Genomic DNA, 72,089 nt, shown 5'->3' with positions numbered 1-72,089 from the left:
CTTACTTGCTAATGATGGCTGGAGTATTCATGCACATGGCCTCCAGCCAGTCCAATCTGTTTTTACAAAGGCTGTCTTTAAGCTACTGCAGCTTTCTGGAAGTCACAAAAAAAGCTATGGGCATAAATTATGAATATGGCTTTCAGTATTCTTCGCCACGCCTACAACTCCAATTACTTTGTGAAAAATGTATGCATTTTCAAGTAGCTAGTTCTTTCAATCCAGTCATCCATCACAAATATGAGAAGACATAAAAGAAAGCAACATAACATATGAATGTGTCTGATAACTTTTTAATGCTGGTTCATATTTTGTTTGGAAAGGAGGTTTGAATTTTTCTTTACATCATCATCATCAGGCTGTTAAAATAATATCCAATACAAAATATTCATATTATTCCTACAGGGTAATAGTTGACATTGAAGGAGTTAATGTAAAAACACATGAACATGAACTGGTAGTAAATAAACCTAAGCAGAAGGGAGCACTAATCATGTAACTGGAGTTACTGTCCAGAGCTTCTGTTCTTTACAGACAGTTTACGGAATGTTGAACTTGGTAATAATTGTAGTTTTCACTCCTACTCATAATATTCAAAACACTAATGTTGATGTTAAAGCAGTCAGAGAGTGTACCACACATAGATGCACAGGTTATCAGTTTCAGTTAGGAAGTATTTTGATCTTCAGCACAAAGGTTACAAACGACAGCATCTGATAGCACTGTGAAAACTGTGATAAGGGGGTGTGCCTACAGCACGAGGCAAAACAGTTGTGCAAAGTAAATCCTTTAGAGTGCTGTGATTAGAACCCTAAAAGCTTTAATAGGAATAAAATGGATAATGAGAGTATTTGTCTATCCTGATTTGAGTGCCATTTTTACTTCTATACCTAAATGTTGTGACTTACAACCACCACCAGATGCCAGTGTTCTAGAAGAGCATGACCACCTCTCTAGAGTCATGGTCAGTGTTAGAAATGCAAAACTATACCAACGGGGTGACAGTTTAAAAGCATTCAGGTCAGGGAATTGACAAAAACTAAAGTTTCTACATCAACTGTATAATCGTTCCACATACAAGGTACGGGCTGCTCTAAGTAACTTGTCGGTATTAAATACTAAATTTCTTTACTGTGTGGCTGGCTTCGTGGCTGCTAGGAAAAGAGTCTATTTGCTGTTTATTTGTGTAGTTGTCTTTTCACCTGTGGTGCCCAGATATTGGTCTGATCTCAGTGAAAGTAAAACTGAGCAAAAAAGTTCATCAATAGCCATTTGAATAAAGATAGTGAGTGACTTGAGGAAAAAGTCAGCTTTTGGAGTGTGTTCAAAATGCACCAGGCTATGCCAAGAGTAAGGGCAGTGCCTGAGAAAGCTGGAAGGCAGCCTAAAGGCTGCACTCGTTTTCACTGACACAAGGAAGTAACTCACTTCAGAGTGAGGAAAAGCTGACAAGTGTTGCTGCTCTGCACCTTGGGAGGGAAAGGAAGCTCTCTGCTGTACTGGGAAAGTTGTTCAGAGATCACATTTCATGCCACACGCCTCTCTTTCCAAAAGTACAAAGTGCAAGTTCAGGCACTGAAGACTACTAAGAACGACTCCAGCAAACTGGCTCACTAGTTAGGACTTCAGGAAAAGGATAATTATTTGGGTTTATTCAGCTGAAAGACCATGAGCCGTCTTTTTGAGAATGGGAATATAAAACATGGAAAGATTTAAAAGCAAGTGACAGGATTTGGTCCTGCAAGAGTCTTACTTCCCTGAAACAAAAATCTTCATTCTATCATTACCTTGCTAAGTGGCATTTCTGCTTTGCATAGAGCATCAAAACCTTTCTCTTAACTTCCATTTCACTTTAATTGTACTTTAAAAGTTCTGGATGCCACAAAAAGGGAGCCAATGATGCTATAAAACATCATATTCTTTATAACAACAGGGATGCTCGTCACGAGTTTGATTTTAAATTAGCTGGCAGCAGACTCTTACATGAGTACTTTCATTCTTATTTCTGGAACTCCATATAAAAAAAACCACTCCAACCAAAACCAAACACAAAATCAGCAACAAATCTATATGGGCAAGAACCTTATATCTAAAAAGAGAAAATAACTTGCTCCTGAAGGCAGATCTTCTTCCTGGCAGAGGAGTGGGCTTGTTTCAAGGCCACCGGGGTTCTGTTCCCAGGCCCCCCAGTGCCCTGCTCACTCAGGCCAGGCGAGCTATTTGGACTCAGGGCTTCTATTGGCATTTTAATCAAACGGTTGTGCTGCCCAATTTCCTGCAAACACATGGTCAGCTTTCTTCTTTGCTTGCTCAGCTGCTGATAGGAAGGTCAAAGGAATGACTGCTTGTTTAGATGCTTTTCAAGAATACCAATATACACATTTGTAAGAAACAATTGTTGCCCTGCTGGGATTTTTCTGATTCTATGATAATGTTTTCCCCTTAAGAAATGGCAAATGATTTTGCTTAATCATTTCTATTCAGCAGAGCTAGGAATACATGCAAAGATCTTAGAGACACTGAAGTTATTCAGTTGAGAAGAGCTAAAAAAGCTAATTTAATTTCTGCCATCCCCTTAGCTAAAGCGTGAATCATCTAAAAGCACATCACTGGAGATGCTACACCCAGCAGAACCCCCTGCAGAGGAAAGCTGCTGAGTCATAGCATGACAGATTCATAGAGAGGTATACTGAATGACATTTGCAGCTACCAAGGTAAGCAGCTATTTCAGGGAGAACCAGGAAGTATTTTTCCCAATTACAATACTGTATAATTTGATTGTCATTAAGGTTAACATTCCCTTTCCTTCTGCAGTATCAAATTTATTAAACTGATGGATGCAGAATACAGAAAACAGTGATTTAGGGATAATTATACTACTTCCCTACATCACAGTTTCTAGAATCTACAAAACAGAACAAATACACATTTTTTGTTTGTGATTATGCAAAGCCATTACATATAAAAGCACAAAGACAATAGTTCTATGTAGCTAGATCTATCAATTAGTGCTTGCATTCAGGACACATGAAGGTTATGAATGTAACAGATATCTAAGAACACTCAATCAATTTCAGATTAGTAATTTGTCAGCATTTAATGTAATGTCGTCATACTGCTGTACAGTTGCTTGAGTATTGTCAAACTCTAAATTCCCTACTATTTTCAAATGTCTTATTTTTCAAATGTTTTAGAGGAAAGTATTTCTCATCCTCCTTAACTTGCTTTTCTAGCTCCCAGGATTTACTACAGGCTTTTCCACTCTGAGTAGAGTGGAATATCCGGTTGAAGATACTGAGGTCTTTAGGGCTGAAATTCCTTTCATGTCTGACCTACTTCTCAATGACAGGCCCAGAGGGCACTTTTACATAAAGAGTAACTCACCTTTCAGTTGAAAATAGTGACTACTTCATCACCTCTTTAGAAACAAATGCATGGTAGGTCTGATGGTATGCCCATAAAATAAAAACTTTTAAAATAAAATGTAATACTTTAAAAATTGTATAGGCAAATAAAGGAAGTTCTGGAAATCCCAAAATACTGCACAGCAATCTAGTGTTGGATGTGGGAATGAAATATGGGTCATTTGATATTGTTTTAACCCTGTGGTCTAGAAGACATCCTTATGATGAATAGAGATATGAAAAGAGATGCTCCCCTTATTGTATGCACATGCTATTTCATCTTCTGTAGGAGCTCACCTGTTTGTAAGGATGACATGCTGGCATCCTGCCTTGCTTGCAAAGAATTACTGCCAAGGGAGAATCTTGACATGTGAAGCACTTCTTTGACTTGAGAAAGCTATTGCATAAAAGGAAGCAATTCCCAAACTGCTCAGAATGCTCCAACTATGTGATTTTGTATCATCTTCTGTTATCATTTTGTATCAACTGTTAACATACATTATTTCAAATTAACTCAAATTCAAATAATCAGATTGTTCTCTTTCAGACTTTCCTCACCTTATTATGTCACTTTCCACACTCCTCTCTCACACACATTAAGTTTTTTGCTGCTTATTCTGAAAAGGCCGGAGACATTGGGTTTGGCTTAACAAATACCAGGTACAGCTCACAGCATACTTATGTTTAATTATTAATATAAAATATACCTTTTTGATTTCCTAATATAAAATATTCCTTATTAAATTTTTAATTCAAAATATTTCCTCTTGATGAGTGTATCTACTAAAATAGATCACTTACCTTCAAAATGGCAAAATACAATTACCCCAAATAAACTGTGATGCCTGTAATTGAAGTATTACGATGTTATATTTACAGAGGAAAACAACGCTTCAAAAACAAACTATCACCACAAAACAGTGACAAGTCTTCACACAAGTACTTCCTCTGGTAATTTGCTTCAATTCATCAGGAACTTTCCTGTGGGTCTGAAAGGGGAGCGGGTGTTAACCTAAGGGTTACAGTTATGCAGTTCAATTTACAGTAAATGCAGTATTCAAACTATTGAAGCTAGTACTCAAACTATTATATCAAGAAAAACTAAGCTGTCCTCAACTTGTCCTCCATCACCGGAAACTTCATTTGGAATAACACCTGTGGGAGATAAGACAAAAGAGATGCAGAGTTGATGGGGACTGCCTCAGTAGTAAACTGATTTAAATGGATTTCAGACAATTTGATTATTATTTCCAAACCTGCCAGGTGCTTCTTATGGAATCAGTAGCTGTACCGTGTGCTTCTCATTCTGATTTAGCAGCAGTTTGCATGCAACTGAAGAAACTCTACAGTTTTGACGCAAGTCACGGTTTACTAAAGAATTTACAGCTCAATTTTTACTCTGTGAATCTTTTATATTAAACGTGTGATAATACTTACTCACAGAAGTGCTGCAACTGAATTATTGACCAGAGATGAAGGCCAGGCCCTGTGCTCAGGCAGGGGGGACTGCTGTGGATACTTGGGTCAGAATACACAGAAATGAACTCATGGAAACAGTGAGATGTAATTCTATCTCTGACTGGTAATGACTACAATGGAGACATGTTATTTAATCTTTGATTTCCAAGTGTAAAGTGTCATGTATTGTTCTTCTATTATTCCACCTTCTTCAGTTAATCCCCATAACTATCCAAACTAGCAAGAAATGTTATTCTACATCACATAGCTCCCCAGACTTCTGTTCAACTCATTCTTCAATATAAACTGCCACAATCCAAACCACCAAGATAAAGACACTCAGAAAAGAGAAAAAGCACATTATGGTCAGAAAAAGTGTTGCAAACAGTTACAATTTCGTAATTATACTATAAATATACACACAAATACTTAGAAGTAAGGCATAACTTCCTTTTGGCTCTGTTCGGATAGCGTAAGAAAGGTAACTCCTCACTTGTTGTCATAACGCACCAACCGTTGTCATGCTGTTATATAATTCTTGTTGAAAGCACACTGTTTCATGCAATATTTTCTCCTCTTCCTCCACATACAAGAAAAAATTCTTTCTTTAAGTTAATCTAATTAAGCACAACATGAAGGTTCATACATTCATGAATTATATTATTCAAAATATTTTTCTAGATATTTAATTCTTTATAGTCTAGTGGTCCAAACTTTCGCTGGTCCATTAGGGACAATACTGAGCAAGTAACATGCTGCAGGTAAGATCCAATTTTGTTTATGCCAAATTCCGTTACAACCTTTTAATTTCTTATAGCTATGAACAATGTCAGACAGTCTCATTGGGTAATATACTGACCAAAAGCCATGTGGGGTTTGGGGGCTTCTGGTGTAGCCCATTTAGCATGCGCTCAAGCAGAAGCCGCACGGGAAGGTTAGGTATAGGGAGGTAACAGTGGACTATTATGAAATAACAAACCACGGTGAATGAAGCTGCTTTAGCTTCCAGAGTGCACAGTGCATGCTGACAAAACATCCTCTAGTTGCCATTGCCTTACAGCCAGCAAACCAGACATGAAGTTATTGAGCAGTTTGGAAGTAACTCCTCCGACCTAAGCAGCCTGAAATACTTCAGGTGGTACTTTTCTGGAGTTCAAAGGAGAACTGCTTCAGGAGACTACCTAGTCTCCAAACCAAAACTGGAAAAGCAGACATCACACAGGTAAACACAGTGGTTGCTTAACACAAGCCTCAGAGCAAAGAGAGCAGATAGGTGGTAGACTGCAACCACAGTCCAGAGCAGACAGACAGGTGCACGAACAGTCTTCAAATCACTCTTTGTCCAAAAGTGAATAAAATTTCTGAATTTTAAGTTCATAGATTTGCAGTTTTTGAGTGCAGTTTTGTCTTTTTTTAGCACTGATTTACAAACAAATAAATCCAGTTGCATCATTCATGCAGAGATGCCCTGAGAAGACAAAAGCAGAAAGGATCAAATCAAAAGCTTTGTTATATGGTACAAAGGAAATAATGAAGGGGAAGAGAGTTCCCTCATGCGTATTTAGAATCATAGAATCATCACAGAATGGCTCAGGTTGGAAGGGACCTTAAAGATAATCAAGTTCCACCCCCTGCCCTGGGCAGGGACACCTCCCACCAGACCAGGTTGCTCAAAGCCCCATCAGCCTGGCCTTGAACCCCTCCAGGGATGGGGCAGCCACAGCTTCTCTGGCATTTGAGAAGACTACCACTGCAGACAAGAAATTTAACTCCTATGAAATAAACCCTCCTTAATGACAACTAGTATTTTTACTTCTAGTTACTGAAACTAATTTCATTTTTTCTGTAGTGGAAGAAATTTCTTGTTTCGTTCATTTAGTCTAACTCTAAGACTGCTCAAAGGCAAAGGCTGCTCAAAGATAGAAATACCAAAAGCATAGAAAACTGAGGTTTGCCTCTAATGTTTCCAGAGATTAATTTTAGGAATGGAGGAAGAAGAATACAAATACTGAATACACTTAAAAGGCTTACCGACTGAAATGACACGCTTCCTTTAAGAATGAGAAACATCAAGTACATTAGTTAACACAGAAAACATTTACAGTTTTTAAATCAAAACAAAGACTTGTTTGCTTTTTAACATCATCTTGACTGACGTATTTTAAATACTTCAGTCTATTTTTTGTTTGTTAACATATTTGGAAATAAGGGAAAGTATAAATATTGAGAATATAAACTATTAACATAATTTGAAACATGGGACAACAAATCAGACCTCGCAGTGCAAATACAGAAGAGACGGGGGATCACAAAGTGGCAGCACTGCAGAGACAGCAGCACAGGACTGAGAAATGAGAGCAGTGGTGCTGCCTAACGGTAAGGATACAAGTGTCAGGTCTTCAGCACACCACTGCACACCACACACTCACGTCTTTGGGATCCTGACTCTCCCAGCTCTCTGTTACAGCAACCTGCAGCAAGAACCTGCTCCCCACCAGCTAGAGGCTGCAAAGAGCAGCAGCCTTCAGCAGCTGACGGGGACAACAGCTCACGCTTTTGCACCGACTTCTCTCTTCTATCCCCTTCCTACACCCCCGCCAACTCCGCTCCCTTCTCCTCTCTGTGTGAAACCAGAGTTCTCAGTCCTGGGTTTGGGCAGCTGCCTGGCCTAGGGAGGAGAGCAGCTGGCCACCACCAGCATTGTCCCCTCACCCTCACAGCTGGGGCACCTGGCAGTGTCCTCCACCAGCTGCTGGCCTTGCCCAGACTGAGCAGGGTGCCAGGGAGCGGTGGGGTGAGCCACTGCCCTCCTCTCCAGCCTCCACCTTGGACTCTACACCCCTGCTTGTCACTACCAAGGGGACGATTTCAAATTAAAAGCCTCTGGATTTTTTACAAAATCTCTGAGAAAAACTCTCACACCTTAACCTAGGATGGTGAAGGGCAGATGTAGAACAATTTAGTACAATTTTGCCCTTTAATCTTACATTAAGTCTGAAAAACAGAGCCAGCAAGTGAAATAATTGCATCTAAGAAAAGCTTACATGAGTTTCAATTCAGTGTCTTCCTTAAAACTTTTTTCCTGATCTCAATCATTTCTGGGGTACCTTTTTACAAAACATCTCTTAGTAGCCTTTCTGGATGCTACTCCTTTAAATCTGATAAATACAGAGAAGTGCAACCCTCAAATAGCTAATTTGAAAGAAGAATTTTTATTGTTTTTCCTCGTCCAGCATGAAAGTTTCTTTTTTTATTTTTTCCTGGTTTTTTTTTTTTGAGAAAAAGGTATGCATGTTTTAACAGTAACAACATATAGAAAGGAAGTCATTTTTTCCTGTTCTAGGGTATACTCCAGGCATTACTTCTGCATTCATCAGTGACAAATTATAAGGAACACGACCATTATTATATAGTTTCAAGCAACTAAATTTTAGTTGTATCAACCCATATCTCTATCTTTACATAGCAGTTAGCATCCTACTGGTTATGTTGGGTACCATCTTTTACAAGCAACCCAACCAAGTGTCCTCACCATAACACACAAAAGTAGATAAACACAGATGCAGAACTGGTTGTTCCAAAAGTGAACGTGGCTGTCTGGCTTGCTAGGAATTGGTAAGAACTTTCTTCAGGAAATAGGCAAAGCCTGAAAAGTCAGCACACATCTTACTTCTGCTGCTCCAGTGTATTTAAATTTCTGCTCAAAGGTTTTGAAGTAAAGCATACACAGAGAGTAAGGAGAATGCTGCGACATCTTTGGTGAAGGAGTGACCTAACAGCATGAAACGGTTATTTAAAAAATTGCTTGTCACTAGACACTACAACCTGTTTGAGATTCCATTTAGTTTAGTTTTAATATTTAAAACTAAAAATGGTCTCACCACAGCAAAGTAGAGTGGCAGAATCACCTCCTTCACCCTGCTGGCCACACTTCTTTTGATGCAGCCCAGGATGCAGTTGGCTTTCTGGGCTGCAAGAGCACATTGCCAGCTCATGTTGATCTTCTCATCCACCAACAACCCCAAGTCCTTCTCCTCAGGGCTGCTCTCCAGCCATTCTCTGCCCAACCTGTATTTGTGCCTGGGATTGCTGTGACCCAGGTGCGGGACCCTGCACTTGGCTTGGCTGAACTTCATTCAATTTGCACAGGCCCACGTCTCCAGCTTGTCCAGGTCCCTCTGGATGGCATCCCCTCCCTCCAGGGAGTTGGCTGCACCACAGAGCTTGCTGTCATCAGCAAACTTGCTGAGGGTGCACTCTATCCCACTGTCCATGTCTCCAACAAAGATGTTGAACAGTACTGGTCCCAGTACCGACTCCTGAGGAACACCACTCGACACTGGCTTCCACTTGGACATTGAGCCATTGACCACAGCCCTTTGAGTGCAGCCATCCAGCCAGTTCCTGATCCACCAAGTTGGTCCATCCACAAAATCCATGCCTTTCCAATTTTGAGACCAGGATGTCATGACGGACAGTGTTGAACACTTTGCATAAGTCCAGATAGATGACATCTGTTGCTCTGCCCTTGTCTACCAAGGCTGTGGCACCATCGTAAAAGGCCACCAGATTTGTCAGGCATGATTTGCCCTTGGTTGAGCCCTGTTGGCTGTCACCAATCACCTCCTTATTTTCCACATACCTTAGCAGAGATTCCAGGAGGATCTGCTCCATGATCTTGCCAGGCACAGAGGTGAGACTGACCGGCCTGTAGTTCCCCAGGTCTTCCTTTTTTCCCTTTTTGAAAATGGGGCTTGTTTCCCCTTTTCCAGTCAGTGCAAACTTCACCAGGCTGCCACAACTTCTCAAATATAATGGAAAGTGGCTTAGGACACTTGGATGGATTTCATCAGGTCCCATGGACTTATGCAACTTCAGGTTCCTTAGATGGTCTCGAACCTGATCTTCTCCTACAGTGGGCAATTCTTCCTTCTCATAGACCCTGTTTTTGCTTTCTGCAACTTGGGTGCTGTGGTTAGAGCCCTTGCTGGTGAAGACCGAGGTAAAAAAGTCACTCAGTACTTCAACCTTCTCCATATCCTGGGTGACCAGGTCTCCTCTTTCCTTCCAGGAAGGCCCACATCTTCCCTAGTCTTGCCTTTATCCGTGACGTTATCTACGGAAGTTTTTCTTGTTGTCCTTGATGTCCCTGGCCAGATTTAATTCTGTCTGGGCTTTAGCTTGCCTGATCTGGTTCCTGGCCACTCAGACACTTTCTCTATATTCTACGCAGCCTACCCATCCTTGCTTCCACCCTCTATAGGCCTCCTTTTTGGTTTTGAGCTTATCCAGGAGCTCCTTGTTCAGGCCTCCTGGCTTTTTTGCCTGACTTCTTCTTTCCAGGGATGCACCGCTCCTGAGCTTGGAGGAGGTGATCCTTGAATACCAACCAGCTGTCTTGGGCCCCTCTCTCGTCCAGTACTTTTTCCCATGTTACCCTGCCAAGGAGGTCTCTCAAGAGGCCAAAGTCTGCTTTCCTGAAGTCCAGGGTAGTGAGATTGCTGCGTATTTGTTCTGCCTTGGTTATGACACCAGATATAATTTTTGTACTCATGTACAGAATTTGGGACGAGATTTTTTTGTTGTTTCTTTTTTTTTTAATCCCAAAAAATTGACAGGCCTGCAAACCCAACCTTGGCTCCTGTAGTCATCCAGCATTATTTCTGGCTCATGTCTCACTTCCTGTAACAAAAGTTGTCCCTGCAAAACAGTGTCCTCATTACAGTTGTGCAATCCCATTTTTTTAAAAGTGATGCCCTTGGTGACAGCTGTGCAAACTGAGCTGAGGTTGCACAAGTACCCAACTGCCTCTCTTAACTGGATGCTAATAAACAAGTCTGCACATGAAACTATAATCCAGTCTGTGTGTGTGCACTTGCCCTCCCTCTTTCAGTTGAGCCAGTCAGAATACTTAGTAAGTGTACAAAATATTCAGGCATGAATCATCACAAAAGTTACTGGATCTCATTTTGAATGCTACAGAAACATTGAGCAAGACTGTTGTGTCACTCTTCAGAATTAAATCATGCATGGAAATAGAACTGGCCAGTATATATATATACTGGAGTGACATCTGCTTGCTCTTATAGTGCTTTTACATTTGCTCAGCCTAGAAACACTCAGACAGATTTTCTCTTGCACCATCTATAGCTTTGTTTACTCTGTTTCATCGGTTTGACTTATGCTAATAAAATTCAAGAAGTCTCACAGATTTGCATAGGTATTGTGTATAGGTGTAACCTAGGACATCCCTTAACAATTGTGATTACTTGCATGATTGCCTTAAAACCCTGAAAAGGCAAAACAAAGCCTTAGAAAGTACAATCTTTTCTTGTTCATGTATCAAATACAGAATTCTACAATGTTAAAGGTTTTTAGATCGGAACTGCACATTACATACAGAAATATACAAACTTGCTTTTTACTTCTTCTAGGTCACAAAGGTTGAGCTGCAATAACCCTCAGAAGATCCAACATGAAGTATACCTAGAGATCAATTTTCTACGAAATCTAAGTAATCCAGTTAGTGTGAACTCTAAAATGCAATGTACATTTAAAGGAATATTATACATTTCATTTAATTTAATGAATTTGTTTAAATATTTTCAAATTACAAATCCACTTTTCAGTTTGGCCTGTTCTAGCGTTATAACTAGATATTTGGAGTCTTCTAGTAGCTTCACTCTAACTGAACAGAAGATCCACATATTGTCATAAGAAAGACTGAAGAGGGAAATGCTATATTACAATCTTGTTTCAGGTAAATGATTAAATTAAAGACAAATGTCAACAGATTAAACTTTACAGACATGTAAGACATGATTTAAATTGTATTTAATTTAAATGAATTAATTATTAGGAACATTTCTGTAACTTTTTCACATTTTTCTTCATCCTCATTGTTTTACTGTGTTTGAATGCTATTAGCATAGCATTTTTCTGAAATGTTAAGAATAGGAACTTTTTTTTTTTTTAAAAAAATTGTATAGTATGATAGTCCTAAAATTTCAAGCACTGGAGCTACTATCAGCTCTAATTGTGACTTGGCAAAGCTGTTTTTGCTGTAGATCTTAGGTGCACGTTAACTTACAGACAAGTATTACCTAATTTCCAGTCTTCCAAAGCTTGTACATATGTTGATTTTTAATTCAGTACATGGAATTATTAGACCAAATCTGCCTAATTGAAACGGGCTGTTTCTCTCAGGAGTGGTGAGTATCAACAGCTGCCAGTGGCTGAAGTGCCAGTATCTGCTCAGGAATTGTAAAAAAACTGGCCCCAAAGTGATTGTGATGCAATTAAGTCTACAAAGACACAAATTTACCATTGACCAGCTTTTGTGAGCAATATACAGATCTGACAATCTGTAAAGTGCAGTACTGAGCTTGACATTCAAAATTTAAATTTCAGTATCCTTTTGCTTCTCCAATTTAACAGTATTTGTATGAAGGAAGCATCCGCCTTAACCTTCAAATATCGACACAAACCACTGTCAGACATACACCAACAGAGCGGGAAAGGTGCACTGCAGCAGCAAGCAGCAGCACGCAGCACAGCGGCTCCAGCCTAATGGAAAAGAAACACCTCTCTCAGCTGGGCTCCATTTGGTTGTTTTTTAAAAGCATTAGACAGAGGGTCAACTTTGTTGCTAGAGAAAATGAGATGAAGGCTCAATGAAAGCTATTTTTGTTCCATGTAGAATCTGTGCACTTGAGATTTTGAAGACAACTGTAAAAGAGTGCTTCCTTCAGATAGGAAGCAAAAATAAGAGTATTTTAATTCTTATTATATTTTCTAAAGAAGACAAAAAATCATAGTAGATATGTCTTAGTTCTATTAGTAATTTGTTCACCTTGACATACCTGTGAGAACACTGTAGTAGATTAAGATAATTTGGGTTGTATGGATATCAGGCACAGGAAAGTTCTGATTTTAGTGTGTTATAAAATCTAAATGTATTGAAAAGTCGTATTTAACTTTTACATTCTAATGATGTTTCTACATAAAAAAAAATAGCAGGCATCAGAAAAGTGACTAAAACACATGTGAATACATACTAAAAAATCCCCGTGTTTACTCACTTATGCTTAATATGGACACTGCTCATTATTTTTGCAAATTCACCACAACTATGTAAGAGTGAGATGATTTCCTCTGCGCAGCTTGTGTATCATCAGCATAATCAACTAGCACTTACAGAATTTCCTTGGGGGGATATATAACATATAACATACAAAGAATAGGCCATGAGTTTCAAGAATTTCAAGACTGAGTTTTCAAGAATTGTATTTAGCATAGGAAATTGTCGGTATTATATATTAAATAGAACATAAAGGCATTTAGAAGTACATCTATCAGGCCTGCAAGGACAATGATACTTGGATTTCTAATTGTTTTTACAATGGAATAATAATGAAAAATTCTAAAGGAAAATTAAATATACCGCTATGTATAATATGAAAACCTTCAAATTTTAAAGTAAAACTTTAATTTCATTTTTTCTGAATATAGCTTCAGTTTCTTAAAGTTTTTCAGTCCACAAACCTTGTTAAGATATTTCATAATTTATCTACATATCTAAATGGGATTGGTCAAGATAATGCCAATATCTTCCCCTTATTTCTTATTTAACAAACTGATCTTCGGACACCATTCAGAGCACTCTAGTGCTTAAAATTTTACTGCATAAAAGTGGATACTAATCCATAGCAATTAAAAAAATCTTCCTATAAACACATCCTAAACATAAAACACAATATTCTAGTACTTACCTTATTTCTAAAAGACTTTAAAAAAAAAAAAAAAGAAACAATAAGCAAAACAGTGAAAATAAAAATCTGGAAAGTGGGAGCATTCTGTTTACAATTGCTTGGTCAATTATCAAACCTGTGTTAAAACAGATGTTTTCTACAACAGATTGCATTTACTTGGAAATGTAGATTTCAGGAAAAACATTGGAATAGACATTTTTCAGTTAGCCCTGTTCAACAGTCAGACTCTCTCCCTGCCGAGGATGCGATGGATCTGAACCAGAACAACTCATGGAATTCTACTGCTGAAGAGGACCAAAAAGATTTGTGGGTGCTAATCCCCATCAAAATGCATGGTATATGTATAATTCCTACTGTGCCCTACAGATTTTTGCACTGTTAAAAGCAAATGACATAAAGGGAAAAGCTAAATCTCACTGATTCTAGCACCACCAGAAACCTCATCTGTAACAACCCCCTACAAGAACAGCTGTGAAACGTGCATATCGCCACCACAGCCTGGAGTTTTGAACGCTTGTTTTTTTCCACTACTTGATAAATGTCATATCTATGCAAAAACTTTACAAAGGAAGCCTGGTAGTAGTCCCTCAGTACTCCAACAAATTCTACAAATTATTTTAATAAAGAATTTTGTGATTACGTTCAGCTGCATTCTGCCTTGTAACTGTTTCAAATATTCCCTTTGAATTGTTTCCCATCATTTACATTGAAGTCATGCAAACCTTTGCTTTGAATGTACCTGAAAATCAACATTACTTTGAATAATGAGAACTGCTTCAGCAGAGCTGGTACTGAATCATTTTAAATGTCTTTTGACTGCCACAAGAATAATTGTTTCTTTAGCTCCACCTACTTAGCTTTCCAGTACCTAAAAATAGATTTTACTAGTCTGGTAATGAATTATAAACTGCTCAGTGCCTGTTTGTGTAACTTCTACATTTCACTTACAGTAGAAACTGTCTGATCACTATGGTTCCCCAGATCTTTTGTTTCATAGATGTACCATGTGTTCTAATAATTTCCGAGTTAAAAAATCAGTGCGGAGAAGATCACAGTCAACCAGGGAGGGCAATGCATCTTTTTTTTTCTTCTTTTCCTCTTGAATTTAAAAAGCCACAAACCCACATATTAATGTAGAGACTGAAAACATTTATTTATTGTATATTAGTCTCTGTGTATCTGATGACAGAAATGTATCTAGTGGAAACTGAACTCTTACCAGAAAGCAGGGGAGGACAGGACTGAAAGGGCCTGGAAGAAGCTTCCTGTAAAGCATATCCCAAACTGTTTTGAAAAACAAAACAAACAAGCAAAAGTTGCACCCTGCATTACAAAAGGGGCTTGCATTTACTTTACAGTATAGCCACACAAAGTTGATTTTCCACTCCATCACAATGAAGTAGTGTATCACCCTTTTTGTGAGGAGGGGGCAAACAAGCAGTTACTACCAACACTGGGAATCTCCAGAGGAGGATCTCCTACAGCTGGAAAAAAATTGTGTGTTCAGTTGTGCCAAACTGTGCCAACCAAATTATTGAATGATGGTCTCTCAACTGAGGAGATGGAAACTACAGCAAAAGGAGGAGACAAAATGGGAAGGAGAGAAATAAGTGGATGGAGGTGGTCAGAACTTCTTAAAACGATATGTTAAACCAATCAGTCTCCATCAGTAAACCAATCTACCTGTTAAACTAATAGCTGGAAGATATTCTTTCCATAAAGGAAGGTGTGGGCGAGGGGAGAAAAGAATAGGGAGGACACAGAAGGGAAAATACATGGAATGACATCAGGGATTAAGTTAGACTAGAAACCTACATGTGTGCCATCACTATTATGTCATTCTTAACCAGAAGCTCCAATAATCACAAACCAAAAGCTTCATGGAAAGATCAGAAGTGCTAAAGAGAGGGACAAAAAAAAATATTCAAAATGCACAAATAGCAAACATTACACAGGAAAACACTCTTTTCTGTAAACCGTCTCTCATCAATGTTGCTTCAGTGACAAAATCTCTTAAAACTGCGTACAAATTATTGCAGGAAGTTGACGTTGTTGAAAGTGTTCCCTACAACTAACTTACAGATTCATCCTAGATATACTTACCCGGGTGATCGTCACTCTAAAAAGAACTAAGATTTCACCAATGGAATGCCTCAACTGAGCAAAACAGTTTTAGAGAAAGCTTTCCAGAGAAAAGGGCAAGGGGAGAGTAAATCAGCAGGCTCCATTACATATGACAAGGAATCTATACTAATCTACCATACAACAAGGCAACAGTGAAGAGAAAATACATTCAGAGGCAGATCCAGTGACACTTCATTCACTAATTTATTTATTTTTAGCAGAAACTCATTATTAACAGAGCAGGCTTTATACCAGCTTCAATAACAATTTCTCCAAGACAGATTCATAAATCATATTTTGTAAGTGCAGCCATTTCACAGCAAAAGTTCTAACATAACTTTCATTTTCTGCTTCTAATTAAGGGTTTATAGTGTATATAACTTGACTGTTTAACTACTCATTAATAATGCTGAACTGGAATCACTGCTGTGACATCCTGTACCACTGCTTGGAGTGACTGCACTGTGTATACACTGCACTGTGCACCACTTTTCAGTCAAGTAAACAATTGCTCTTTCAAGCCACAACAACACATGTCTGCTCTCAAGGAGATGTGTTTTGCTGCATCATTAAAGAAAAATGTGCAACCTATGATATCAAAAGACTAAACAGATGCAAATACCAACACTTAACGGCGAAAAATGTACAAACAACTGAAACCATTTTTCCCTTTTATATAGCAATATATTAATAGAGAATAATCCCACACAGATCTGGGATATCTCACATTTCAGAAGATTCCATACAAGATTTAAGGAAATTCCCACTCTCCTCAAGAGGGAACAAAATACTTCCCCACCAGCTAGGTTGTAAAGACTCTCCATAAAGCACAGAAAATCAGCAAACAAGTCCTTCTGTAAGGATCAACTACAAATAAAAATGTAGTTTTTAAGCCTATTTTTTGGTACTATTTTTTGGTCTTTCCAATTGGTATTCCAAGAGAAACTTTCTACTTCATCTCCCTGTGGTGAGATCATAATTTATTACTACAGAAATTAATGTGATGTTAAAAATAAGCCCGATGAGGCTATGCTGCATGGTAAGTGACAAAAGAGACTGAGACAGCACAGGGTTTCTCAGACAGTTGTAAAATACTAATGAAACTCAAGGAAACTGTTTTATGCCTACTATAATAGACCTAATTCACTTGCACGTCTTTTTCTATACTTCATGCACATCCACTTCAGCTTATTTTAGTAAGACATTTGACCTCTGCCAAGGGCTCTGGTGAATGTTCTTGAGTCCTGCCACTAGGCTTGTCATTCTAACAATGCTTTTTCATTCCCATGTGATTTTTAACATAGGAAATGCCACCTCCTCCAGACCTCTAATCATCTCTGTCCTCACAGACACTCTGCACTTGCTGGTAGAGGTGTTGAATGACTACAGAATTGATCCCAAATCTACTTGACACCAGTCTCATCAATACTTTCATGAACTTTAGTTAGCTCTTTGTGAATAAACTGGAATGTATTTAATTATAGAATGGTTAGAGTTGGGAGGGACCTTAAAGATCATCTAGTTCCAACCCCCCTGCCCTGGCAGGGACACCTTCCCCTAATGTCCCCTAAATGGCACGGTCCTTTCTTTTATATATGCTATCCTCAGGGATTTTGTTGCTTGCCTGTATTTAAACTTTTATAGTACAGACGACGAGCAGTGTTTCAGGCCGCATATAAGATAAATGACTGCACAGGATTTTTTACCCACACCCCCTGCCTGGCACCCATCCACACAAACCTTCTGCAGCACGGGTGTGGGGTGCCGGCTGTGGGAAGCGGCGGGAGCAGGACACCCCGGCTCGGCCGAAGGAGCGGGGCCGCGTTCCCCGGGCCCGGGCCCGGCCCCGGCTGAAGGCGGCGTTTGGCGCCGCGCTCCCCGCCGAGGCAGCGGCAGCCTGCCCGGGGGCTCTGCCTGGGCCGTCCCCCGACGAACGCCGCTCCATACAAACGAAATCGAGAGCCAAACGCAAAGGAGAAGGTCGCGGACCTACCTCTCCCCACCAAAGTGGTGAGTCAGGCAGTCAGGCAGGCAGTGAGTCTGCCCGGTGATGGGGGGGCAGGGGGGCGAGGGTGGAAGCTGAGCCGGCCGCCCCCATAGCCCTCCTCACTGGGCAAGACCTTTACTGCCTGCGGGGAAGAAGGGAAACGGCAGCACATTGAGCGCCGGGTCTGACTGCTGCCTCGCCGTCCCTAAGCTGAAAAGGCCGCCTCAGGACACGAGCGCGCGCCCGCCCGCCCCCCTCCCCTCCGAGCACCGCAACGTAACGTCCCGTCCCGTCCCGTCCCGTCCCGTCCCGTCCCGTCCCGTCCCGTCCCGTCCCGTCCCGTCCCGTCCCGGCGAAGCGGCACCCGCTCTGCGCAGGCGCGGCGCCCTCTCGCCCCTTCCTCCGTGGCGGCACCTGCGCAGTCCGACCCGCCGGCCTACGCCAGGGGCTGCGGGGCGGCGTGGGTTATGTGCCGCTGCCGCAGCGGTTGCCCGCCTCTCCCCGTCCGTTCGCCTTCCCCTCAACGCTAGCTCCTTCCTCCGGGTGGTTTGAAATGAACTGCTGTTCCCCACCCGGGTTCCCGCCGCCACCGTAACCGCCCGACGGAGAAGGGGAGGGGACAAGAGCGTGGGGCGGGGAAGAGGAGGGCGGCCTGGAGCGGCGCGGCTCCTCTCCGCCGAACGCTCCGGTTCCAGCGGGCGCCTCACGGGGGGAACTAGGGGAAGTCGGGTGGGGAAGAACAGGGTGAAGCAAGGTAGCAGCCGCCTTGCTGCCGCCGCTGAACGGTCCGTGCCCGGCGAGCCGCCGCGCTCGCCCTGTGGCGGCTTCTGCCTCTTGTTCCTTGGACTCTGGGCGTGGGGGAGCGAGGGAAGGAAGCCTGAGGTCGTTCCGGGACCGGCGAGCCCTCTCGCAGCCGTGGAAGGGGAGGGTGAAGCAAACCTCCCGCCTCCCCCGGTAAGGAGTCGCGGTGCTGCGGCAGGCTGGCCCGCAGGTAAGGCTCCTCGGGGCCCGGGCGAGCAGAGGGTGAGGGCCGGGGGAAGGGCTCGGGTGTCAGACACACGCACGGACCCGGGCGGGGCGGGGAAGCAGGGTGCGAACCCGGTTCTTCGGGTTTCGAGAAGCGGGGAGGGCACGTCGGCTCTGTGCCCTCCCGCGGCAGGTAGGTGAACGGGAAAGGAGAAACCATACCGGCGGGGCCGTGCTGCCCTCTCCTCCGCGGCCGCTGTCAGGCGCGGGCGGGCGAAGGGAAGCCGCCGCCCGAGCCCTTCCGGCGGGCCGGGGCCCCTCGGACACGGGGCGGGCAGGCCGCCGGGAAGGTGGCGTTCCCGCCTGGGTGCTCGGTGGGAACGGCGGAGTGAGGGAGAGGAAGGTGTCCCGAAATCACAGCTGCCCGTGTGTCGGTGCTCTGCTTCTCAGGCTTCCTCGGAGCGCCTTCCCCCGGGCGGCAGGGCGTGCCCCTCGGCGGGCGGTTACCGTGACTGCCGTCAGGCCTGCTGCTGCTCCGTCGGGCTGGCTTTTTAGTTCACAGCACCTTTACTGATCTGTTCTTGGGATGCTCTTCTGTAGTGGTAAATAGTCTGTAAGAGGATGGTAAGAGAAATGGGTGAGTTTGGAAGGAGCCCGAGAAGAGCTCTGGGCTGTGTTCCCAGCCCTGCCCGCTCCCAGTCCCGGCCTCATCCTTTGAAGGGCAATGTTGTGTATTTCACTGAGAATAAAAACGTTTGGTAGATGAAGTGGTACTTTCTTGAATTAGTATGTTCTACTCAGTGACTCCCTCATTTTAGAGAGACTTACAGACTTATTTGGCTTGAAATGAGGAAGGTTTAGGATCAGTTTTGTCCCTTTACAGTAGCAATGTTAGCATTGAACATCTCTGAAGATGGATGGGAAGGGGTAGGCTTGTTACAAGTTTCCTGTAAGACGAAATCAACGCTTGTCTGGTGAGTTCTTTAAACATTGTTGTGTCTTGGCTCTAAAGTGATGTAATTAAATGTATTGGGGCCCAGAAACAGTTATCTTAATATACAGCTGCTTCCTTCGTTAATGTAATTGCTTAGTGGTGATGTAAGAACAGATGAAAGGTGCCCTAGAATAGTTTGACGTACATGATGTGCTTTTTCCACTGCTCTGTGTTACTTGGGCTTGGAGACGTTTACCTTAGAGCATGAAGCCAGTCTTACCTGAACTGAATTCCTGGCTGTAGCTGAGAACAGAAGACAGTTGTGTGAAATGTGTCAGATGTAAGCTTGTTGCTCTAAACATCAGTACTTCTTGTGAACTGAATCCAAAATAGCTTAATTTTTTTTTTTTTAATGACTGTCATTGTCTCAGAAGATGACATGGCACTTTAACATGTGAACTTTTAGAAAGTGCTGTTTGAACTGGACTCCAAGTAGAGGGGGTCTGTGAAACATGTTAAGGTCTAGACTTTCATATAGTGCATGAATTGTCATACGCATGTGTCCAAGATTGGTATCATATATAATTGAATACCTCAGGTATATAATGCCAGCAGAGGATTAGAAACCAGTAACAAATTTGATACCGTGTTGCTTCTCATGTTTGTAAGATCCTTATGTGAGCTGTGCGGAGATACTTACGGGTCAGTAATGCCCAGTAGTGTTACAAAAAATTATTAGAGATGCTTTCTGAGAAGGTAATCCAGATTTATTATCTTGAATATCTGGAAACTAGGTAATGTGTAAGTTTGTGCAATGGACAGTTTGTGTTTATGCATTACGTGTCCTTGAAAATAGTTTCTGTAAATAGTGCTGTCTGCTTGTGGAGCTTATCAAGTCTATATTTTTTTTGTATTTGGCATGCAGAGCCAGAGCTGCTCCAAGGGAGGACATGAAGGGGCATCTCCCCAAGGGCCAGGTGGGAGCATGTGTTTCTCAGCCAGTCACCAAAGCAGAGTGCTGGTCAGCAGGAGTGCTGTCAGCTGAGTAAAGGAACAGCAGGTAGAGAAAGCTCTAAGGGGGACCCCAGAGAACTTGTTCTGCTTGAGTTGCTTTTCTTCCTTGTGCTGTAACTGTAGCAGTAGTAAAAAGGAGTGTAGGAGTATATTAAATTGGTAATGGAAAAATATCTTAAATAGTTGCAGCTTGTTACTGAATGTGGGTTGTTGCCATGGGGCTCTCTGTTTGTTTCATTAAAAAAATGGGGCCTCAATATAGTAGCAGTGTTTTGTTTTGTTTTTTTAATGAGTAATGAATCATTCTTTTGCAAAATGACAGAAAGGATACTCATCTTGAAAAAGTTGACAGTGTAAAGATGATGGTTGTTCTATCTTAGAATAAACACTTATGGATGATTCTTGTGATTTTTTTTTTTTTTTTGTTAATGCATTCCTGTCATTTTTCATGGTGCTCATTATAGCACTGTCATTTCCTCATATTTTAAAATTACGTTTGATTTCTTTCTTTGTTCCTGGATCTTCAGCATTTATGTTAGCACTGATTCTAGAAAAGTCCAACTGTGTTACACTGCTTTACTGAAACCTACATATGCTTCACATTGTGCCCTGAGAGATCCTTTGGTAAGGTACTAAGAAGTTTGCCAATGCTTCTTGTCACTGATGATAGTGTCCTACAATATAATAATAATATCTATCCCCATAATATATGTAATGTTTTATTTTGTGGAGTAATGGTATCTCCAAGTGCAGCTGTTAGCAACTGACTGGCAGAAAACTCATACTTCATAAAATATATGCCACTACTTGAAGTTGCATCACTGCATGATGTTGTCTTAGAATTTTGGTAATTTGCAAAGACTGAGGAAGGTGCCCAAAGATAGCGTGGTGGATCTGGAGGTACCTGGTAGTTCTGCAGCCCTGTAAGATACATCTGTACAGTTACTGTCTTGTGTTGCTTTAAGTTTACCAACACTAACCAGGTGTGGTTATGCTTTATGGCTCCATTGGGCAACACTTTTGCAGAGTGCATAATGGCTTTTTGATTGTCTTAACCAGTGACTTTCTGTTTACACATAGCTTCAGAACACCAACAAACTGAGGGATTTCAACCCTCTCTAAGGAATTGTCATTCTATTCCTGAACACGGTGAACTCACAAGAAGTTGCATTTCTCAGATTTAAAAATGGCAAATAAATTGTGAATATGCTGCGTTAAAGGGGTAGATTGTGTAGTTGTCGGCTTGTTCTGGATTACCTGTCAGCTGCCCAAAGAGGCCCTTTTTTTTCTTGAAGTTGCCACGAACTTGTCTGCTCAGAGCAGGAACTTTGTGCCAGCAGTTTCTGAAGTGGTCTGTGATTAGAGATGAACAGGTTTTTTTTAAATGGAAACACTATTCATGAACTGGAATAACTTTCCCTCCATCATAGCGGTAAGCACTGTAATCTTTTGGCAGACAGTAATTATATGCTTTTCTCAGACTTTGTTTTATCCTTTTAACGTTAGGCTTTTTAACTTGTATTAACAGCGCTTTTTTGCAGTAGCTCTAGATGCAATTAATCTTTTTTTGAACAAGGTTATTCTGAATGAAAATTCTAAATAAGCCCTTAAAACTCTTGCAATAAAACCCTGTTTATTTCCATCTCTTATTCCCCACATACTCCTCGATTGGGTCACAGGTCACCCTATGATCATGCAGCTCCTTTTCTTGCTGAGGTGCTTTTGGGCCCACGGACAGACATTGTGATTCCAAAGAGTGTACTTTCATGTAGGGGCATTTTTCTGGGGAAGACTTGTATGTTAGTCTTGCATAATTTTAACTTGTGTGAAGTCATTTATTTTTATTGTGTCCAGTTATTTCTTTGTCTCCTTTAGCATTTGCTTTGACAAAGCACTGAAGGTTAAGCAAATAAGATTATGATTTCCAGTGTTTTTTTTTTTTTTTTTTTTTTTTGCTCCTTGGCAAATATGAATACTACTTCTGCTGTTCTGCTGGCTTGTTTGTAGCTTTGTGTTGCTAGAGCTACAGTTTCGTGATAGTTCTTTAAAATTGCTGGGTTGGATTTTCCACTGTTCTTCTAAGCACGTTAATTTTTAGAACTTTGCTTTAATTGCGGGTATGGTAGCTTCTATACCTTCACTCATAAGCAGTATTCATTTGTTGAAGAGCAAGCGTTCACATAACTTGAAGTATATTTAATTTGTTTAATTTCAGTTCCATCATTTTGTAGCATTCCTGCTTCTTAGATTTTTCTTTTTAGCTAGATGTTTGGAAAAGCTCTTGCTCTTTTTAGTAAATTTCACAAGTGTATTTCTTGTAGTATATTTAACATTTGTGGAACTGTCAAAAATGAAAATGAGTTACTACTGTTTGTGTTTTATCAGGAGCCTGTGATTGGCTTGCTGGTGAAGAATGGGTTTTTTCTTCCTTCTGCTTCTTACATTCATCCTCCTTATTTGTTAATGTATTTCTAACATTACTTGTTCAAGAGTCTTAATTCAGAGTCTTTCTTTTAGGTTTTTAGACAATTTGATTTCAAGAAATTCCAGCCTTCTTCTGTATTCAGATGTCAGAGTTCCCCTTTCCCACTGGCTTCGTTGCCTTTTTGTTCTTATGAAATCAAAGAATTTAGCTGCTAATTTAAATTGAATCAACTTACAACTGAAATTGATCACGGAGACTATTACTACGTGTTCTATAAGATCTTTGGGTTTTTTTGAGAAAATGCTTAGCGCTGTGTCTTGTTTGTTAGGAGACAGATAAAATTCTGTGAGAAACCTACTCTAACATTGTGAAATTACGTTCAGATGGTATTTTATGACAAACAGCTTCCCAGTAGTGTTAACCTATCATATCACATGTCTAAGACACCAGTCTCCAGCAGCAGGGACAGTTAGCTCTCTTGCGGTATTCTGTAGAACCTCCTTTATGGTCCACTCAATTCAGATGTTTAAAGGTGTGTAGGAAGGTTTGCAAGTGGGCAACTGAAAGTGCAAGAAACTTTGCCTGGATGTTATGGACAAAAAGTGCAACTCCTACTCAGGATTCAAAGAATTTACTTCTTTAAAGATATTAACTTCTATGTTTGTGGCTCTGGACTTGAAGTGCAGGGGCTGCTGGCTTATAATCCAGTGTCAATTAGGGAACTCTGAGGCTGGTTCTAACAGCTGGTGGTTCTAGAGGAGGGCTACTCTTTTCTGTTGTTGGATCAAATATACAGAGTTTGTTTCTGTGCAGGTGAATTTTAATTATCTTGTGGTCTGCCTTGAAAGAGAAAAAGAGTGTTTCAGTCTGTTTATTTATAGCCTGTTCACACTGTAGTATCTGAATGCCTTGCATGTATGTCATGCCAAATACACTGGCATAGACCCAGGCATCAGAACAGGTGGTGCCTTTGAAGGTGGTGAGTGATAGGGCCTTAATTTGTAGTGTAGCTTCTCTTTTACGTAAGACAGGTCATGATTTTTTCTAGGAAGTGAAAAAGAAACAAAGAGAACCTTTAATCAGAAGGTAATGGGAAGAAGAGTAGACAGCAAAGACGTGAGGAAGAGATAAAATTTATGTATGCCTGAAGTGAAAGTGAATGAGAGAGGGATTTCCTCACAGGTCTTCTGGTTTGTTTGGGGACTTCAGGCACTTCAGTTTTTTGGAATGAAATACAACAGGATGTCACTTCCATAGTTGTGTAATACAGCGTATAACCCAGTTTGCGGTAAGAAATAAACGTGATAGAAGTGATCAGGTATTCTGAACTATAAATGCAGCAGATAAGGCACTTTCCTTTTATCAACTTTATACTTTAGGAAGGCCAGTGTAACAAACTGTAAAACAAGTCATGAAATACACTGACATACATCAGCTTAATTAAAAGTTACATGAAATGGAAGATATTGTGACAAGACCCTTGAAAGCATATTAAAACATCTTATTAAAAAAAGTTTATATTGAGGTTTGGTTTCAAAGCTGGCAGCAATAATAAATACACAATCATATGGTCTTTTTGGAAGGAACCTCTGGAAGTCACCTCTTGCCCAAAGCATGGTCAGTTAGAGCAGGTTTTTCCGAGCCATGTCCAGTCAAGTTTTTAATATCTTCAGGGCTGGACATTTCACAGCCTCTAAGCCAGTGTTTAACTACCTTATTTTCTTCAGCTCCAGGGTTCCCTATTTGCACATGATTCCTCTTGGAGATGTGTGTACCTGTGCTATTCCCTGCAGTACCCTGGTGCACATGCCAGTGTACTGCACAAGCTCATGTCCATGCACCGAAGGTGTGGGTTCTCCTCCCCTGCTGCACCTCATACTGACCACCAGTACATCTGGAGCTCAGGACCTTGCATCCTCCAGGAAGGATGCTGGGCTGTCTGGCCTGGCCAGACATCATGAGGCAGTCAGCAGGATGACTTCTGAAAATATTAGACCAGGTTTTGACTGATACTGTTTCCTTTCCAAGGTCTTTCCCACTGCTACAGACTTTCTTCTTTTTTTATTTTTTTTTTATATTTATATTTTTTTTATATACTTCTTTTCAAGAGGACTAAGAGGACTCCTGTATTTCGAACACTTCTTTCTAATTTGCTGATTCCCTAGTAACTGATAATGCTCTTGCTCTTCAACATGATCAGTTTTAGGCAGATATCCTGACAGGACAATTTTGCGTATTTGATTCACACACATGAAAATTCCTCTCTTTACATTTGTTGTCCCTTCCAACCCCATATGATTCTATGATTTTGCCAAGGGTGGGCCTTGCAAGCACCGCTCACTATGTCCCCTGTGTCACTAAACAACGGTGTTACAGTCTTTGTCTTTCTTTTGTTCCCAGTGTTCTTACAGTAGCCTTTCTCTCTGTTCTTATCAGCCTTTGCTACTTTTGACTTCAGCTGAAATTTGGCTTTCATAAACCCTCTTTGCAGGCAGAGGCAACATCTCTGTACACCTTCTAGGTAATCTGTACCTACTTCCTTTTTCGGACTTGAGCTCGGTGAGTTCTGTGAGAAGCATGGCAGGTGGCTGGAAGGGATGCTGTGCTTGCCTTCCTCTGTGGTGACTTTGGCACAGTAATGCTACAGCAAGCTTGAGATGAAGGGCTTTTTGCTCATTTAAAGCATCAGCATCTAACTTTTTAAAATTCACTACTCTCTATATATTAGTACTTATTGTCAGTCTCAACATAGCTAAAAATAGCTATATAACCTATTACATTCAGTTCTCCAACTCAATCTGCCAGCTAAGAGAATCTCACTGAATTAACAAACCAGAGTTAGTTGTCTATTAAAAGTGATGTGTTGTTTAAAGGTTGTCCACAAATGCAGTTCAGGTTTATGGTATGTACAGTTTTCACTTATGTGGTAAATATTTAATTAAGTATACAACCTGTAATATACCTATTGAAAGAGTTTCATTTCATGCTTAGTGACTTTTTTAGTAGGTAGGTTTGAGTTCTGTTGCTTACATGAACTGATCTACTGTAATAACATAATGTCTTAATTTTTTTTCTCTTCTTTTTGGCTAACATATAACCTTGTGAAAACCTTCTGTAGTAGGGGAGTATTATTTTGTATTGATGCAGCTTCTACTTTGGGCTCTATCTGTTTTTCTTATTTGAAGTCAGCCAATAAGAATTACTGAAAAAAGATGCAAATTTTTTTGAGACATTTCTTCTGAACATGGGCAGCAACCTGTAGGTCTGAGGTTAAACTTTTGCCACAGAGATCTTCAAACTGCTTTCTGTTTTTATATATCTCAATCTGAGTACAAAGCATAAGTTTGCTTGCTTGTTAATACTAAAACCAGACTCTTACTGAATGGATTAACAGTGGCAATATTTCTCCCAGGCTTTCCTGGAGTCTCACTTCGCCCTGAGTTTGAGTTCTGCTCCCCTACTTTCAAGACCTAACTCAAGAGTGAGGCTGGAATCTTGTATTTCTTCCTGAAAGTATTCTGCTACCTAACACCATAATTAAAGCCAAAACAGGCAACAACAAAATCATGTTGTGGGGGAGTAACAAATAAATTAAACCATGAGCCACAAACAGATGGTAAAAACACTCCCTGGCAGGTGAGCCTTCAGTGTTGGTCCAAACACTCTGCACTGCAAAACCAATGAGCAGCGGGTGGAGGAATGGATGGAAGTCAAAGGGGTACTAATGTCTACTTTTACCCATCAGAAGTGTGTTTGTTACTGGATGATGGAACTGCATCTTCTCTGGCCCCTTCAGATATTGTGGGTTTATTCCTCTGCAAACATTGCAAGCTCTCCTTTGAGGTTTTTACACAATGGAGTTGTTCTGCACCTGCGTGCAGACACCTGAGCGTGTTTAGCTTTGATCTCAGAATAGCAACTGGAGATGAATAAGATCATTGCGTAATTGTTGTATCTGTCCCATGCAGGAGCTTCTAATAAGGGGGACATCTAGCTTCAAGTCTTTTCTCTCATCAGCAAATGTTCTATTTCCTTTATCAAAGCACTTAGAGAATAGTAAAATACCTGCAGAATTTGAAGCAGAATGAAAGACTTCCTGCCTGCAAGAAAAAGAGAGAAGTAGCAGCATGAAGTTATAGAGGGGAGAAGTGTAGAAGCTAAAATAAAACAAACAAAAAGCTGTGATGCTACTTGATATCTTCGAGTGCCAGAAGTTGCCACAATATATTTTGGCTTTGTGATTGCTGTATAAAAATAATAAAGTAAAAACTGTGCTTTCAACAAAATACCCCTGCTACATTCTGCCCTGCCAATCCCTTTGATTAAACTGTAAGGAATTCTTGAATGTTTGCTGGTAATGTTTTGTTGTCTGTGGCTGGGTATGCTATGCTTTGGTTTGGTCGTGATTTGTATATTCTTGCAATTGATAAGAGGTTTCTGGAAGAAGAGTAAGAGGGTATTTTAGGTATTGTCTGAGTGTATGATGGTAATATGTTTCTCTCTTCATTTCTCAAATTAGGAATATTGTTAAGCAAAAGAATGCTTGTCTAGAAATATCTTCTACTGTAGCAAAACTTCTAATTCAGTAGATGACTGCAGTTCTCATTCAGTTGCAGCTGCTGCATTAAAATGTAAATAAGCCCCATGTAGTTGCTTGGATGCCTTGAAAAATTTGTCTGCTGAATTTCTCTCTTCTGCTTGGGAGAGAGCTCTGATGATCTTGTGAATGTAATTCTTGAAACTGTTGTTGCCTATAGGTTTTCTTCACTTGAAATAAAATTAAATGGATATTTATTTCTAGGAGTTGTGAAAAGTGACAGCGGTACGTAATTGTCATTGAACTAGAAGCAGGTGACAGTTAAGCATAACTTTGAAGCTATAGGTAAACTGATGGGTTCTGTTTAGTAAAAAAATGCTGTGTGTGCACCTCGTAGGATGCAGTGGTGTTCTATAAAGTACCCACAAGATTTTCTGATAAATTTTTCCCAGAAATGCAACTGCTGGATAAATTTGTGTCAATGACGTGTAGGTTTCTTGAATATTATATTGCTAAAGAATTGGAAAATGTGTTATGTTTTGGAGTTCGGATTGTTTGTAGTTCTGCATCTGAAAAGCTTTTTCCTGTCTGTTTTGGGAAATATAGGACCGGCGAATAAAAATGGGAACTCCTGGATCAGGACGGAAGAGAACTCCAGTGAAAGACAGATTTTCTGCAGAAGATGAAGCTCTGAGTAACATTGCCAGAGAGGTCTGTTAATTTCAAATTGCCTTAAATTCAGAAGTAGGGATGAAAGCAATCCCATTATCTGGAAAAAGTGCATTAAAAAGTGTAATTAGGCAAAAATATGACAATTAATACAAACGAAGAGTATTTTCAGTCACATTTACTGAAATGTTGTCACAATGATATATTAATTGTATGATTAGTGTAACTTCATAGGATCACACTTAAGCTTAGAAGGTATTTCTATGGATAGTTATATGTTTAGCTGAAGATAAATGAGAAATCCAGCTGCTGTCTCAGGTCTAAACCTAATATTTCCCTATTTGTCCCATTGTAGTGTGTAAGATTGTAAGCTGTAGTGTATTAGTGTTGAATTTGTAATATATTATCTTTGAAATGTGGAAAGTCACACTTTTGTCAAAATAAGTCTAGTATATACACTACACCAGGACTTTCTTAACAGTCACCACCTGAAAAATAGACAGCTGGAGGTAACCAACCAAAAATGCAATTAATAAGAAGTTGATACAAAGGCAAAATTTGTATACAAAGGGGAATTTTGTCCCACCGGATATAGGAAGGAGGCAGCTGGAATTTAGTCTTGCAGATGTTTGTTTGGACTTGAGTTTTTCTGGAAGGAAATGCTCAAACTTGGAAACAAAAGCACTGGTACTGTTTGTATACAAGTGGATACAGAAGCTTTGAGTTACTCCATCTACAAAGCTGCTCACCCTAGTTGACATAAATGAGTGCAAAATGCAGATTCTAATTGGCTGTGTAATGTAAACTGTTGTCTATATATGCCTGTGTATAGTGATAATATGTTGAAATAATATAATTGATAAATGTTTGAAAACTCAGCTTCTGTATGCATTTTAAAATATAGCCATCATAGACTGTAGGCAAAGGAAATGTGCTGTCAGCAAAAAGGCACTTTCATTTAGTTGGTAACTTTCCAGAAGCTGTGTTCACACCAAATCTCTTGGAAGTTCTCATCCTACCAGATATGTTCTGTGTGGAGCTCTGGGTTGTGTACAGTCTCACTCATCAAGTTTCATCTCTCATTTTTGGGGAAAACAGTTAATGAAGGAGGAGGAATCTGGTTTTAAATTTCTTCCAAGTATTCTGTGCATGGTTCCAGTACAGTGACATCACCTTGCGATTTAGCCTAGAAAAAAGCCATCTCAATAACAAGGTGTAATAAGTGTTACCTTACTTGAAAATTACTGTGAGGCATGTATTAAAATTTGAGCATGGTTGTAAATTATACAAAATGGAAGGTTCCCCCCCCGCAATGCTGAACTAAAATAATACTAGGTCTCATAGCAAGGGGTGTTATCTCACAGAGATAACCAAGTTGAATATCTTTGTTCCAAGGATTAATGTATGTTAAACATACATTAATCTGTCAACAATAAACTGGAAAACAACTTTCTGAAAAAGCTTATAAAACCCATTCATTATTCTAATATTAGTCTAAGTCTGCTAAAGATAACTAAAATTTTGTTGATCAGCATATCATTTAAGGGGTAGCCGTTTCATATTGTCTTAAGTGGTTTATGTCTATTAATAATTCCAAAAAAAAACTATGTAAATTAAATTGTTCTAAATGTTCCTTCTGGTTTTCCTATTAGAATTACTTTTTCCCTTTCTAATATTATGGCATTTCAAGGGTCACCTTTTATGGCTTGTTAGGGAGGAGAGTATTCAACATATTTCAGAATAAAATGATTTGTTACCTTTACATACATATTTTCAAGGCCATTTATAGCACCATTTCTTTTCTGTTGCCATATCCAGGTTTTCCTCTAAAAGTCTTAATTTAAAATTGTTATCCAATTTTAAAATATTGTGGAAAGTTGTGTCGTCATGGATATTGCATTATCACAATATGTATTCCTGTCAGGTTGTTAATCCCTTGGTCTGTGTAGGAGAAGCTGCCCTCAGATCCCGCGTCGGACAGCAGCTGTTAACATTCAATTGGTAGCTGTAATTCATAGTATTAGCCAACTTACTGTATAGTAAACTTACACTTTAAAGGAACAGAATGCATTTCTTGAGATGCCACCACAGAAGCCAGTTAACAAAACTAAGTACTGTCTTCACATTTGATTTTACTGTACCATACGTATGCCTTATTATTGAGGCTTGGGGGGAGTCTGGAGTTGCCATGCTGACATGGGGTATGCCAGTTCTTAGTGCCTGGATATATAGAGTAGATGTACTTTGCTGTTCTGAGGCTGTTGTCTCAGCAATACGGCTTGCTTGTCTTTTTATTGTCAAGGAGCCTTTGTTCCTCAACTTCCTTTTCTGAAATTACTTTTTTAGCAGATGTTACTTACAGCAGTTGAGTAACTGTAAACCAGAAGTCAGATGTCTTGTGAGGAAAATGTTCCTGGAAGGTGTTCTAAGTATCGAGGTGGTAAACGGAATATGCTGAAAAAGGCTGGTAGTCAGTGTGATTTGCATGGAAAAGCTGCATGGAAGTGCTCTGGGATTCAGAGCAGTCACAAAGCAGCACTAGGAAATATCAGTTTGTAATGCTAGCAAAGACTTCTAGTGCAGTGTATGAGATTCTGAGATTTATTTCATTTTCTCCATCTTTCCTCTGCATCAGAAAACTTTTCCTCTGTTGGTTGTCTCCTCGCCTTCACTTCTTGCAGCTCTAGCACTGTTATGTTGGGAGTTCTTTCGTATCTTTTACTTGCTGTGGGAGTTTGCATTGAGACAAGCTCTTCTGCGATGCCTCTGCACTAAGTAAGGCACAGGGATGCTAAACATCAACATTGCAGTGAAGTACTGCCTTATTCCAAGAGCTTCTGAGTTACCAGATCTTTTTTGGGACCTACTTTGTATTCTGTTGGGTTCACAGGGTGAATTCCCTGTGCTCACTGAAACTGAGGAAGAGTAGAGGTGATGTATGTATCCTTTTCTGGGAGGAATTCAGTGTCTTAAGTAAGATTGGTTGCAGTTGATCAGTTTGGAAGTCTTAGCTTAGTACAACAGAGAGGGTTACCAGTTTATCCTGTTTGTTTCAGAAGCTGTGGGAACAGATATAAGTATTGTCCAGGTGTTCCCTGCAAGGAGAGAAGGGGCTCTTGAGTGTAAATGCACCCACGTCCCACCTACATTCAAATGGAGTGTTGGCAAGTGTCTTCCCATTGTAGTAAGGTTAATTTGAAGACAGCTAATCTCTTATTTAAATAAAAATGCCTATCTCCTGAAAACATGAAGAGTTCCTTTATACCACCTTCAGGTTCCTCCTCTAGCTGTTGTAAAAGATTCTGAAGCTGTTACCTTTTTCAGATTAACAAAGAATATAAGCCATCTGGTGGGGAAGACAGTTTCTTCTGCCTTTCCGAGTAACAGATAGGGATTGTCTAGTGTGACTCCTGTCAAGATTAGGTTCTGATGCAGGAATTTTGTTTAACAAATAACTAAATAAAAACTGAAGTCCATATTCTCAAGGCTATGTGTCAATAACCAGGTATCTCAAGTACAGCTTTTTGCCATTGAAAAAGGGCAGGTCTTGCTACTGTTTGTCCTGCCCATCCCTTTTGCTGGGCACAAGATCTTTGTACAACCCAATTCATCCCAATAACACAGCAGAAAATTCTGAAAACGACGTTGTTGTTAACTTTCTGCTGTGGCAGTTGGTTACATTGGCTTACAGCAGGTTCTCAGAGCGTGAGCTGTGTCTGAGGAAGGTGTTGGGAGTATAAGACCTTGAATTTAAAGGTAGGGAAGTCCCTTTTTGGTGATGGTGAATGTATAATTCGTGTGGAACTGTAACCTTAAATTTCCTTCTTGTATCTTGTCTAATAATTGATTAGATCTTATGATTGCTGTTTAAAGTAACACAACTTCCTTTTGAAATAACTCAAAATGATAGCAGAGCTAGCATTTGACATGAACAGCAGTGGTTTAATATCTTTGGTTTGATTCTTTCTTTTTTGATTTCATGTCTTTCTGTGGCCAAAGATTCTGCAGCTGCATGCATGCTTGTTTAAATACTATGCATAGGCAAAGTCCTGTTAAAGTCCGCAAGACGTGAATTTTTAGATTTAGTGACAGTAATATTTCTGAACTCAGGTCTTCTATCAACATGTAATTTTTTTGACTAGTAATGATTATCTGTAAAGACTTAGGATGTATCCTTTCTGAAATTTCATTCTGAGAACTTGGACTTCTTTACTACTTAGGTATTGCTATCTTAGAATTTGTATGTGTTTTTGAGAAGAGATTATTAAATTGGGTACTTAAAAACACATTTCTTTGTATAATGGTTTAACTTTAGTATTTTCGATTTGCTTGTAGGCAGAAGCCAGGCTTGCAGCCAAACGGGCAGCTCGAGCAGAAGCAAGAGAGATACGTATGAGAGAGCTGGAGCGACAGCAAAAAGAGGTGCTGTAAATCATCGGGAATTACTGCAAACCTTTACTAAAATTCTTAATGTATTATATTTCTTTACTTGCATCAGATTTTGTCTTTTGGTATAATTCAGCTGCGTGCTAGTATTTTCAGCATCAGGCGACTGTTAGCTTCTCTCTCTTCCTATACAGTCCTCTTTCCCCTTGGGTTATACATCTAAAAGGATACCTTGCATTGCATTTACTGGTGGATAGCAACTCACAAAATATTAATCTAAACATTAATTTTTAACTTCCTTAAAATTTATGCTCATATTGTGGAAAAAATTCTTACATACAAAATATGCGGTTAGCACTATTTCTTTCAAATGAAAAATAAAACATATTTAATGTGATTTTGCCACTATTTCTTTCAAATGAAAAATAAAACATATTTAATGTGATTTTTAAATTCTGGCTTTCCAGGCAAAATCAGATGCTTGAATGTTTTACTTTTAACAAATGCAGTAAATTCAATCCTAGCAATCAAAATTGGACTAAGATGAGTCTAAATGTTTATCTTTAGCTATTTAAAGGGCTGAGGCTTTCTTATTACTGCTTACTTAATTTTAAATAAACAGAGGAGAGAACGTATGACAATGTCCATAACTCAGACTTGCATAAATAATTTTGCATAGACAGGAACAGTTTTCAACTTCTAATGTAAAGTTTAATATGGTCTGGATTTGAATTATTAGACTTGCGGATGATTCAGTCGGTGATTTTCATGTTTTTTATAAGAACCATTACTTAACACGTGGCAGTTTCTTTTCTTGTTGCTGTGCAAAAGCTCTATGTAAATATGGATAACTGGCAGCATAAATAATAAATGTGACCATACCCAAAATTGTACGCTGCCTAATGCATAGGGTAAACAACTGAAAAATAAAGAAAATTATTTTAATCTATTTTTAATAGTAATTAGATATATGTGACTTTGGTTATGCAGTTTTCAGTTGGTTTCTTCCCATATGGATTATAACAAAAGTGTTCACAATAGTCTCTTTTTAAAAAATTAATAGAATTTGGATAATATTTACACATATGGCTGTGTGTTGCTCCACCTATTTCTCCTAAAAAACTTTTGCATTTCTTGAGCAAAAAAACCTAGGAACTAGATTTTCGACAGTCTAATTATTTCATGATTATTGCATTTGATTCCAGTTTTGAGATATCATGCAATATTGCAAATTTATTATTTATCATGATTATATTCAAATGCATGTAAATGCTGATATTTGGGTTTTGGTGTGCTTGCTGTGGTAACAAGTACAGCATACAAAATGTGGTTTTGCCTCAATTTTATATGGTTCTCATTATTCCATAGTTTCAGTTTTCTAACTGCTGTTGGTATCTGATACTATACTGAGGTTTACAGGGCAATTAACTTAGATTTTATTTTTTTTTTTCCCCAAATTTTCGATTTAGGAATCCAGTCTTGTGTGGTGACTAATCTATATTGTCAATGGTTTGTTTGTTTTTACATTCTGTAGTTTTCTCAGCGTTCATGTGATAGAAAATGGGCTCATATACAGAAATGGATGGTAGGCTAAAGCAACCTGTTGTGCATGCCACTCGGAACTAACAGAGGATTTGGAGAACGTAATTTACTAATGGTTTGCTGTGTGTAATTTCAAAGTGTTTTACTACTGAAAACAATCACATAAACTATATATGGATGTGGCTATGCAAGGTACTTCATGGCAGCAAAAGGCAAACTATGAAATTAGATGCTTTTCTTAAATGTTTATTGCTTCCACCATATGCTGGCTTAAAGTCATGAATCTATTTCAAATGAAGTTACATTAGTTTTAATCTAGGTAAACTTCTTTTCAAAAGTAAGTATTTTATTTTGGTTGATTTCTGGGGATTGGTTTGTTGTTTTTTTTTCTCTTAGCACTTGCATTTATTTGTTTCCTCTGAGCAATGTGGCAAATGCTCATCTTTTCAATGACGATTAAATCACTTCTATGACTTAAAAAAAACCCAACACCCTAATTGTAAAAGATATAGAAAAAAACCAAAGCACCCTCCAACCCCCCAAAAAACCCCATGCATCACTTGCGTTCTTTTACCGCCTACCCCTTGCTTTCAATTAATAATGATAAAATATTTGACTGTTCATTTATTTAGATGAAATCCACTAAGTAGGAAGGAGTGGAGATAGTTAAGTTACAATCTGAGAAATATGCTGTTCAGTTTGTACTAATTTAGTGTAATGTTTCTTCAGAGGGTTCCTTTCACAAACCTCACGTGCCTCTTAAAAAGGCACATGGAAGATATGAGTCTTTTTTTATATTTTTAGGGAGATGTTCACTGTCTGAATGCTTGAGTCAAGAAGATTCAAGTAATACATGCAGAGACTAACCATAATTTCAAATAGTTAAAACTACTATGACAGTTCATTGCCACTTCTGTTGAGAAATCCTAGAACTGTCTTACAATTTTACTTGCAAAAGTTGTATGGACTTTATATTGTCTCTTTACCTAGCTGACACTTGTGTGTAATTAGTTCTCATGTCACTTAGAACAACATAGGTTTCTGTTATCTCTTGGTGGAATTAATGTTTGAATGCTTTTTTGCTGGAGAGCAAGGGTTTCTGAACTGTGGAACGCAGATTGCATTTGTGAGCAGTCTCACCTTGAAACTAATGCCACGCAATCGAATGCCACCTTTTTGCACTTAGAGGCTGATCTGCTGCAGGAGATTTCAGAGCAGATGTGCACTCCTTTCCTGGAACAGGAGAGCTAACCTCTGTCTTAGAAGTGCGTATTTCAAACTTAAATTCTTACAAATCAAGATTGATAGGTACCACCAGCAGCTGTCTGTTTGCAGTCTATACTGCAGTCTATACTTTATCCTTTGACCTGAAAATGATGAACGCTTTACACTGGCTTTCTATTTTCTGATTGTATGCAAGGAAGAGAGTTGTTACCCTCAGTAAATTACCTACAGAAATGTACAGAAAATTGTATCAGAAGTTGAAGTTTTGGGAGCATTTTATTAGCTGGGGTTTTATACCAGAAATTAAGATGAATAGCAAACTGTTTGCGTGCAAGTTGCAGATGTTATTAACATAAGCACAAAGTATATTTAAAATTGGCACTGATCTGACTATGTGTTGTATGATTATATTGCATAAATGTTCATTTTAAACCTCAAGTCACTTACTATAGAAAGGAAGATGTAGTGAAGCTATGCAGGGGGAAAATTAGAAGGGCCAAAGCTCAAGCAGAACCTTAGTGGCCCAGTTGAGTTAAAGATCACAAGAAGAGGTTCTATCAGTATATCAATAGAAAAGGAAGAATAGGGAAAACGTAGGCCCACTGATGAATGAAGTGGGTGCCCCAGTGGTGGAAGACCCAGAGAAGGTGGAGTTATTGAATGCCTCCTTTGCTTCAGTCTTCGCTGCTAAACTGCCCCTCATGAATCCCAGGCTCTCGAGTCAAGGGGGAAGGTCTGGAGAGTGGAAAATTTCTCCTCAGTAGAAGAGGACGGGGTTAGAGACCACTTGGCCAAACTAGACATCCATAAGTCCACGGGCCCTGAAGGGATGCGCCCACGAGTGCTGAGAGAACTGGTAGATGTTATTGCTGGGCCAGTCTCCATCATCTTTGAAAGGTCATGGAGAACAGGAGAGGTGCCTGAGGGCTGGAGGAAGGCCAGTATCACTCCAGCCTTCAAAAAGAAGGAGGAGGAGGACACAGGGTACTACAGGCTGGTTAGTCTCGCCTTTGTCCCTGGGAAGGTAATGGAGCGACTCGTTCTGGATGTCATCTCCAAACATGTTGAAGAACAGGAAGTTACTGGGAGGGGTCAACATGGATTTGGGGTAAATCATACTTGACCAATCTGATAGCTTCTATGATGTTGGCTGGATGAGGGGAGAGCAGCAGATGTCATCTGCCTTGACTTCAGCAAGGCTTTTGGCACTGTCTCCCATAACATCCTCATTAGGAAACTGAGGAAGTGTAGGCTGGAAGAGGGGGTAGTGAGGTGGATTGAGTCCTGGCTGTGTGACAGAACTCAGAGGGTTGTGATTAATGGAGCAGGGTCAAGCTGGAGGCCTGTAACCAGTGGTGTCCCCTAGGGGTCAATATTCAGTCCAGTCTTGTTCAACGTATTAATTAATGACCTGGATGAAGGGACAGAGTGTATCCTCAACAATTTCGCTGGTGATACCAAACTGGGATGGCTGGCTTACACTCCAGAGGCCTGTGCCGCCATCCAGCGTGACCTGGACGGGCTGGAGAGCTGGGCAGAGAAAGAACCTCATGAAGTTCAACAAGGGCAAGTGTAGGGTCCTGCACCTGGGGAGGAAGAATGCCAGACACCAATATAGGTTATGGATGGACCTGCTGGAAAGCAGCTCTGAGGAGAAGGATCTGGGAGTCCTGATGGATAGCAAACTTTCCATGAGCCAGCAATGTGCCCTTGTCACCAAGAGGCCAATGAAATCCTGGGCTTCGTAGGGAAGAGTGTGGCCAGGAGGTGGAGGGGAGGTCATTCTCCCCCTCTGCTCTGCACTGGGGAGGCCACAACTGGAATCCTGCGTCCATTTCTGGGCTCCCCAGTTCAAGAGAGACAGGGAACTGCTGGAGAGAGTCCAGCGTAGGGCAACAGAGATGATTCAAGGATTGGAGCATCTCCCTGCTGAGGAAAGGCTGAGAGAGCTGGAACTCTTTAGCCTGGAGAAGAGAAGGCTGAGGGGAGACCTTATTCATGCTTCCAAGTGTCTAAAGGGTGGGTTAAAGGAGGTTCCCAGTGACAGGACAAGGGCAACAGGCACAAGCTGTAACATGGGAAGCTCCACTCAAATAGGAGGAGAAACTTCTTTCCAGTGAGGGTGCCAGAGCCCTGGAACAGGCTGCCCAGGATGTGGAGTCCTCTTCTCTGATCTGAAGATCTTCTCTGGAGATTTTCAAGACCCACCTGGATACCGTCCTGATTGACATGCTCTGGGCAACCCTGCTTTGGCCGGGGAATTGGACTAGATGCTCTCTAGAGCTCCCTTCCAACTCTGACAATTCCATGATTCCATGATGACTAAAATGTCATTATGAAATTAACCTCTTTCCCCACCCACCTTCCTCCTTTGGGAAATTACTTTCATGAAGAGTATTAACTAGGCCCCTTGGATAGTCGCAAAATTAATATTAAAGAAGTTGATATATCCAGTGATACTGTAGACCATAAGCACTATGAAAGCTAGCTTTACACTTTAGATACCCATCTATGGTTTGGAGGCTGAGCTTTTAACTCTAAAGATGACTTGCATACAATCTTCAGAGTAGTTTGACATTGAAAACTGTAGAAAGTGAGTCATTTGAGGAAGGATTCCTAGTTTTAGAACTGTGGTGTAGCCTTTAAATGGGATAGTTGAAAATTAAGCTTATTCTTAACATGCTTACCTACTGTAACAAAAAATTTGAGAAGCTTATGGCACATGAAGCATTTTAATGTTTAATTTTAACGTAGTTATATTTTTGTCCTGCTACTTCTTACGTATTCCTTTGTGTGAGTCAAAATGAACATTCCCTGATCTTTCAACAGAACAAAAGATACTAAGGTACCTCAGCTAGTTGTCCTCCCTGAAATTTTGTAAGTTGGGTTTATTATTTTTACTGTCATTGTAGAGCAGAACTACCTATAGAACTTAAAATTGATCAATTTGCTTAAGAAGCTTTGTTCCTACAATAGAGGAGAAAATCTGAAATATGTATGAGGCAACTGGGAATGATCATCTCTATTAGGGCTAAAATAACTTTGTAAAATGTTCACAATCTGACTGGAGTAGTTATATATTAAATTTCTTACTACTGTACTTGTAATTTTACAAAACTTTCAATTTTTTTTCATTTTTACTTGAATTCTTAATTTAAAAAAGCTTTTACTTTTTTTCTACATTAATACAGTAATCAGAAAAAAAGATTGACTACTGAACAGTAACTTAATTATTAATCCCCCTTTTTTACAACTTGCAATGTAGTGTGTTGGCATACTCACCCAAATCGGGTGAAATCATGGTTCTAACTTGAATGAGTTCCCTTGCCAGAATAGATTATTCAAAATGATAATAGCATTACTATAATACATAGCATTAAAAGTGCTAACAGCATGTTGCTCGCCTTTGCTTGCTTTTAGTTTGTCATCTTCTTTTTCTCTTTTTTTTTTTTTTTTCTATGAAATAACTCTGCATTTCTTTTTTCTCAGGAAGATTCAGAGGGCCTGGTATTCTCACCGGTCCAGTCGACATTCATATTTGTTTTGTGTTCAAAGTGTATGCTTTGCCTTTTCCATCATGGCTTTTAAAAAATAAAAAAGAATTTGGGTTTTGGTTTTATTTTCTTAGGGAGCAGATGATGCTCTAAGTGTTCCAAGTATTAGCAGTTTTAGAATCAGTATTTTAAGTCAAATACAATGTTAAAGTTTATCTAGTATTTTATTTCCATCAGTGTTAACAAGGTAGTTTATTTTCATGTATTTCAATCTTTGAATTTAAAATGAATTTCAATTGTCGCATTTTAGTTCTTTGGCTATGTTTTTACGATAAATGCTTCATGCTTTTTTCATCTACATATTTTTATTTACAGTATATTTTCATTTCTGAAAATAATTACTAGGCATTTGAAAACTGTTGGAAATGTGTAGTTCAACAATCAATTTTTTGGAATAACGTATGTTTAATGACAAGTTTCAAGTGTCATATTTTACTGTTACTCCAGTCTAATATGGTTTATTTCTTTTTTAAAAACCTGGGTAATTGTGCTCACTTAGGCTTCAGATATTGCCAACTAGTAAGAATTAATGGCTTGTCTCGAAATGATGGAGTACTGCATGAGATTCTTACAGCAGTTGTCAATTGTCTTGGGAATACTGCTTCACATCAAATCTAGTGGTCAGATGTGGAGGTGCTATCAATGATCAAACACTGGTCTAGTTTAGATAAGTCTAATGGGGGAAAAAAAATCTCTTTCCCATTTTCCCTATCTATCTCAGAGATCCTGTGAACAGGCAAATTTTATTTAATAAACTAAATACTACTGCTGACTCAGTCATCCTGAATTAGTGCAATTACAGAAAATGAGTAGTGCTGATTTGTAACTTGGGCTTTCATTCCAAAGTGATGCTAACAGTAGTCTGCTCACTGTTGTGTCATTTCTTGCTCTTTAAGTATTACCACATTTCTATAATATGGGGGAGGGGGGGGGGTGCGGAGAGGGGAGGAGTAGCACCTTAGGATACAATTTGAAGAGTTTGTTATGATGCAGGGTTTTATTTCTTTGAGAAATTTCTTTCTTTCATTAGTGGCAAAGACTTACCTGAATTATAGAAGGTATCCCAAAGATTGCTAATAGAAGTATTTATGGTATTGTATAGGCTCTCCTGTATCCTCTTTAGGTCATATACAGTGCTAAAGAATTGTTTTATTGAAGGTTTGTAAACATTTTCTTGGTTTTAGTAAATCTGCCTAGAAATTAGCCTGTCATTGATCTGGATATATAGGCCAGGAGAGGGACAAATTGCTAAAAAGGATTTGGTTTATTTCTGAAAGATGGAATAAGCTATTTCTTTGTGTGACTGAAATACCATAATAAATCACTTATAAGAGATTTCAGCAATTAAATGTAATCTTTGAGTAACTGAATTCTGCATAACGTCTCACAAGTCCTGGTGTTAAGTGTTTTGGCAATTTATCACAGATATTTTTACCAAATAAATTGTTTAAATCAGGTAGTGTTAACTACTTTGCAAACAGTAAATGGTTTACAGAAAAAGCATATAAAACATACTACATGGCAACACTTAGAAACTAGTGAGGTGGTACAGGTTTGCTTAGATCTGCTCTTGCCTTAGTTAACGTACAAATCATGCTAAAACAGATTAGGTAATTTGCCCTTGACTAAAGAATAGGGTTTGAGCTCAGCAGGTAATTGAGCTCATTTTGGGGGGGCTTACACAGAATTTCTTTGACTACCTTTGTTATTTTGTGCCTTTCAGTGAAGATGAACAGTCATCATTAGAGCTTTTAAAAATCATTTTATATGCTGATATATTTTTATAATTTCATTTTTAAGAGTTCTATGGATGCCAGTGGGTCTCACAGAAGCAGAGCAAGTACCTCCAGAAGGAGAGATCTTGTGGTGTGTAGCCTGGAATGAGCATGCTTTCATGTGTTCACATTCTAACGTTTCCTGTATCTCCTTCCCAAAGCAGTAGTTTGGTGAAAGCACACTTCTTTATAGAAAATGCTATTACCTGGACTGCTGCAACGATTAATGTAATTGAATTTTGTGATAGCAAGTTTGAGGGCTCAAAGAAAGTTTTAATTGTTGTGTCTTGAAGATAACTTCAAGTTTGAAGGGAATTGGTCTCTCTAGTCTCTCTCTTCTAGTGTCCCCACAAAGAGAATTAAAAATAAATTTGGCAAAGGTTGTGCATCAAGCTCGATAGGTACAAAGATATTACTAAAAGTTATGGCAGAAAACTGTTTTTTTTTTCTTGATTGTGTTGCAATGTCAGCCCTACAGTCAAGGCTGGAATAAAAAAAACAGAAATTTTACTTTTTCAGAATTGGGTATTTCTGTATATTTTGTGGTATTCCTAGTTGAGGCAACTTAAATATTTGTTAGTAGACTGTTAAGCTGTTAATAGTTAAGGTGTAAGTTGAGTCTTGTGATGATAATGATTGTTTTAGTGATCTGTCTCCATTCTCTGATAGAAAGCTTGCTTATTGGTAGTTAATAATTAAAGATAAAAACTATTTGAAAAATAATAAATGGTTAAGTTGGCTAAAATTGATACAGTATCCAGTGTGTCTTGTACGGTAATACTTCTAGCAACACAAAAAGGTACCATAGGCTGTAAATTATATAAAATAATTTATTATTATTAATGTAGTATAAATATTGGACATATTGGAACTGTTGAGGTAATATGAAAACTATATGAAATAATGTGAACTAAACCTGGCCTATATTAATTTATAAACACATATCCAATCTGAAATTAGGGAATTTTTGATGTTAATGTTGATCTCCGTAACGAATTTTCAGACTTAACAATAGACAATTTTTTGCTTGTAATCCTCTTAGTAGGTCTCATCTTGAAAATTACACTGGGTAATACTCCAGCATGGTATTCGTATATCATATAATATTCTCAAACTACCTTCAGTTTTTGTTTTGCTTTTTAATAAAGTTTAGGGTGATACTAAGTAACATTTTGGATTGTGCATTTGCCTACAGTCAGAATGGCTAAGTTACACCTGTGAAATTTTAAATGAACTACAAAATACAAGCTTGCTTTGAAAATTTAAGATTTGTATGTTTAAAAAAAAAATATGTCTAAACTCCACAAATTTTGCTGCCGTTGAGTGACAAGAAACATGGGGACATTGGCTAAGCTATTGTACAAAAGCTGGTTTTGTAAGCATTGTTGAATTGCTGAGTCTGGTAGACCAGTAATTGCTTTATGTGCAGGTGGCCTTTTCATCCTGCTATTCCTCCTTTTTCACACACTTGGTCCTTCTGAAAACACATTTATCCCTCCTTTTCCCCACCTTTGATTCCTCCCCCGATCCCAAAATGCTATTCCCTTGCATCCCCTAATGTCTTCCATACCCCGTAGTCAGTAACCTGCTTCAGTCTGCAAGGTGACCTGGAGAAGCCCCCGCATCATGATGACATCAGGGCTGACTGATGGTCCTCTGGACTCTTTTGCCTGAGTGGAGATGAGCCCTTTACCACATAACCTACAAATACTGTCTCAGTTAAATATAATTTCAATACAAAGTATGAGACTTCGCTTAATTGTTTAAATTTCTGTTACCAAAGCCACCTGAAATTTTTCACATAACCTAGGCTGTCCAAAATTATCTCACTCTTCAGAAATTGGGATGCAGTTGGGGAAAAAATAGGTTTCTATTAAAAGGTATTCCAGCTTTAGAATGCCCTTTAGATTAGTTAAATGGCATTCCTTCATGGATAAATTTTCATAATTAATAGAATATGTCTTCGTGTAACTTCCTTTTAAGACTTTTTAAAGACATTTTTGGAAAAAAGCTCATTTTTGTATCTTTTTTTATTACCTTCATGATTTCAATTTCATTTTCTTTTAATTCAGTGTGACAGTGCTAAGGATAGATCTACAAGATACTCGGTACCTGTGTATTAATACTATGCATGTATTTGGGTGAAGATTGCTTTTATGCTTTGTTTTGAAGGTGTCATGGCACTAACTTTCTACTTTTAAATTATTGATTTAAATAAGATATAAATTTGTAGTGTCACACTTTCAGACCTAGAATAGCAGTATGATTCTAACACTTTCCATAGAATGCATTTATAAACTTTCTCTGGGAGAAAATCTAATGAAGGCCCATATTACAGACAGCTGTCTTACAGTAAGCACTTTTTTGTATTCATCTGTTATTGCTGAACTTTGCAGTGAAGTGATGTACAGATTAGAGATGGAAGACACACTTTTTTTTTAAAGTGTGTGTGTGCATATATTTATATTCTCCATTTCTATATAGAAACTTTAGCTTAATTTAATGGAAAATCATTTATTGGTTTTACATTTTTTTGTGAAATGTGAATGTGGGCTTAAGCCAAGTGTGTTAATCAGAGATAAGTATAGTTTCACTTATCAGTTCTTTTTTACACAGTGATATAATTAGAATAATAGGTCATATTTCTGTAGTTAGAATTTTCTCTTGTGTTTTGGTTGTAGGTGATAAATATCTCAAATCCTTATATTTGACTTCTTTACATTTTAAGATTAAACATGCTGTTATATAGTATTAATTTTCTAAATTTTATTCTTAGAGTCATGCTTACAGTGAATCTCATAATTCCAAGAAGAAAGCCGCTTATTCCCATAAAGATCTATTGGTTAGTTTTCTACTATAATATGTATTATAAATATACAAAGTGTGTAGAGTTGCATACTAGTACAGTTATGGATAAATTTATTAGCTTGCTGACATAAGCATAAGTGTTTTCAGGAAAAAAAGAAACCTCTAGTATTGACCAAATTCTGACCTGAAGCTGAGTATGTAAAGCTGACTGCTGTGGAATCCCACAGAAAATCAAATCAGCTGAACAGAAATCATGTTCTGTTGGAGGCCTCTGGAAGGCTTTTGGAAGCATTTAAAAATGGAACTTCACTGAAGTTCTCCATCCTCTGTCAGGATGGAGATGTGTGTTCTGTTATTTACACTTTGCCCCTATCATTATTATCAGTTAGATACATTTTAAATATAGATGTAAAGCAGATTGAATTTACCATAAACCTTGACATTAACCGAGTGAACCGTTGCGAAAGCATGTGGATTGTAATCTTCCAAAAACTATTCTAGAAAGTTTAGTGTGTAACATATGTGAATATAGTGCCAAGAAATTAAATACTTCTGATGTAATTTATCGGAGGGTTTTGGCACTGATAAAATAGTAGTTGCATCAAGGGTTGGGGGAGTTAGAGCAGCAGCCTGACTCCCAGGAATTGAGACAACTGTATTGAGACAAGTCTGAAATAATTTTTATATTTACTTATAATTATTTGAATTATAACACTTCTCTGAGCACTTTTGAGGTGCTATTTTCCTGTTTCCTCAGTTCTAAATAAATGCATAACATGAATCTTTCTGCCTCCTAAGACATATTGAGGTAGAAAGCGCTACTTTTTTTTTCTTCTTTGTGTATATCAAATTTTTCCTCACATCTGCATATGTATGCAATCTGTGTAGGAAGTGTCAAAAAAACCAATGGAAATAAGCTAAAGTATAATTGCTAGGCTTCCAGTATGCACACTTGGTATAAAGAAAAGTGGTAGGGTACAAACTAATGCTGGTCACATCAACATCCGTTCCCTATTAAATTCTTAGGAATTGTTGTCCTCCTCTCTCCTCAAATTCTCTGATTCAGGGTGATATCTAATGGGGGAAAAAAAAAGAAAAAAAAGAAGAAAAAAAAAGATCAAGCAAATCCTTGTACTAATTATTAACAAGTTTTGTCAAATATGTTTTTCATGTGTTTTATGCTGCACTTGTCAGGGTTTAGATAAACTTTTCAGTGTTTCCTTATTTATTAGGGAGGAATACCTTTAGTTGGGTGGGACACTAAAATACAGATAATGTGGAGTACATAAGTTTGTGGGTTTTGCACTTGTTTTAGAAAGTTCCATGGATTTTGAGGTAACCATAGGGAAAATTTTTACAATGTTCTGTACAGTTGGTAACGTGGGCAATGTTGAGATAGAACTTTTCTTTACAAGATCTACAGATACAACCTTTTTCTCTTTTCTTTTTTTCCCCTCACAGAGTGGAATTTACTATGATCAAAGAAATTATAGCAGCCTTAGATATAGTAAACCAGTTCCTTCCGGCCTTACTCGGGTCTGTCTTCTCTTCCTATATTAATGTTTTTAATGTACATAAAATACATCTATTTGGGTTTTGTTACTTATGCTGTAAGAAGCAAACTTCTCTCTCTATCCTGCGCTAACACTGCAAATTATTACATCTAATAGTAGTTACAATTGTATTTCTTGCCTTTAAGGGTTGGCTTTTATAAAATGAATGGATAACATGCAAGGTATTTCGTGTTCTGCGTATGTGGGGCTTTAAATTTAAAATAGCTCCTGTTTCATGATAGCTGTATAATATAAAGAAAACAACTAACAGCTGGGACATTTGCTTTTTCAAAGTCCTGCTTTTAAAAAATGATAACAGTAAAAAGTCTTTAGTGTCAGCGTGCTACTTTTTTCTACAGGAATATAAATCGATGGTCTGCTGTGAGATGGGTAGTATCTGCCAGTACCTGCAGCTATTGTCATGGTCAGGTAGCTAGAGGAAATCGACATAAAACTACCTAGTTTCTGATCATTCTCTTCTTTATCTTTCTTTACCTTCTGATAAAAATACCAGATTGCTTTAATTAATGCTTTAGGTTATGATTTCAAGAATAATGGGTTTTCTTGGAATGTTTATCCACACATTTCATAAAGTTCCTGTCTGTTATAGATGTAAAATTTCAATTTTTTTAGAATTTTGGGGGAATATAGACAAAAAAATTAATGTACACCGAAAAAGTGTTTCTGAATTTTTCTATTCCTCACACTACAGTTGTCTTCCCTATACAGTGATCCAGTGGCAACAACTACGAGTTACAGGGTTAGTACAATACAAAATAATATCTTGCTTATCTTTATATGTTTGAATGGCTCTCAGAAATATAAAATTACACTTTTCTTAATAGGTGTTTCCTTCTGTAAACACTGGTTTGATAAGAAGTACCAGTTGGGTTCGTAAGCACCATTTGCATGGTTGCCTTAAACTTGCATTGTGTAGTCATGAGGCTTGGCAGTATTACATGTGCATTTTTTTCCCATATTTTTAAATAAAGTTGCAGCTTATATGTGTGATTTTGTGGAGGCATTCATTTTAATGTTTTTAACGCTGTTAAATATTCTAGTAGTTGCAGTTTTACTCATCTTTTTACAGACAAGCATAAAGTTTGTGAATACAACAAGCTGTTGAAGAACAGTGAGATTAGACCAAGTTAATCCAAGCATACTGAATAACAACTGCGTGTATAATACTTAAGTTAATTGTTAGAACAGGAAAAATCATTGCCAGATTTTAGAAATTTGTAATAAATACACTTTAAATACTTTCAAATTTGGTGCTGTATTTAAATTTCATAATCATAAAAAACATAATTGGATCAAAACCAAACCTAATCCACATATTTTAGTAAATAAAAAGTAGCTAGAAGTGCCATAAGAATGGTTAGTTAGCTCTACAAAAAGTTATTGTCTTTAAGAAGCCACACGCATGCCTGAAACTTTATGCCCTTTGCTGCTACAATATTCCAACTCATACTGCCATTTAGAGAGATACTAAATCGATGTAGGAAAACCTTCGAGTATTCTTATGATTTTTTTTTTTTACGTTACTGAGGTCTTGTTCTGCACTTGGACTGCAAACCGAGATAACTTTTTTGGCTTTGTGCATGTTCTTGAGAAGACCATAATGAATGCTATTACGTTTTATCCTAATATACATATAATTCTAATATTTACTAGAGTTCCCTTCATAGATAAGGGAAAACCAGCAATTTTTTTTTTGCCCAGAACTGCTTTTATTATCCATTGCATAAACAGATTTCAGCCTTGCACCATAGAATCATTTCATGGAAAAACACCTTTAAGATCGAGCCCAACTGTAACGCATTCTCCTGCGGGAAACCCTGCATCGGCAAGCACAAAGTAAAAGTGATAAGTGTACAGTATAGCTTCATTTCCCAAGGTGGATTAAAACTTCTAAAGCCTGCAGAACACTGAAAACCAAATTGTAATTTAAGTATTAATTTTAATTTTCTTCTGAAAATAGTTAAGATTTGATACTTTTAAAAAAGTACTTGGCAATTTTTCAAGGAAATTCTTAGATTTATATTTGGAAATAGACATGCCTAACATTAAGAGCAAATGCTGCTGGAAACTTTTAAAAGTTGTTTGTCCTGTCAAAAAGTAATATTAACTGGAAAATGCACACGTGGGATAAGATAAAAGTATGTTACAGTGCGTAAGAAATACAGTGTATAAGTGTGTGGTATAGTTATTTCTGAGACTGAATATAAATAGTATTTCACTCCCTATTTCTCAGGCATCGTTGTGTGGCGATGGATTACGTAGCTCATATAGTTCTCACACTGTAAGTGTAATAGGCTTTTGGCTGTTTTTTTTTTTTTTGGAAACAAAAATTATGAAAATTGTGAAAACTTTCTTCATAACTTTTCTTTAGCCATCTGAATCTAGTTATTCTTCAAGATCAAGCTCAGTTCGCAGTAGTCCTGTGGTGAGCGTTTCTCTTGCATGATTTGCTGCATGCTGTGACACTAACGCACAATGACCAGGAGTATTTACCACAGGGGTCATTTTACTGACAATACATAGACTCAAATTTTCAATTTCACACTAAAAGAATGTAATTTGTCACAGATGTGGTATTTAGCAAGATGCAAAGTTTTAGCAGGAAGACAGTGAAGTGTAGAAGCAATAAGGAATTTGCTTTTCTAGACAGCATCTAAATGTTTGTAATGTATATAATTGGAAGCAATTGGCAACTGGAGTACTCGGTACGTTGTGGGAGTTACCACCTTATGTCATAGCTGGGCAGGCCCGTGAGACTGATACTACGATTTAGGCACAAAAACCGTTCTTTTTGGGAAGAGGACTAAGGCAGACTTTGTTAGGTAAGTAGGTTAGGGTAAGCAGCTGGGTTATTTTTATGGTGACCGGTATTCAAAACTGAGAGAAATTTGTTCCTGGATCTGTATTGTGTTAAACGAGCTGTTCCAAAGGTGGCTTTTGTGCTGCAAAGCGATTTTTAAATACTTCTACCCCCTGTTTCAGCTGCAGAACAACTGTCATAATTTCACTGGCACAGCTGCTCGTTTGTCCCACTACACGAAAATGTCGAGCAGTGTTCCAATATAGGTTAAATTAAAATAATGTCCTGGTTTAATTTTTCACATAATCTTAATAATATTACAGAGACTAAACAAATAAGCCCAGATTTGTCAGAGACTGAATGTTTTTAGCTACAAAAGATGTCAGAGTGAATTTTTGAGGGGGTAGGAAAAAGGGAATTTTGCTTTTGCTTTATGAAGTTCCAAAACCTAAGAGATATTAAACTAACATCCATCTCTAAAGTCTCTTGACCTGTGAAAATACTACTTGTCTCCAAAGTTTCTCTTAACATTAAGATTCATTTCTTAAAAGTGCATAATTTAATCATGTATAGGAATATATGTATCAGATCTCAGTATGTATATATGATACAATCATGCCAAGGTACCATTCACACTGGTGAATGTTTAATGGAATTCAAAGTATTTGTTTAATGAAATAATTCTAAAAAAGGTATTGAGCAACAAAGTAGAAGTCTTACTCGTAGCTTAACTTTCATTCTCTACTGTTGCTACGGTTCATGTTTCCATTTCACTCTGGATAGTGCATTGGAAGTTAGTTCAGTACTCACTGGAAATTGGAAGAGAAACTATGAGAGACGATGGAAACAACAGAGAACACTGGTGAAACCCCACATGGTGCATTTCCATCTTAAGCCCACTGAGAAAGAGATTAGAAGTGCAAAAGGTATAGAAGGAAGAACAGCAAGGTTTATCAGACATATTCACTTTTCAAAGCAAAGATAAGTTGATTTTCAATGAAAAAGAGCCCAGTGTTGTCATAGATTGTTTGCAGTTCTCAAGTTGTTTGTTCTTTTGCTGTAAGCATAATTCATGTCAGCAGAATTCTGTTCAGCATCTCTATACATTATGAAATGCAAGTGAAATAAGAAAGTTTAGCCAACTTTCTGAGTGTAAAAATTTATTTAAGAATTACAAAGATATTATTTAAAATGTAGATACAGCTCAAAGTCTTTGGCAGAGAAATAGAATATGACCAAACAGTGACAAAAAGTACAAATTCTGTAGTCCTAAGGACACAGAAGCTCAGACAGGTGTTCATCAGCAGAGTGGTTTATATGTAACTGGTCACATTTACATTAAAAAAAAATCTCACTGTCTTTTAATCAGAATGAGATGAGGCTACATTGCTCATGTGCTTCAAGTACAAAGAAATTAAGAATTAATTTAAAAATAGGATAAGGGAAGTTTATTTTTAAACTGTCTCCTTAAAGATTTTTTTTTTCATAAATCACTTTTAAAACTAAATATAATGTTCACAGCAACCTTCTGCCTTTTGAAGTAGAATGCTATCAATTCAACGCTTTTGATAAACCTACTCTTCTCATTAAATACTATGTCTAACATGCATAATGTTTTCTTGGTTAAACATTTCACTAGAATTCCCATGGCGTTGTAATGACTGTTATGCCTTTTTGACCAGTGATGTGCACCATTAGAATTTTTTCTTCACCTTTTTAGGTGCCTGTCTGACATATGGCTTTCAGAGGAGTGCGCTTATTTTCTATTGTAAGGCCTCTTAAAATTATGAATGAGAGGAAGCCCAGATCATATTCATAATTAATAGCGTTGGGATTGTGTTGATTTAAAGAAAAGACAACATTTCTGGAGAAAAATAGTAATTTTTATTTATCAACTTCTGATTGTATAATCTGTTTTTATTATATAACAAGGTCATTTTTGTAGCTTCTGTTTGGCATTATATTAGTACTAAACCCTTTTGTATCCCTGATTGTAGTGTTTTATATGACTCTAAATGAAGAAAATGGATCAATAATAAATGTTCATTGCTTTCAGATACTGTAAACTACAAGAATAATAAATATGTGAAGAGAGTGTTTGAAAACAATGCGTAAACTGGCTAAAGAAGTCATATCAGTGTAGCACATGTTTCGTTCATGCAGACACACTGAAAATAGCAAAAATTTAAAAGAGTAATTAAGATTTTACAACTGTTAAACTGTTAGAAAAGATAGAATACATTGCAATATTGGAGATTTAAGTTAGGATTTCCTGTTTGTTGTTTTTAAATGAACTTCTGTTCATTCTGTGGTATCATCTTCAGTTCTCTCTCACCCTTCTCCTTATCTTTCAAAGTACTCTGATTTTTCTGATCAAAGTGAAACTGCTGCTGACTATTTCAGTCGTTCCAACCGCAGGGGAAGCATTGTTTCGGATGCAGACGATGTCCAAGGTTTGAATAGTGTGAGTGTAATGCTTGTTGTTATACTGTGGTGAATACAGCAAACTTACTAACTTAATATCAGCAGCCTGCAACTGCTTGATGAGGTTAAGAGCCACACTCCCTCCTTGTGCCAGGCAGTTGGACAAGGGACAGCAGTCTCACACTGCAGCTTAGGACGTTGAGATGAGCCAGCACAAGAAGCCCCAGAAGGCTAGCGTTGCACTCTGACAGGTTACAGCGAGGTTGGAGAACCTCCATCCTCAGAAGCTGGTGAGATTTAGCTAAAGCCACAGCTAACCTGGGCAGTTGGCAGCTTTGGAAGGTGACTGCTAGAGTGCCCTTGCAACCACTGTTTCTGTCACTCTGCATTTATATGATTCAATATTCTTATAGTGCTGTGTAATGTGTATTTTAATAATGCCACAGTATTTATCATCTGTACATGCTTAAAGCGTGACCTAGACCAGTCATTTCTTCAGCTTAAAATTTAGCGTTTTTTTCCCTCTCTTAAGAAACCTGCTTTTCTGAAATAAATGCTTTGCTAAAATGAAAAGTGGAGGCTGAGTCTGGCAATCATGGTACCTTCTTAGTTAATTTTATTACTAATATAATAATTAATATATTATATTATTAGATTCCAAAATTATATTTTAGGTTACTCGAAATGGATCCTAACATCGTTTTACCATCACAATGGTGACAAATATTTGTAATTTACAATTTCAGTACGTCATTGCAGATGCTGAATTTGCCATGGAAAAGCAATGTTGCTTCTGGAGAAACCACAATAAAAGGAAAAAGAAAGATCCCATAAAGTAACATTTGCTTCTACTGTGATTGTAGCAGGATTCCAAATCTCTTGTCCCTGGGCAGGGAGAAAAACAACTGTTTTTGAAGAAGCCAGATGTTTCAGATTCAATACTCAATGTATCATGATTGTTTTAGGAAATATGGCAAAGTGTTAATGTCTTAATTGAATTCCACCTGTTTTGATCCGTTAAAATGTAGGAAATGTACAATATAAGTGTGCAATATCAGAGTTTCCTAAATCAGAAGAGAGGGTGGTAATTCTTTTGCTTAGGGTTCAAGACACAAAATATGAATTGAAATTATTTTGTAGGTTGCTGTTAATTAGTACATCTTAGTTACGGGCTTTTACCTGAGTTGGTTTTGTCCTGATGTAACTGCGGGTTTCACCAAAGAGATTGAAGGAACAGATGTGTTTTCTCATAACTAGGACATTCACACTGCTGTCACCACTTTTTCTAAAGTGCACTTGCATGAAGCTTTGTGTTTGTAATGCCACCAAGTCTTGTAGTCACTACCCTGTTGAAATGTAAAATAGTGAAACGTGTTTTGTTTATCAGTACTTTAATATTGATACAGACTTTTAAAAAAAGTTTCTGGCTTTTTCTTTATAAGCATTCATTTATTTTCCAATTGAGGTTAAAAACGACTTTTTCAGGCTGAATGGTTATTTTTCCTGTCTCGATTTATGCTAACTTCTGGAATTTCTTAAAGTTTTTCCATTTTTTTTATTTTTTGTTCTTAAATATTTCTTAGTATCTTTGAACAGAAGATGGCGCTTCAGTAGTCCCTCATTGCAAAATGTGTATTGTGATCACTTCCCCTTTACTCTTTCAGCTGGAAGAAAAGAGTGAAAAATCACAATCAGAAATATTTTCAAGGGTAAGAGTCTTTAATTTAAAAATCACTGAAAGCCAATGTTCAGCTATAAATTTGCGAGTATCAAAATAGCTCTAAAAGTATAAATGCTGTATGGTTTTAATAGAGTGTATTTTAGTCATTTTTAAGAGCTTGCAAAGAGGTATTTTTAGACCAGTCTTTTTATCTACAAAATTAATGTTTTGTCTCTTATTTCCCAGGAAAAGAACTTTATTAGATTACTTTTAGCAAGTATTAGTTTTTAGAGAATTTTTCTGTGTGAGAAATACTTGGCAGGAAAGGTTGAATTTCAAGAGGCTAGGGCTATAAAAATTCATATGCTAGGTTCCACTGGAGACTTTCCTGAATCCTGAGTGGCAGAAATTATAATTTTTAGAAATATTTTAAACTTCTACAGTTTTTCAGCAGTAACAGCCTCCTTATGTAAGTCCTCTGGACAGAAAACTCAAAACTGTAATGTTATGGTAACTGATAAATCATCAAAGAGATAACGTCAAGTATACCAGAAATGACACCATGATTTCTGATACAGTGTTTTTCCCTTTTTAAGCCATCATCGCGCAATTCAGTAAGTGTAACTCCTCTGAGCGGCAACTCCTCTAGGAGAGGAAGCGGAGACACGAGCAGTTTGGTGGATCCTGATGCCTCCCTCAGTGAATTACGGGTAAACTGCATTTTCAGAGAATTTGGAGCTCATTTAACATTTTATTTGTGATTAGGGGGAATTTTTCTTTGCTACAGAACTTCTGGTTTCTTAATAGTAAGAAAAATTAAGAGGATGTTATTTTTAATCATAAAAGATTTCTGTATTTATCTTGGTAATTGTATTTGCTGTCTGGATAAATATTTATGGTGCTAACAGCTTAGCTCTTATTAAAATAAGACTTTGTTTGTCAAATTTGAAACAATTCTGTCCTATTTGAGATGGCTTGGATTCAAGGTTCTAGACAAAATCTGAATGTCCATCAAATTATTGTGAATTAATTATTTCTGTGAATTATTGCAGGGTTTGGCATTTGACATAACTGCATGTAAATCTTTTTAATGCTTTTTCAACTATCAATGACTTCCCCATACTTCTTATGCAATGGTTCATTCCTATGTCCTGCAGGATATCTATGATCTTAAGGACCAGATACACGATGTAGAAGGGAGATACATGCAGGGACTTAAAGAACTAAAGGTATCAGGGCTCCTCCCAAGCATGCGTTATGTATGGGTATTTTTGAGTAATGGCGATACCACTGGTTCTACTAACTATATAAGGCATTACTAACAAGTTTTTAAATTTCTTTAAAGCATGTATATAACTTTTACTGCATCATCTTAAATTTTGCCATGTGAGTAAATCATTAAGATATGATACAAATGTACGTGAGATAATACATGTTTATTATTTAGTTTATGTTAAAATAGTATTAAACTTCCGTATTTTTAGCATCTGGTAAGATGAAAGGTTCAATTTATATTTTTCAGAGTTTTGTTAGCAAATAAATGGACATTCAAAATAAGTACTATGTATTCAATGGGGAAGAAAGAAAGATTTAGTTATGACAAAGAACTTAAGAAATTAAGAATTAGTCTTCCAAGTTTCAGCAAATAGTACATCTTGCAAGCAAAACCAAAGTAATAATTTTGAAAGATGTGCTGAAACAAATCTGGGCAGGCATATTACTTGCAGGAGAAGATTAATTTTGTTTTAATGCTTTGTCATTACAAAAGAATTTTTTTTTATGCTTATTGTTTACATTCCCATTATCTTTGTCTAAGTTATAGGCTGGTTTTCAGTATTACATTAACGAGATTTGTCTGTATTTTGACTTTTAACTAGTTTAAACGAGTATGTATGCTTTTCTTTTGTAAGTTTCACACAATTAACAGTTTGCACTTAATTTGAAGTTTGATTATTTTCCCCTTCCCTGTGTTGAAGGGAAACTTAATACAGCAAATGATGTGGCTTAGAAATCTTATTCAGGATATTTGTTCTGTTCTCTTTCCTGTACCTAATTGTGAACAGTTCCATGTAAAACGAAAGAGATCCTCCTGTATTTGTCTTATATTCATATAGAGACTCAATTTAATGAATGCTACTTGTACTAGAGCATGTAACAGCTTCCTTGAATTTCCTTGGTAAGGCAACATATTAGATGATACAGTAAAGAGAAAATATGTCATTTGAGCTGTTTGATGTAGCAAAAATTACTTCCTCTTTAGAAGATAAGGAACTTTGAGTCTGATAGTCACATGCCCAGATGATGTAGATCTTGTTTTAGTCATATTGCATTATGAATATTAAAAGGACTTTGAAGAGCAGTAGCATACAAGATTATTAGACATAGTTGTCTATGTCTAATAGTGATCTAGTCATAAACTGTACTAAATTTGAATAAAACATGATATTGCATCATACTTTTGCATGTTCGCTAGCATCTCGTGACTATTGTTCTGAACCATTACTAATGCACTATTGTTTATTGTAATCCATTAGTTACTAAAGAGCACAAGTGTGCAGTAGAGTGTAAGATCTTGATCTATGCTTGGCTTACAAAATTGAATTGCATTTTATGCTATTCTTAATACTGAATAATATGTTCCTCAGTTAATTTTCATTCCACAGACACTCTTTGAGAAACCCTTCTTTCTAACTAGGAAGGTATTGCCTTTTTGTCACCTTCCCTGATTTAGCAGCTTTGTCTTGTGTAGGTTAAAAGAGTTACTAGGATACCTGCTTTTGCACTTCTTTTAAATGTTTTTTCAGTGCTTGAGAGCGATTTGTAATTACACTGCCTTCATATCTCTGTGGTTGCCCATCCCTTGTGCTGCTAAGAGTGTGTTTTATACCTGGCTATAAATCTGCTGTGTGTCAGCAGAATAAACTAACGTGGATAGTTCTGATTTAGTTGGGTCTTCACATTTTTCATGTCTCAGTTTGATTTGGTTTTGTTGGTTCTTTATATATTCCTTTGCCTCAACTAGAAAGTAATCCTTTTTCTTTCCTCAAAACTTTTCTTTTATACAGTTAACAGAGCATTCTCTTTGTGTCTGCTGGCTTTAATCATCCTGTTCTAGCCAAGCAAGCTGATTTGCATAGCCCATTGGCTTCACTGGTAGACTTGTGGGTGGTATTTCTTCATAGCTTTAGGTTCTGTGCAAGAGCCTTATTATCCATTTTCATTGTAGCCTTTTCCACTGATATTCCCATCCTTGGGCACCCCACTGCCTCATTTAAGTGTCTCAGAAACCCTTCCAAATCCATATTATTTCTCGCCAAACTGGAAGATTACTGAAACTGCATGGAATTCTTGAACCATAGGGAACACGTATAATACTTTACTTGAAATGAAGGAACAGATCCAAAGAAGCATTAGCAATGTTTCTGGGTTTGGTTTTTTTATTTAATTGGTAGGAGACTCTTGGGCTTAGCTTGGTTTCTTTCTGGGAAGCAATTCTCACTCTTCTGTCTCAAAATCAATTTATTCCTCTTCCATAACTGCAGGTTTTTCCCCCCCATTAAGTTGTCTTCCTTTAAGGCTGGAATCCTGGAGCACGTGGTGTACAGTAAGAGGCTGAGACAACTGGAGTTGATAAGTTCTGGGGTGTGGGTGGCAGTATCATTGCTGTTTTCAGCTGCCTGGTAGGAGGCTGTAGAAAAGACAGGGTAGATTCCTTTCAGAGGTGCAGAGTGACAGGGCAAGATGCAACAGAGAAAAGTTGTGTTGTAAGAGCAGAAATTTCAATTAGGCCTCAAGTAAAAAGCTTCATAAGGAAGGAGTGAAATACTGGAACAGCCAGGTTCTGCAGTCTGCATCCTTAATCCTACTTAAAATGGACTGGAGGTGAGCTGTGAGCAGCCTGATCTTAGTTAGCCCTTGCTTCATTAGGAGATTGGACCATCCAGGGATCTCTGTGAGCTTATATTACTACATGATTCTACTCACTACACTCACAGAATCAAATTGGAATTTTTTCCAAGCTGTAATTTTCATTAAATTTTGTATCTCCCCATAAAAGGTCTATAGCATTCATTTTAATCCTAGTATTTTCCCCTTTTCCTCCAAGCTGAATATTTTTTGAAAGTCTTTGGAAGGTTTACAACATTTGTCATATTTACACCATCACAAAAAATGTTTCTGTGGTTTTAATTTAAAAACTTGAGTACTGGAATGCATTTGCATGTGTTCTTTATTTTTTCATTTTCTTCTGTCTTACCATGAATCTTCTTTGCTGTTGCTATTTACTGCTTCCCAGATGATAATGGTACCCTATCTTTTCACTCCTTGTATTGTCTTGTTTCTTCTGATCTGTAGTCTGTCAGGGTATGTCTTAGCTTATTTTTTTCTGGGGTTTCTAAAATACTGTTTTTCTCTAGCACAAAATTCCCTAGGTTAGTGAATGGACCGGAAAGATAAATACACGTGAGTATGAAAAATTATAGAGGCTAAAATATTTACTTTAAGGACAGCTTTCTCAAAATGGATATTTATAACATGGAATAGGGTGTAGGAGTTGACTTTCTTAGGAAATTTAGATTGTTACCACCCTCTCCTTTGATATCTTAGTCCTTAGTCCTACTGTCCTGGTGCCCTGCCTGTGCTAGTGCTGTCAGAACACAAAGCAGGAACATGGAGGTTACGCTACCTACGCCTGCAAAGAACAGAAGGGAGTTAGTAGTAAGGCACAGATCTACTTTGGAAAGGGAATGACTTAATAGTTCTTTTTCAGTTTTAAAATTAGGACTCCAATTTTAGAGTGAAACTCAATTTTTGTATCTTTAAAAGCATGCATATTGAAATCGGTGCATGTTTAAAAGTGTCTGCAGTGATTGTTGTTATGGTGTTTGAGTAGTTGACATTTGTTACAGTACTGAGAAAAAAACAATAGGATAGAATTATTTTGGTAAACATGAGAGAATTGCTTAAGAGGGTACATAGCAAGGCATATGTGCACCTTCAGGTAGAGAATCAAGCATGTAAATCTTTACATGCTTCTTTAAAAAATCTTAGTAAGAAATAGAACGATAAAATGTCTGCTTAAACAGAGAAACATCATTACTTTGAAAGTGTGACTTCCTTAAAACTTAATCCGAGGTACAGAGCACTAATTAAATAATGAGCTGTAAGTTAAAGCTACTATTAGAGATTTCTGTGATCTTTTTTTAGTTGTTTGTCTGAGCTCTCTCTCTCAGATTTCTTGCCTCATTCTGTAGTGTTCTCTTGTGCGTGCACTGAAAATACAAAGAAAGCTGTGATATTACTACTTTGTCCCTGTGAGTTAAGTTGGGAAGGTAACAGAGTAGAAAATGCACATAGAATGTTACATTGTCATTTTCGTACTTCTGTAGTAATAACTTTTCATTGCTGTGTATGACTTAACCTGAATATAGAAGTTGAACTATGAATTGGTATTTCTAAAGAGAACACGTGAAGAATAATTCAGACACCAAAATGATTGTGTAATTTTACTGCATAACAGCACTCTTCAGCATTGTGGTGGTATTTTAACATTATAGCAATGCATCAAAAAAGTTAGACTAATGTAAGCCTTTCTCCTGTTTATAGGATTCACTAGCTGAAGTTGAGGAGAAGTACAAGAAAGCTATGGTCTCCAATGCTCAACTAGACAATGAGAAAAACAACTTAGTTTACCAAGTGGATACTCTAAAGGATGTCATCGAGGAGAAAGAAGAACAGATAGCAGAGTTCTATAGGGAGAATGAAGAGAAGTCAAAGGTACTGATTTTTAAGACTTTTTTTTCTAATTGGAAAGAGAAAGCATAGAAGCCCAGACTACTTAGGAAGAACAGTTGAAAAAAAAACCAATCAACCACCTCCCCCAAAAAATCCAAACCAACAAACCAACCGTCCCCCTTCCCAAAACCAAACAAACCCCAAAACACTGACTTGAATAGGACATGCTTAGTCCCACTTTCTCGGAGAAGGGAGATCTGTGAGGCAGCTCTTTCCAACAATATTTAGATAAATTCAGTATCCAAGCTTTTCTAATTAATATTGTGCCATCTTTTATGCCATCTTTTCTGTCCATTCTACATTTCATTAAATAAAATCTTCTGTATAATAAATGTCTGGAGAACTTATCTAAAACACTGATTCTGTGATTTTTAGCCACTTAGTAGGTAGAATTGATCAAATTGTTGCAATAATTTCATAGGTAATTTTAAGTTATATTGCTACCTCTTTAAAATTTGTAGTGAAAATGAGTGTCAAATGCCAAATAAATAAAAATAAATAATGAATTTATTTTGTAGGAATTGGAAAGGCAGAAACACACATGCAGTGTTCTACAGCATAAGCTGGATGAACTTAAAGAGGGTCTTCGACAGAGAGATGAATTGATAGAGGTATGTTCATATGAGAGAGTGCATGATGGAACTTGTGCAAACAAATACGGTGTAAGATTTGAATGGGAACAGCTATCATACACAAAATGAGCTTAAATATTATCTCACATTTCTAAGAAAGAATTTGTCTTGTTTCAATGGGTAGTATTTAAGCTATCAAGCTCTCTTAATTTATACAGTTGAAAATGCCTACTTAAGGCTTTCAGATGCGTAAGATCCTTCATTTCTGTGAGAATTATGGTTCACTCATGAATATTACTTGTATCTTTCCTTCTTTGTGAGGGCAGAACTAATGTTTGAATGGCCAAAATCTTTTAGGATAGCCAGAAGTTCTCATGCATGAGTAATATTATTCTTCGCCTTTCCCAAAAGTTTCCTTTTCAGTTATTTCAGATTTTTGTGAGCACCAGCTTCTGAAGTTTGCATTAGTGAATGTTTATTTGCTTGCCAGTCAAGCATAAATATAGGAACACTGGTCAGCATGTTACTGGATCATAACCATGTTGCTGGGAGTGTGGTGTGTTATCATTGTTTCCCCTCTTCTCCCTCTGCTTTTCCTCTATCCCCACTTTGATTTGTTTCCAGAAGAAATGTGTCCTAAAATCCCAGCTCTATTATCCGTCTTAATTTTAAAATGGTCCACAAAGATATATATCGTCAACAGGATGTGGGTGTCCACTTCCCATTGATTTTTGTTCTAGTACTGTAAGTTCAATTAGTACACCATTATCCCACTGCCTTCTGGTTTCAGTTAAAATTTATGATCTTAAGTGTACGGGCCAAAGTTTCCACTACTTGATTTTCAAAAGCTCTGTAATACTGCATTTCATTGATTGATTTCTTTCCTCATTAAGTTCCTGTGCTCTCCAGGCAGTAGTACAGGAACTCCAAGAAAAGGAGTAAAATTAGCTTAAGAAGCAGCATTTTGCAGATTATTGCTGACAATCAAAAACTTGGCAAATTCTGCTTTTAGCTCTCACTTGCTCTGAAGGAAAAAAACTTTGACTTCACTATGAAGGAAATACCGCTTCATACTTTCTTCTTTGGTGGTGGTTCTTTGGGTTTTTTAACAAGTATGTGAATCAAAAATATATAATAGATTTTTCTGGGATGTTTGCTTTGGTAGAATGTACCATATGTGTGTTGAATATTCACCAAATGTTTACAGTCCCTTCAAAGCTACAATTTGCCCCAAATTTACCATTTATTTTAGTAACTTCTCCAGCTATTAACACTAACAGCTAGTCTAGCTGAAGCCATTTATTTTTTTTGTAGAAAGACATTGTCTTCCATTCCCAAATGTAAAATCAAGGTCACTCATTAGGAAGTGTTCTAGCCCTAAAAATTCTTGTGTCTTCATCACACGTAATTATATGAGCATAGTAAGAAATTTTAGTTACTTTTGAAGGACAAACAACAAAATGGAGCATTAGATAAAAAATAGGACCACACTTGATATGTATTAATATAGTATCAGAAAGCAGTCAGTAGCCATATATCACTTCCTGGATTCTTGATTCAAACTTCCTTCCTTGTACTTCCAAGAAAACTTTTCCTTTTGTAAAATATTAATAAAACCACTTCTTAACATAAGTGTTCACTTCCGAACAAGGCTTGAAAGTATCTGGAAATCAGGGTAATTATTTTCCTAAAGAAAGGATCCTATCCCTAGTATGTAATGGGAACAATTACTAAGGAAAAGTAACTCCAGTTGTAGCAAATCTTCCCATCAATATTAAGGGATTGAATAAAATTAATGACCATTCTCTTGCATAAATTCATAAAGGAAAAATTGTTACATTTAGTAGCACCCTTTTGCTTTAACTTCATGCTCATAAACTCTTTGGTTGTCTTTTACTATTTAATTTCCTTTATCTACTTGGATGTGGCTTTTTTTCATTTCCTTACTTCTGTTTCCTCTTTTATTTTTCCCTCATCCTATTTACTACAGGAGAATCAGCGCATGCAGCAGAATATAGACTCCATAACCAGAGAGGTGTTTGATCTCCAGGAGACAATTAATTGGAAAGATAAAAAAATAGGGGTATGAAATAAATATGGGGGGAAGGTATTTTTTTCATTTTAGTAGTAGATGGATGCTCCCCAGCTCCCCAAGGAATGCTGTGTACTCCAAAGAAATGAAGGCCACTCCCAATTTAAATATTTAAAATGTTTTTCAGTTTTCTCTTCTTTATAAAATAAATTCCACTTCATCTTTACTTGTATAATGATGAATAATCCTAATTAAATCTATCAGATAATAACCTGTTATGCATACAATTCTGTAATTTTTTACAAAGTATTTTTTACCTGTAATCAGAGCTTGAAAAAGCCATTACTTCCTTATTCTTAACAGGAAAAAAAAAACTCTTGGGTCTGTATATTGATCCATAGGGACAATATAATTTTATAGAGAGTTTAAATTGTTTTTAAAGCTTTTAATTTCTTTAAAGGCAAATACAATTTTCAAAACTTGAAAAGTTTAAACCTTGCTCGACATTTGGCTCCTGCCTCTCTCCTCATCTTAATTGGCATAACAATTAGTGGATTTTAAAATGGTCTGTTTTCTGCTACCTGCAATAAGAGACGAAATACCCCAAATAATGGAAAACCTTGGGAACTGCAGGAGCTAAGTCTCAAAATGTAGAGAAACCCCAGTGAGTATTTGTAGATCATGCTTGCATTTGGCATACCCAGGGCTAAAAAAATATGATCTTGAATTGACTTCTGCAGCCACACTTGAACATTCCTGTACTGCAGTTCATCCTTCTAGGGCTGCTTAGCTTGGATGAAGCACTGAACCAAGGGGATTTCATGATACTGCAAACAAAATAACAGAAGTTACCAACTCTTGGGATTGAGAGTTGGAATCGAAACTGCAGTTGCGTGGGAGCTGTAGAGGAGTGTCTGTAGGGCTCCTGCAGAGAAAGGAAAGAGGTAGAGGAAGAACTGAGTTGATGTGCAGCACAGAGCTGGTGACACTGTCTCAGGGTCAGCCTGACACTTGGCCATAACGACGTGGCTCTGGACCTGTGGCTGTTCTGGGCTGCACGTAGATTGCCGGGTGGAGGGAGTGAAGGAGCTGGATAGCCTTTAGAAGGGGATCATCTGCCTTTTAGTAACTCTAGACATTTCTCTCTAAGTGAATTTTACACCAGGTTTTGACATATGCAGGTTTCTTTGAGAATTGCTGCATCTGCTGGAGTTAAGTGACTTTGAAAAGTTATCTTTTAACCAGTAGTGCCCAGTTAAAAAAAGCCCTATTCCTGCCTGTATTCAGTCCATATTTATTTCATGTTTCATTCCTTCAATCCATATTGCAATCCTATCTTCCATCATAAAATAATTTTTCAACATCTTAAAGTTTTCTTCTGAACATTATTCTGAAGGTGTTTTTAATCTCTAATTAACTGTGTTCTTTTCATACTTAGTCTTCACGTTTGTGTACTGGACTGTGCCAATTTGTGCAATTGTTTTGTGCAAGCACTTTTTTCTTTTCTGAATGTGTTGCTAGAGTGATACAGAGCGTATCATCTATCTAATGTTCAAAAAACTGGCTAGCAGCCAGACTGACAAGAAAGATACCTTTTCCTTTAGCCAAAATTTTCCTGCCAATTTCTGTGGTTTTATAAACACGGTAACTGGATTTTTCCTAGTTTTTATTGTTATACTGTCTCGGGATTTTAAATCTCCTAGTCCTTAAAATGTAAAAATGCTGCTGTCTTTTCTTTCTCACTTCCATTATCTACATATTTTTCTTAGCTCACAGTTTTTGAGTCTTTCTCCTCAATGCTGAGTAATTTTGCTAATTTTTACTCCAGCTTCAGCAGCCTCTGAGAAGCTTCACAAAGGAGTAGTTGATAACTAGAATTGTAACCTAGTTCTGCAATGTATGCAAGACCCATGCTGCCTCAGAGGAAGAAAGGGATGCAAGCAGAACTTGAGATAGGCAGGTGTAAAAGAGACTCATGCTTCTTATATTGTCTTGTCTCTACAAAGTAATGGAAATTTGCAGTTGTATTTGGTCTTAAATTAGATCAATTTGAGGACACTGAACTATAACTTCCGGGTTATATTCCTGAGATTACAGCTGTTTGCGTTTTGGTGGCTCCAAATTATACGTGCTTTGCCAATTTGAAATTAGCAATGGCATGTCTGAGTTTCTTATAGAATTTGTTAAGATTTTTAGAATATTTAGAAAATAGAATCCCAAACTAATCCACCTTCTGCCACCTGACTAGACTGTAGTCATACTAGTATGTTCCAACATGCCTGCAGAGCTTGGTTGTCCTGACTTTATTTTTATTCATTCCTGCTACTTAATAGAAGAATTGCAGGAGTAGATTTAGTACAAAATCCATGTCATGTATCATAACCCCATAGCATACCAACACTAGCAGTTTTACTAAAGTTTTTCAGCATTGAATAATGATTACTAGTCTCTCTACAGGTAGAGATACATGGTTATATCAGTTTCACTTCCTTCCCTGTCAGAATTTTCTGATTTCCAGCAGTTGTGCATAGGAAGGATGTTTTGGGAAGGTCAGCAGCATCTTGGGACACTGCCAGGCACACAGAGGAGCAGTGTCTACAGTGTGAGTCTGGGCCTAAGTGAAACACAAAATGATGTAATGAAAGTTCTTCACACTGTTTATAATGTAGTTGCAGAGATCTAGTATGTGTTAGGCAACAAAAGGACGTTTTATGAATTCTTGAACTATGATGAGATGACTAGTGCTTTCACACATGTTGAATTACCTATGTTTTAAATGTTACATTTACATACTAATCAAGTGCAACAGCACTTAAATTTTTCTGTTGAAATTAAGGGTAATGAATTAAAGCATTGCTCTAGTATACAGATTATAGATAATTATTAAAATTTGGCATACTGCAATTGTGATGTGGAGCAATTGCAATACAAAGGTATATACCTTCATTTCTTTCTTCGTATCAGTCCATTCCTAGACATTCATGCATGACGCTGGGTTTAGTTGGACAATTTTCTTGGCAAAATGTGTGTACACCTTAGCAGTTGCTGTATGGTCAGGATTATTTGTAATGCATGCAGTATTGAATCTGAATTGAATACTGGGGTGCTGCCCAGTCAAGAGAAAATGTCCAGTTAACTCCCAGGTGACACAGCTCCAGCATAGGTAGGCAAACACATCCCCATCCATATTGCACTTGTAGCTGCAATTCTTTCTTGTGATAAAATAGCGCTGCTGGTGTTTCCTGCCTTTTTTTTTTTATCCTCTTAAACTGCTTTGGCTTTAGTAAAGGGTGGTTGTAATACATAAGCAAGTAGTAAATAAACTAGTATTTCTAAGTGGATGACAGGCTTATATATCCAAGGTCTCTTATGAAGTAAGATTTCTACTTCTATACCTTATAAAAGGTAGAAAAATTAGTTCAATTAATGTAATGTTTTAGGATCTTTGCCAACTGAGTTCCAGTCATTTTTATTTCTGGCCACAGACTGCCTGTATGAAAATATACCAAAAATTGAATCCACCAGAAATTCTAGTATAAAATCTACTAAGACTCGCCTGGGAAAAAATTAGTCATGACAAATATGCAGCAGTTAGGCTAGATATGTGACTTGTGAAAGGTAGTTATCAGAGACATATGTTTATATACCCCTTCTAATTACTTTTATTGAGCTCTTTGTATTTATTTGTAGAAAATCTCTCTGCTGTCATATGCTTTTTCTCTGTGCCATTCTCTTTCTTGCTATTTGCCTGAACCCAGGCCCTAGAAAGACAGAAAGATTACTTTGACTGCATTAAGAATGAGCGAGATGAGCTCAGAGAGGAGTTGGCTGACCTGAAGGAAACAATGAAGAGAGGAGAGGTATGTTGGTAATTGTTACTTTACAGTAACAAATCCAGGAACGGGGCATGAAATCAAGGTCAATGAAAAAGAGGTAGAATGGTTACTATTCTTGTGCAATCTCACAACCTGACCTTAGGATAGGATAAAAGTGTATTTTATTGTAACTGTTATGATCAACTTGAAAATATTTTTTTAAAAACTTTTCTGTCCAATCATATTTTAGCATGTATGAGTAGGTTTTTTCTTTTGTATTTTTAGAAACATGGATTAGTTATCATTCCAGATGGCACACCAAATGGTGATATAAACCATGAATCAGTGGTTGGTGCAGTAACGGTTGTATCGCAGGAAGCTGCTCAAGTCTTGGAATCTGCAGGAGAAGGACCACTAGGTAAAAAAATATCCTGACATACTTTATAGAATGTTTGAAATCTTTGTTTCCCTCATGTTCACAGTGAGTTGGAATTTATCTGATCTTAGCACATTTTGCTTGACAGACTGTTTTGTAGCCATTACTGATCTCCTGGCTGACTAGAGATATTGCAACATTCCTGAGGGTTTTTTTCCCCGAGACCTTTTTTTGTTGTTTGAGATAACTTTTGACAAACTCTCTAAACATATGGGGAAGAGACATATTGCTAAAGAAAGAGCAATCTTTAAGAATAAGAAAAGGAAAAAAATATGCAATCAGAAGAAAATTTTGTGGGAAGTGGCTCTTGAGACAAAGCCAGTTTTAATATTAAAGAAAAACACCTCAGTTAATTTTACGTTGAAGAACTACTAAACTCAGAGGTCTTGCCTTTAAAATTGTTACAGTAATAAACGGTGTAATGGAAATATTTTTCCCTTTTTTCTGCTATTAACTGAAGGCTGGTATGTTGTTATTTGTGAGATACCAAAGTTTTATGCTTACAGTTTGAAGAGCATTTTATTTGAAAATTAACAAAATGTTATGAAAAACATGTTCTTAGTTACAGATTTCTCTGGTTTTGATTGTGTTCTTTGGTTTTAGATGTCCGACTACGAAAACTGGCTGGAGAAAAGGAGGAATTATTGTCCCAGGTAAAATAGGCTATTCTTTTCAGAAATAAACATTTGTGTATCCTCTTGCAGAATATTAATATATTAGCAATAAACAAATATTAAGCACCAAAGGTGCTTAATCAAATACTTAACCACTAAAGCAATACTCAGTTCCTGGTAGCCAGGCAGGTAAGATCAGCTCCTCTCACTAGCGCCCTTATCAATGTGTCTTGGACTTCGGTTGGTAAAGAAGCCTCATTTCACTAACTGGTGAGCTGAAGTCTAACTCACTGGTGACTCTACTATTACTGCATGTACTTAAAGCTGTTCTTTCTTTTGTCTTATGTGGAAATACTAAAGTCTGTAAAATGAAGTTCTCATAAGCTCAATTGACACTGTCTTCCAGATTGCTAAATGGTATTATTTCTTTGATCATTTCAGTTACTCACATAGAAAATTAATATTATCAAAGGAGTTGTACTTCAATACAGTTCCATATTGAGAAGAGAGGACTCAAGAAAAGATATAGCCATTGAACAATTATTAAGAATGCCATAGTTTTTGTGCTCCAGTTGAACACATTGAAAATTTAAAGTGATGTTATCAATACTTGGTTTTGCTGAGAATATGCCTTAATTTTAGTATAGATACTTTGTTTAGAATGCCAGTAAATTCTAGTATTGAATCGGTATTAAATATAAGTAAATAAATATATTATGTATAAAAATGTATATGTATATTTATCACCACATAATAGTAAAAATCACCATTAAAGTATTTGATTTATATCATGAATTGGAGTTTTGCAAGTATAACTCCCATACCACTAAGCTGTAGGGCAATATTTTGATAAGCGAGTCAAATAAGTGGCTCCTACTTTTTTCATAAACTCCAGACACTGGAGTGGTAGCTGTGCAATCTGTGTTCCCTGACGACTGGAAAAATCCCAAGAGAACTGCTGTTGCATAAAATGGAACCATTTAAGACTAATGCGCACTACAGACTTGCCTAGGACCATTGCTTCCAGGTGGAGTAAAAGAGAGGACCCAAAAAAGAGCTGTGGATTATTCTTTCTGTAAATTCACCAGGATATTGTTCATTATATTCGTATGTGTAAGAGGTATACTGTAGGAGAAATGCTTAAATGGAGTTTCAAGTGGCTGCATCCTCTGGAAAGTCAGCTCTGTTGGAGCTGCTGTGTGCCCCTGCACAAAGGTCCCCACAGCACTGGGCAAATCGGTGGGATCGAGTGCACCCTCAGTAAGTTCGCAGACGACACCAAGCTGGGTGGCAGAGTTGATCTGCTGGAGGGTACAGAGGCTCTGCAGAGAGATCTCGACAGGCTGGATCGATGGGCCGAGACCAACGGGATGAGGTTCAACAAGGCCAAGTGCCGGATCCTGCACTTCGGTCACAACAACCCCAGGCAGCGCTCCAGGCTGGGGGCAGAGTGGCTGGAGCTGCCAGGCAGAAAAGGACCTGGGGGTGTTGGTCGACTGTCGGCTGAACAGGAGCCAGCAGTGTGCCCAGGTGGCCAAGAAGGCCACCAGCATCTTGGCCTGTATCAGGAACAGCGTGGGGAGTAGGGCCCAAGAGGTGATCGTCCCCCTGTACTCGGCACTGGTGAGGCCTCACCTTGAGTACTGTGTCCAGTTTTGGGCCCCCTACCATAAAAAAGACATCGAGGTGCTGGAGCGGGTCCAGAGAAGGGCAACAAAGCTGGTGAGGGGTCTGGAGAATAAGTCTTATGAGGAGAGGCTGAGGGAGCTGGGGTTGTTCAGCCTGGAGAAGAGGAGGCTGAGGGGAGACCTTATCACTCTCTACAACTCCCTGAAAGGAGGGTGTAGAGAGGTGGGGGTCGGTCTCTTTTCTCAAGTCACAGGCGATAGGACGAGAGGAAATGGCCTCAAGTTGTGCCAGGGGAGGTTCAGGCTGGATATTAGGAAAATGTTTTTCACTGAAAGGGTTCTCAGGCATTGGAATGGGCTGCCCAGGGAGGTGGTTGAGGCACCATCCCTGGAGGTGTTCAAAAGACGGGTTGATGTAGTGCTGGGAGGTATGGTTTAGTGATGATGTTCCTTGTTTGTTGTGCGGGTGTCTATTTTTGTCAGTTAGGTTGATGGTTGGACAAGATGACCTTTAAGGTCCCTTCCAACCTAGAAGATTCTGTGATTCTGTTTGGAGTGTGCCGCTGAGGCGCAGAGAGCGCTGCCCCAGCAGAGGGGATGGGGACTGCCTCCCCTGCCTCCCCGGCACGGCCCTGCTGCTCCCGCTGACAGAACAGTCCTGGCCACTGACATCTCAGGACTGCTTTGACTTTTTCCCATTGAACATTTAGATACACGACTGCTGAACTTCTGGAAGTCTCTTTTGTGAAAAAAAAAGAACGCTTCTTTTTCAGGTTAGAAAACTGAAGATGCAGTTGGAAGAAGAACGACAGAAATATTCTAAAAGCGATGGCATGAACCCAGATACCATAGGCTTAGAGAATGGTTCCGACCTGCAGCTGATTGAAATGCAGAGTAGGTATATGGTTACTGTTCAAAAGCATATTCTTACTGGGGGGAGGAAACGGACTCTTCCAACTCCTTTTTCTGCATTGCTGTGCAGCAGTAGTACTGTGAATGAATATATCCTTGAGCAGCTAAGATTTTGTTGGTATAGCTCCTTGCAGGAAACTTCTCATTGCAGAATAGTTTAAAAATCTGCCTCTTTCAGTGTTGAATACAACATTCTGGCAAGTTATTTTTTCAGTTGATGACCTTGCCTAGAATGGGTGCCACTGCTTGAATAACTTCAATTTTTTAGATGATAGAATTTTGCTGAGATATTTTGTTAATACATTCTACCTGATTTTTTGTTATTTTGTTGAAACTTTGATGCGGAAACTTAATCTGAAAGACTATTATTCTCTGAAGCAAAACAAACAAAAAAAAATTAAGGTTTAACACAATATTCAGTGTTGCTTCATAGAAGCACTAAGCTACTTTCCATTTCAAGCAAGCTATTTCTTCAGCTGAAAACTTTTCTTATTTGATAGATGGTCATTTAATATGCTTGTGGCATTGAACACGCACAGAGCACTGGCAATGTCAGAGCTAAAATCCAATACCAAAATAACGTGCAAAGCTCCTCAGAGTTTTTCAGGCAGGTTCAAGCCTTATGCTCCTTATTATTCACATCTTATTACAGATGTCTACACTAAATGCTGCTGGTATTAACATCTGTTGTGATTTGACCCATTTTGCAGTGTGTATTGCTTATTGTGTTGATTCTCTTTTTTTTAAGAGATGTTTGGTGATCTAAATAGGTGTGTTTTAAAAGGTGTGTATCTCGTTTGTACATCTGAGATTTAATGCACTCTTATAGAGACAGTATTTGTGTCCTCTAAATAACAGGAAAATTATTTCTTTTTCTTCCCCTTAAAAAATTTCTGAAAGAACATTTACCGCTTTATAATCCTGGATATGGGCTTCTCAATAAAATGGTCTTTATAATGAGTTTTCATTGAAAGGGAAACTGCCGGTTTAGAGAGTTGTTTTGAGTAATATATTCATATCAATTTTTGTCTAGGAGATGCCAACAGACAAATCAGTGAATACAAATTTAAGCTTTCGAAAGCTGAACAAGATATAACTACCTTGGAACAAAATGTAAGTGTGTCTGTCTTCATATTTATTGTTATCATTACACTTGCTCTACACACTTTTTTCAACAAAAGCTACGAAAACATATTTCATAATTTGATTTACTGCTTGTTCTTTATTTTGCACAAAATGGCAGTACACTTATGTTTTTTCATATTTCCTGCAATTCAATACCTGTGCATATTGTAACCGCAGGAGAAAATAGCGTGGAGTTAATGTACTAAGATGTAAATGTATGGCAGAATATAAAAAGGAACTGAAGCTACTAGTTAAAGACAATCAGTTCATGTAGCTTAATTACTTGTAAGAAAGTTGTATAGACTGTAGAAGGTACATAACTTACTCTATGAAATTCAAGAGTTTGTTTTTATAGATATATATATATATATATATCTCACTGATTTACTCACACTTTGTGATTGTAAGTCAGTAACATGGCATTATAGTTCAGCATCTCTGTAGATCACATAAAAATCACATAAAGGATTACAATTTGAATCGGAGATGCATGGTTGGTCTCTCTTGCACAGCAGCAAGCTACTAGCCCATCCTATGGATTTGGGGGCAGTAGGGGAGGGATAAATAGTGTAAAGTGGGCTTTAACACCTGCAGATTGCCACCAGGGTTTGTCTTGAGCCCCCCCCCCACCCCGTTACTGCTGGACTCTGTGCTTGAGCTCAAGACCTCTTACACCATGTCTTGTAACCATCTTACACAATGTCTCCTTTTCTACTTTGCTCCTTTTCATATGGTCTCTGCTTTTCAGCTTTTGTTTTTAATCTCATGTGTTCCCCAATTCCTGATTATGTTTTTTCTTCTGCCTGCAATTTATTTTACTTTTTTTAAACTCTCTCTTTGCAATTATGATTACTGCTAACACAGTTATACCTCCTCTTTCCAGAGGGAGACGCTATGGATAATTCTCAGGATGCCTTGTGTTACAGTGGCTTTTCAGAAAGGAAAGAACAGCTGGTGGCAGGTGAGCTCAGGGTGGAACACCCGAGTAATCGTTCCTGTTCTTGTTTGGGTTTGCAGATTGGACGACTTGAGGGGCAGGTTGCGAGGTATAAAAATGCAGCAGAAAATGCAGAAAAAGTAGAAGATGAACTCAAAGCTGAAAAGAGGAAGCTTCAGCGAGAGGTAATTGACTTGATTTCCTTTTCAGGTTTATGCTGCTTTTAGTCTTGAACTGCACTGTCTTCTGCCTCCAAGCTCTGCTTTTTTTTGCAATCCTTGGTTTGCAGTTTTTAAGTGTTTTTTGTGGAGGCCTCTAAGTCTCAGCGTTGCGTTCAGAAGATTATAGCGCGTGAAAGTAATACTAATTACAGTTCAATGCAGTACTTCTTGAAAGATCTCAAGTTGTATTTTCTAATGAAAGTGATAACTTGTACTATTTTAAACTAATCTTTCCATAAAAAATGACTGTGGAGTTGAATGCTCCCTATTTCAAATGCCAGCCTGGGAAGTTCCCAGCATGCATCTCTTAAGGAGCTGGGAAGAAACTGTATTTAACTGAGCTGCTGATCATGCTTGGTTAAGAGCTACTGCATGACTAGCGTGATGTGCCTGCTACCCACAGGAACATATATCCATCAGCAATTAACAACAGTGGAGAGGACTTCAGCTTTAAACAGCATGTTTAAATAGGAAGTTGCCGGCACCTAGATCTTTTGGAATGAGTACATGTTTCATGTTTCAATTGCTTCCTAGTTACTTTTTTTATTTAAACAGTTGAATTCCAGTTCATCAGACTCCAATAATGAAAGTGTTGTGTCTTAACTTCTGTGGCACTCTTACTAAAGCATATAATACTTGTATTCCTGATTTACTTTCCTTTGTCAAAGCTTAACAACAGCAGAAAGTCCAAGTAAACTTAACGCAATCGTAACTTTTGCTTTTATTTTATAGTTAAGAACAGCACTGGATAAGATAGAAGAGATGGAGATGACCAATAGCCACTTAATGAAAAGGCTGGAGAAGATGAAAGCAAATAGGACTGCGCTTTTATCTCAACAGTGAAATGGAAATTGAAAATATGATGCACTGCTCCTTGAATAACTAGCCCCTAGCTTGTTTTTAAATACAGGCTTTCATTGGCACAAACTATTTGAACACTGAGCTGTTCATAGGCATTTTAGTTTCATAATTAAATGGCATACTTCATTTTGTAACTTATGAGAGAATGAAATTTAGTTTGAATTCCTACGTGAATGACAGCAATTTTTCTGTAGTGTTTGATTCTAGAGTCGGAGCTGGAGCACAATGCTGTATGCTCGACTTAACGATAGAAAATGTTTTTACAACTGTGGAATCAAGTTTACTCACGATCTCTTTTGGCTGCTTTAATGATGCTTGATGCTCGGAGACAACTGCATGAATTCAAGAAGACACTGTATTACTGTATTATAAACTAACATATATTTGCTCAAGACATCACACAGCACAAGTGCCTTTTATCTGGTGCAATTTAGACTTCATTGTTGAAATAACCTTTGAAATCAGATGTTTTATTTTAAGATACGTTTGGGTATTCACTAAACTTTATACATTTTGAAAATACATTTTTGTAAAATATTTAAATTTTTTAAAAGAAAAATAGAGACTGTATATAAAAATCTGCTTTTTTTGCATGGACACATCTGAGTTCTAGGTAATTTTGTCAAATACTAGCCCCTGATACTCTTAGTATTAAGAGTGCAGATTTAAAATCTTCAGTTGTACACCATCGATTTATATGTCATCTGCTGCTTAAGTGTGAATTGAAATTTTAGGGTGGGAGGAAGGGGTGGGAAATGTGGCTAAGGAATTTATTAAATGGACACTTTACTGACCAAAGCCAGATGTTTTCTGTGTTCTTTTAAATACTTGGATACCAACAGGACAGAGCAAAATCTTTGCAAATAGTAAATTCTGATCTCTATTTGTTGAAAAGTACCTTTTGGGCTTTGAAATAGTGAGTTTGAATGATTCCTTTTCCTGATGTGCTGCTCTTTGACAGTACTGCCATGGAGGAGCAGGGCAGTACAAGGAAGAAGGTGCTTTCTGGAGTGGTGTGGTTTTTGTCTGTATCCCATTCTCTATGGACAGTGAATACTATTAAGAGTTTCCACTCTTTCAAGCTTGGCATATCACAAGTGGGTCATG

General features: G+C 37.9%; 1 protein-coding gene across 30 annotated transcripts; it reads left to right on the top strand.

Moving 5' to 3' along the window:
- The first annotated feature begins 18,165 nt into the window (after window positions 1-18,165).
- On the top strand, window positions 18,166-71,780 carry LRRFIP2 (leucine rich repeat (in FLII) interacting protein 2). 30 transcript variants are annotated; one of them, XM_014949447.1, is made up of 26 exons: window positions 18,166-18,735; window positions 28,227-28,331; window positions 32,625-32,711; window positions 34,210-34,260; window positions 40,796-40,861; window positions 42,843-42,878; window positions 43,547-43,612; window positions 45,040-45,114; window positions 45,844-45,891; window positions 45,977-46,021; window positions 47,386-47,433; window positions 47,524-47,577; window positions 50,309-50,416; window positions 52,041-52,085; window positions 52,633-52,746; window positions 53,194-53,265; window positions 57,641-57,811; window positions 58,348-58,440; window positions 60,392-60,484; window positions 64,192-64,293; window positions 64,534-64,666; window positions 65,288-65,337; window positions 67,700-67,820; window positions 68,872-68,951; window positions 69,981-70,085; window positions 70,854-71,780. In XM_014949447.1, the coding sequence occupies exons 2-26, from the start codon at window positions 28,242-28,244 to the stop codon at window positions 70,962-70,964; spliced, it is 2,064 nt and encodes a 687-aa protein (XP_014804933.1). In that variant the 5' UTR covers window positions 18,166-18,735; window positions 28,227-28,241; the 3' UTR covers window positions 70,965-71,780. The 30 variants fall into 30 exon arrangements, with proteins under 30 accessions (XP_014804933.1, XP_014804936.1, XP_014804937.1 ...); XM_014949450.1 differs by lacking the exon at window positions 34,210-34,260; XM_014949451.1 differs by lacking the exon at window positions 53,194-53,265.
- The last annotated feature ends 309 nt before the right edge of the window (window positions 71,781-72,089 follow it).

Source organism: Calidris pugnax, unplaced genomic scaffold, assembly GCF_001431845.1.
Source record: "Calidris pugnax isolate Ruff unplaced genomic scaffold, ASM143184v1 scaffold124, whole genome shotgun sequence".
Taxonomy (NCBI): Eukaryota; Metazoa; Chordata; class Aves; order Charadriiformes; family Scolopacidae; genus Calidris; species Calidris pugnax.
The sequence above is the reverse complement of the archived record's forward strand: the minus strand, read 5'-3'. Positions and strand labels throughout refer to the sequence as shown.

Bases quoted from the DNA above. Each gene is read 5' to 3' on its own strand.
- LRRFIP2 (XM_014949447.1), top strand. From the start codon at position 28,242: ATGGGAACTCCTGGATCAGGACGGAAGAGAACTCCAGTGAAAGACAGA. The intron at 47,578-50,308 runs GTGAGCGTTTCT...TATCTTTCAAAG, and splicing joins CAGTTCGCAGTAGTCCTGTG to TACTCTGATTTTTCTGATCA. The intron at 68,952-69,980 runs GTAAGTGTGTCT...TTGGGTTTGCAG, and splicing joins TAACTACCTTGGAACAAAAT to ATTGGACGACTTGAGGGGCA.